Genomic DNA, 72,089 nt, shown 5'->3' on the forward strand with positions numbered 1-72,089 from the left:
ATGCCCAACTCGACGCCATTCCCCACCACAACGTGTTCGATATGGTAATATCATAGATTTAACAAATGACTAAGGTCAAACCAGACAAAACAGTTTTCGAACTCTTACACGAACCTGAAAGCCACATCGGCTGCAGAAGATGACTTGTCATTGAATTTGTAACGTACACTCGAAGGCCAAGTCCTATCAGTTGACATTTGTGCGAACTAGATATATCAGTATCGGTGTACAATCGATCGCATAATCTGCATTAGCCAATACATGACGTATCTGGAGGTAAAAATCTCTTGCTTGTAAATGTTACCCCAATCGGAGCAAAGTCGAATCTATACTGGTTCTGCGTAAAATCTATGTCATCCATGGCTCTTTAGATAGCTCACTAAAATCTGTCTCATCCGTTGCTCATTATTGTACATTCTATAAAGGTCCATGCATCAAATATTACACAGCGGAGCTATACCAAACAGAAAAACTATGTATATTTCAGATAATGAACAAGAATTATCTAAAGTTGACAATGGAAGGGATCCAAACGTCCGATGAAAGTGCATTACTGAAGCGTTACCACGACAGTCTGGTGAATGCACTAGGAAACAGAACCGAGGAAACCAAGGTAACAAGTGAATGTAGCCTACATATGTCAGTGTCGATCCTTGCTGCGTATATCCTCAGTTAACACTCAAACTGACACAATTGTTTTATCCTGTTTGTCACGCTATCGGTTCTGCATGTCTAAACAGACTTTATTACCAACAGTGTCTTTTCTGAAAGTGGAATAACACCAACCAAGATAGCAAAAGTATAGGAAAGCTAAACCATAACAAGTAGATAACTGAATGTAAAATCTCTGATCCTGGACTTCATTTACAAATCATGGGGTACATTATGTACATAGATAGGTTTCTTTCCTATTTTCCCGACTGACAGATTACTTATGTCTCACCAATACGCTAATGTTTAATCATGACGTGCATCATATTATCCAAGCTTTATCGTTATACACACGCTCTGGTCCTGATACACGTCTAAACCTGGAAGAAAAAGTTATGGAAGAACTCTTGACAGGGCAAGATAACAAGAGTGGGTGTGAAATGATGGGAATTCTACACATATAAGTGAATAACCGAGATGTAACATACTGAAATTTGAAAATGTTTTGATACCTTCGCAACTTGCCCGAAAGCACATTTACATTTGCACAGAAATGAATACTGTCGGAGTTTATTTTATACAATGACGGTTTCACGAAACAGATCTGGCTATCTTGCATTGTACTGATTAAAAAGTACTGATTAAAGCCGAATGTTCGTATTTACAGATCCCCAATCCAAATCGATACGAAGAAAGACAGGACAATTTGAGACGTGCGTGTGGTTCCATGCCAGGAAGACAGAAGACTCTGAGATCACTGCACACCTTGTGGTACATGGACACTCATAAGATGCTGTACTGCTCTGTCGCCAAGTCTGGTTCCAGTTTCTGGAGACGCACCTGGAAAGCTCTCAGTGCTTATGAAGGGAAAGATACATCACCCTACAAGTTTGCTCATTCAGAGTTCAGATCTGAATATTATAGGCTGGATATTATTAATGCCACTAAGTCAGCAGAGACTGGATTCTCCTTGTCACAACTGCTGGAAACATCCTTCAAATATATATTTACACGGGATCCTTACACACGCATTTTTTCAGCGTATGTTGATAAATTTTTAGCTCCAAATAAATATTTATGGAAGCAAATCGGAAAGAAAATTGCCAAATCCAGAGATTTGGCTTCCGATAAAAGTCTTCGATGTGGACACGATGTAACCTTCCGTGAGTTTGTGAAGTACATTATTCGCACCCCCCGGCGTCGTCTTGACGACCACTTCATCCCTGTGTCTAGTGTGTGCGACGTCTGCAACCTGCAATATGACGTTGTTGCTAAAATGGAAACGTTTAGAGAGGACGTGTCATACATTTTTAGGCATCTCAATGTTGATAAGAGAATTAAGTTCAAAGATTTTGCAGTGGAACATACGGTTGACTCGGTCGTGGATTACGTAACACGGGCTTTCTCTCAGCGCGAACGGATTAGTTCCTGCGTGTCTTTCCACACTGCTCTGCGTCGTCTCTGGAGACAGATGCAGATCCTTGGAATAATATCGAAGCAAGAAGACTTTCCCCTTGCCCCGGAACAAAGTGAAGCATCCAAGCAAATTGAAGTCATAAATTTGGCCCTTGAGGCTCACTGGAGAAGTGGTGATACATCTAAATCAAATAAGATGGAGGCCTTTCTTCAGGCATATCACCAGATATCGATAGAGGAATTGGAGGCACTAAGAAAAAAGTATCAGAAAGACTTTTTGCTATTTGGTTATGACGATCGCCCGCAAATGTTGTTTCAGAACTTTGAACAGTTAGACATGACATTTGATTATTTTGATGTGCTGAATGAGTGAGTGAGAGTTTATTTCAAAGCCGCTTTATATTCCAGCAACATCACTGCAGAGGGCACCAAAAATGGGCTTCACACATTGTATCCATGTGGGGATTCGAACCCAGGTCTCCGGCGTGACGAGCAAAAGTCTTAATCACTGGGCCAACACCTAATCCCCGCATGCTGATTGAATGGACATGATCTAAGAGTTTGGAAACATTATAATTGCGATAACCACTTGTATACTTGAAGACTGGCACTACATATTTAGAATTTAGCAAACTCTGGCACTTGCGTGGGGAAAGGACTAAATTTGTACTATATTGATAGTGTGTAACATTTTGACCAGTTTGTAAACTGCATCATGTATGTACTTCATCCTGCTCGTGAGTAGAAACACTCTTTGACTGGAAGAATAATTATTCAGAAGCTTAGCCAGCAATTCTCCCGAGTTGTGTTATTTCTTGTGTTATTTTAGAGCAAGAACATTACGCCACAGATCATGAGTGATTTACGCCGCACTCAACAATATTGCAGCTATATAGCGGTGGTCTGTAAATAATTAAGTCTGGACCAGACAGTCCAGTGACCAAAAGCATTAGCAACTGGGACACGATCACATATGTGTCAACCAGGTCAGCAAGCCTGACCACCCGATCCCGTTGGTGCCCCTTAAGACAAGCATGGGTTGCAGAAAATGAGCTCTTATCCGGATGGTTACACGTGGCTAACTAATGACAACAAGAGTAAATTTATTACTCCGTTATCTGTTTTCAAGGCTACGCTTTCAATCAGAATGAAAGACTACGCCCACTAAATAACTCATGAGAGACAGGGCATCTTCCTTAAAGAAAGTTTAATTATCAAACGCTAGGCACCCGAACTCCTAACGAGCGCCTCCGTGGTGTAGTGGTCAGAGCGTTCGCCTGGAGAGCGGAAGCTAGCGGGCATGATCCCCGGTCGCGTCATAAAGACGTTTAGATATGGTACTTGTTAGTCCCTGCCTACAACAACGACTAGTCAGCTCGAGGTCAGTATAATGTGTCTGTGTGGGGTTTTCATTCTTAACGGCGACATGGTATCTCAGCGAACGAGCCTTTTAAAAACGTACAAACAGCCACACATACACATACTCACTCATGCCTATTAGCGAAATATTCTCAAGAACGACGTTAAACCGTATTTCGTCTAACCTCACCGAACCCCTGATCTTGACGTCCTATACATCGAAACAACAGTTAACCTGTAGATATGTTAGTCAAATGTTAAAACAGATTTGCACATCACAATTAACAACATTAAAGACTATGCAGAACCGATATCGTGACAATCAGCATAAAACACTTGTGTCAGTTTGAATATTAACTGGGGATACACGCAGTAAGGATCGACACTGACATATGTAGGCTACATTTACTTGTTACCTTGGTTTCCTCAGTTCTGTTTCCTAGTGCATTCACCAGACTGTCGTGGTAACGCTTCAGTAATGCACTTTCATCGGATGTTTCAGTTGTCAACTTTAGATCATTCTTGTTCATTATCTGAAATATGCTTAGATTTTCTGTTTGTTTTAGCTAAGATGTGTTATATTTGGAGCATGGACCTTTATAGAATGTACAATTAAAGGATGTTTCACCGTTATTATCTTTCACTATTTAAAGTGAGGTTTTGAATAATGAGTAATGATAAAGTGTACAGGTCAGCCAGCCAGCTAATCATCAATGAATTTTTAACGATTAAGGTCAGTAAATAAACAAAAATACAAACCTAGGATTGTGTTATTACTCGTGATTTATTAGTGATTGTTACAATGCAATTATAACTTTAAAGGTCAAATGCAACCAAAAAATCAAACATGATTAAAACACAATTATCACGTATTCATGACATATAATATACATTGCTGCTAATAAACAAAATTATAAGCGTACAATCGCGATTCAAAAGTGCAATATTTTGAACTTTGGCTTACTTCCCTCGAAACGAAGCCCTCGAGAGACCGAACCAGTCATAGCGGATGGGTGTGCACTCAAGTGTAACGACGAGTTCCGATTGGCTGGTTCATTTGCTGATACGCTGAGGGCTCATTGTGTGTACAGAAAGATGATCTGTTTGATGGGCATTTTAGATCTAAGACGAGTCATATTCTAAGTAAGTAAGATTCTTTATGGATAACAACTTCTTTTATTGTACTTTATGCATTGTTTCAATATGTATTCACATACCGTCATATACATTAGAAGAAGTTGTTGTCCATAAAGAATGTATATAGATATGTTGGGTTTTGTAAATACATGTTATCTGAATTTGCGTTCGACCAAATCAAAAATCGTCTCAGTAGACATTGTGCAAATACAAAACAGGACTTGAAAGTGACAAGAGTTTGCATCAGTTTCCGTCAGATCCAGTCATCAGAGAAAAATGGGAGTAGTGTGTTTGCAACCCACAGATACAAAAACATGTCATGTGAACAAGTATCACCTGCCTAACTACATAATGTGGCAGAGACAGGACTCGGGTGCACGAATCATAAATCAGTTTATTTTGTTCATGGTGTATAGCCTGATAAGTGTAAAGTTCAGATTGCATGTTGTCAAAGATTGAAGCTGTATATTGCAGATTGTCTTTAGCAGACATGCAGGCGGACATATAGGTGTCAATAAATCAGATATTGAGCTTTCTCTGTGACAGGGGCTGCTTACCACTATCAACAAGTTTTTGTTTTTTTTTATGTAACGAGTAGATTATTTACTTGTTTGTGTACACAACCAAGTTTAGACTAATGCTCACGACCTCATACTCCGGGCATGCATACTGTTTCAAGCTCCGCGAACCTATTCACTGCTCATGCGTAAAGGCGCGGCGCAGCACAGTTGTTGAAACCACTTTTTCCCCAAGCGCTGGGGGAAATTTAGTGAATCGTTTGAACTACGATTTCAGGGGCTTTTTTTCATCGCGTTTTTTTTAACTTTATAGGTTGAAATGGAATTTTTGATGATTTGTTTCGGTAAGTGTATACCGAAATGTTTCAGAATCTGCAAAGTTGTGTTTTACTTTGCATGTGACCTTTAAAGATTGTATAACCTGGCCCTCGTTATAATATTTGAATAGACACACATGTGTTTGCACAAATTGCCTTAACCGTTCGTGCAAAACAGTTGAAAAGCTGCCCCCAACTCGTCAGATAGGTGACAGAGCGCAAATATAACCAGATACCAGCCTAATGACAGACTTCATCACAAAGTGTTATTTATTTGTCTCCGATGTTCCAGGTTGGTAACAAAACACAGGTTTCAATTTCATCAAAAATGAATATCATTTCTCACTCATATGTAATTTATATTTTCCTAAACGTTACCGATAAGTATTTGTACAGTAATCCACCATATGGAAAATATGTACATCTAATGTCTTCACAATGTAACACGAAACATCATTTGACGCATTTAAATTACGAGATTCATTCAATAATCACTAATGTAGTTTCCTTGTGTTATAAAATATTCATGTCTATTTGTATTACGTTTGTATTTTGAACGTTCTATGAGCCTGTGGCCCGAAATTTGGAAAATATAATTTCATCTTGGTTAAGGTGACCTGCCTTCTTACAGAACAGTGACATCGGTGGAGGTCAGGGGATGGCGATAGTCTAGATACACTAGCATGAGGACGATGTGGTGAATCGCTGTAATATTTACTGTAACCTTACAGGTTGAAAATGCAGTGACTTGAGGTACTTCTTGTTCGGGTAGTGGGTAAGAAATGAATCCGTCAAAGTAAACTTAGTCTCAGTATTATTCCTTACACTCCTCTACTAAAATCAAAGAAACCCTAATCACATGCCCCCGTGTCATTGTGAGGATTAAAGATGTTTTTAAAAATAAAATAAAAATTGAGATGACCCCCAAGACGCTTGTCTTGTTGATGTACCCATGTGCTCCTGTGAACACTGATATTATATAGTGCTTGTTTCATCTGTTGTAGCAGTACAGAGCACTGTGTTCATGAATATTGCAGTTTTTCTGTGTATGTTATGTATATAAAGCTGCTGTGTGCCTGAAAGGGTCGGTGTATTAGTCCTCTAATGGCGACCCCGACAATCCAGCTGATGTGCTCAAGGACCAGATGTCATAACATTATTTCACAGCCTCCAGTAGCATTTGCGACATTCGTTTGCACAAATCTAGTTTGCATATATTTATCACATTGATGTTGCTGGGAGACGGGTTGTACCACAAGTCGTCCATCCTGGTCAACCCAGCTGGTACATGCTGGCACTTCGTAACAGGCACGGCCATTAAGGACTTCAGTAACATATGGACACGGACAGTGATTATTAGTTGTGACAATCGGGAACCAAATACACTATCGATTATCGAAGTGTTTTCCCAATGTTTTGTCTAATTAATGGGCTTTATGTAACTAATACCGTCATACAAAGAAATGTACGCATGCAGGAAAGACACTGGAATAGAATTAAAGAATAAAAGTGTATAAAATTTTGCTGTCTTTTCTGTCATCTTTTCCTTGCTTGATTATTTCATATTTAAATATTATATGCCATCATTCATGAGTATCCCATGTTTGATTATAATCTACTATATTACTCTTCATATTGCCTCTAAAAGCTTCTGCCTGCATACACAAACAAACCATGATATGAATCTCAGACAGTCTGATACATTTACACTATAGACAGTCTGTTATTTTGGAAGTGATGGTGCCAATAATCAGTATTATGATCAATCTAGTATGCAGTTATACTGACGGCCGGCGACGGTAGCAGTCATGTACCATTACACACCGATACATCAAAACATGATGACGCTAACGGTGAAATGTATTCATATTCATTGTACAGGTGTTTAAACTCGTTATGTGATTCGTAATTACTATCTGTCAGGCCAGCGTTATGAAATATGTACCGTTACTTGATGTACAATACAATGTTTTGTTTGCCCTCTCTACAACAAGCAGATTAGCAATATATTTTCGTGTCTAAATTTATAGTGCAGTAATTTACATTCCTCATCCCTCCTACATATTTTTCTATTTATTTATACAGCAAATATTTATCAGTATATCTTAATACGTTCACAATAGATGTAGAACTTATTCATAGAGAGGTAGGAGTAATATTTCTGTCTATGCTGTTGAGCACATGATTGTTCGTGAATATTCATCAAACTGAATGGTTAGTTTACAAACACTTCCTTCTAGTGCATATGTACCTTATACTACAACAACAAAATCAGCGTTTCGATCGATTTTGGTTTATTATTTTCGATCATCGGAACTTCACTAATGATTATGGAGCATGATTTGTGTAATGTGTATACTTAATAAACGACCCATTCGGCAAATTACGAAAGGCAATTGACTTTCCCCAAAAATCGCGACCAGGCTTCCGTAATTAATGGATTGGGCACGCCCCGTTGCTTAACATCACTGTATCACGGGCTTATCCAGAGGTATCCACCACCCACCCCACCCCACCTCCCAACCCCCATTTCCTGAAATTTTGTTATATCACCAAATGAAAGCCCTACATAAATGAAAAGTGCATACCTCCTCATATGTCAATAGTGTACACCCTTCCATTCGCAAAAGGCCCTATCCGCCCTTGTGCATGTGCAGCGGTTTCCTTTATGAACACGAATCTTTCACTGAACAAGGTCCGATCTCATGTTTACATCCTGGCGACGTGCAAGTCTGTCTTCAGAGGCAAGATAACTCTCGTTTTAATAAAAGTAGAAGAACATAATACAGAATGCTGACAGGTAAATTCTGAATGTGTTGGTATTCTGTTACTCAGCAAATATCACAGTGTCAATACATTAAATGTAGATGTCACACATTTCACTTCCTAAACGAATGCTTTGAATATTCTGATCATTCGGAAATAAATAAAACATTCAACCTCCTGGCGATCCTAAACGGAGAGCTACTGTGAACTCATGTGAACCTCTCTACTAAATCAGAAATCTGGACGAACCCGTGAACATCTGCCTCCTGTGAGGAGAGCTGTAGCTATATTTATGTAGCAAAGTGTTCTGGTGAATGTTGTATCTATGAGGCAAACTGTTGTTGTGAATGTTGTGTCTATGTGGTGAACTGTTGTGGTGACAGCTGTATTTATGTGGCAAAATGTTGTGGTGAGTGCAGTAATTATGAGGCAAACTGTTGTGGTGAGAGCTGTAATGACGAGGCAAACTGTCGTAGTAGGAGCGATATCTATGTGGCAAGCTGTTGTGGTGAGAGCAGTACCTATGTTTATGTGGCAAAATGTTCTGGTGAATGCTGTATCTATGTTGCAAACTGTTGTGAATGTTGTGTTTATGTGGTGAACTGGTTTGGTGAGATCTGTATCTATGTGGCAAAATGTTCTGTTGAATGTTGTATCTATGTGGCAAACTGTTGTGGCGAGAGCTGTTTTTTGTTTTGTTTTTATTTTTGTTTTGTTTTGGGGGTTTTTGGTTTTGTTTTGTGGCAACGTTTTGTAATGAGAGTTGGGATGAGAGCTATACCTATGAGGCAAACTGTAGTGATGAGTGCTGTGAAATGGATTCTATAAGACAATATGTAAGTATCGTAATGCTCCCCAGCACAACGATATGTAAATATATTGCTTTTTTAGGTAGCTTTACAGGAGCACGTTGGATCATTTGAGATAAATCTGATGGTTTTATGTGAACGTAAATCTACAAAACCATAAGCGATGAATGTATATTCCTTGCCAAAGTTAGTATTAAAATCAGGTTTACATGTTTTCTCTATGCGACATGCAATGGAGGTGGTGACTATCTGTAGTGTACATCCAACAAGGCCTGCTGTGCAACAGGTACAATCTCCCGAGGTCATTTTGATACTCAGGAAGGACTAAATTACTGTAGTCTCATCTTGGCCAAGTTCAGTTGTTTATTCAATGTATTTCTGTTGGAAGTGTTTGGTTCCATTTCTAATTTTGGTAAACAAACTTTGTAGATTAAAAGGTAACTACAACAAATGTGAGGAATACGATGCTTACAATCCGTCAACGAACAAAAGATATAATCTCTGACAGGAAAAGATGTTTATTTCACACTCTATAATCGACTTCTAATCGACTGACTATATATAACGCCATGCGCGAGGTGACGACGTTGATACCATATCCGTTATACGTACTTGTTTAGTTGTCATTGCAACCACCGTAAGAGCCGTTGATGTGTCCGTGCGTCCGTGCGTGCATTACGTATCTGTAATGTTCGTTGTTTTAGCATGACTGGCCGACTCTTGCTAAAAGTTGGCGGACTGTTTCCTGTATAATCAGTATATGCCCGTGTGTGCACTCATGCATACGAGAAATCATAGAATTGTGATGTAAGCATGTTATGTTTTTTAAAGATTCAATCAGGCAATAAATCTAATTTAATCTGTCTGTCTACCGTCGTCCAAGACCATCAAGTGACAACGGAATGTGAATGCAAATTGTCATTACCTCATAAGTAAAACCCTGTCCTGCGTCAGATACAGACAGCACGTACAACTCCTTATTATCAGGTAGATGGATGTTCTCAAATATACACAAACCTTGCACCCACGCCAGGTACTTGTGACAATAAGGAGATTTATGAACTATGTCGTAATGTGAAATCAAGATTACCACAGACTTGGATATGAGGTAACTACTGCTCACAAGCTGCCATCATGCATTTGCTTTGCCCATAATTATTATTGAGAGAATGCCCTTTACATTATGTACACTTGTAAACCAATCTTTTGTAACAAACACCCTGCATTAGGAAAGTACGAGCAACTTTCCTTAATTTTAGTCCATTTTTTTGTAATCCACATAATCGTGCGAGCGGACTTGTGTGATAGCCCTTTACTACACCTTCACTCGTAACAACAGTTAAGAAACACAAAGTATCCTTTCAGAGAATTCAAATAAACGAAGATGAGATAATAAACTTAGAAAAACTGTTCCAAGTGACACTTGATAGAACCTTCGTTTCACTCTCAAGGAGGAATCATAATACAACGCCCAGAAACAGAACGCTGCTGACTGGCTAACCAGATGTGGGTTGTGTGATGTAAGATACGCTATCGATTGATTTTAGGTGACAGAATTCGCTGAGCCTCCGTTAGACACACCTTCTGGTAAATTCTGACGAAGACATCTGTTATTCCTATGTCACAAGCATCCATTGATTAATTACTTCTAAAACAAAGGTTCCACGCTGTCTTTTATTGCTAACTAGATGAAACAGCTCTAGTAAAGTTTACGGACCTACCTAAAGGTAAGTAAATATTGTATTTAATGTTATATGTCGCAAAGGTTTAACAACGATATCACAAAACACTAAATTTGATAGTCATGTGCAAACTTAAACCTGATGAGTTCATTTGTACTCTAAGGTCAATGTAACTTTTTGTGTGCTGAATGGGCACTTTAAACATGTTAGAAGCTGATGGGAAGCAACTGATACAAAATTCATTGAGTGAAATGAAACACTGTCAAGAACAGCGAAAAACAAAAATGCTGATACATACCAGCACCGGATTTGATTCAAACACCTAGGCATAACAGCTTAGGGACATAGGTTTCCCATGTAGCTTGTGGCAACGTTTCCTTCCTTTAAAAGAAGCTGCAGACTGTATTGACTGTATTGTGGTGTGACTTCAGATTCCAGGCCATTGGTAGAGTACACAACAAACCCCACTATTATTCTCTATTTATCCTCCAAGTTGGGAGAGGACAAAAAAGGGTAAAAATTGCAAACATTAAAAATCTATAACACTGTCAGATCGTAATATAGTGTCACTATGAACTTAGTGACTTCTTTGCACAACAGATGAATGTACCTTACAGCCACACTGGTGAATGTTCTCTGATCTTCCGCGTTCAGTCCATACTGTGTTCTGCATGACAGAAGGCACAACAAATCTCCGTGTATCTGTGAGAACCACTGGAGATCTGGATCAACTGTTATCCTATCAGTCCAGGAGGAGGGGTGGGACTTCCAAACAGCAGCCTTCACACTTCGATTCCACGATACCTTATGTGGAAAGACGCCAGTTGACAAGTAAACTTCTAGCACATTTATCAAATTATTCTTCTGGAGGAGTCTCATCAGATTAGGAATGAAACCTCTCTGTTGTGCACACGCGCCGTGAACGAAACAGAGAAGCCTTGTCAGGTAACACGTCAGAGAGTATAATGCCGACATGTTTTACTTGATTAACTGCTGGTAGTGGACGCCCATATAAGGACAGTTCATCAGCACCAACTTTAGATTTATTGCTAGCCCGAAATGTAACACGCGCAGTCTTACTGGGCGAGAATGTGAAGCGCCACACTCTACTGTAGTTTTCTGCAGTTTTCAGAAGGGAGCAGAGAAGAGGTACAAGGGGTACGAGAACTCTACGCCATCGGCTTGTGTCGGACACCCTGTATTCAAATCCATGATCGGGGCACCCTTTTCCGATTCAGTGATATCGTCCAAGAGCTGATTGATATACAGCAAAAATAGCCTAGCAGACAATACTCCGCCCTCACGTACACCTTGTTGAAGAGTGAACCATCTCGACTGCATGTTACCTATCAATACACAGCTCTCCATATCATGGTACAGCTTGTCCATAACCGTCCACAGTTTTCCTTTAACTCCACCATCATAGAACTTCTTCCACAACCCATCATGCCATACACTGTCGAATGCTGTACAACTGTCACGAAATAGCACATGAACGTCGCTGCCCCGCTCAAGGTAGTCTTGAACTGTCTCCTGCAAGTTGAATGAAGCGTGCGCTGAACAGAGACTTTCCTGGTAGGCCATCTGCTGTTTGTTAGGGGAACTGTTATCCTGTCACAGACCTTTTAGGTGTGGAAGTAAAGCCATTTCAAAGATTGTCTCTAATACGGGGCTTAATGAAATACCGCGATAACAGTTTGGGTCTTTCTTTGATTTGCCGCCTCCTTTATGTAGTGGCAGGATAACGCTACGCGTCCAGGCCCGTGGAATGGGACCAGATTGAATAACACAGTTTTATAGACAGCTCAGGTGACGCATTAATGTTCTCCCTCCAAACTTCAGATGTTCATATACCAGTCCATCTATTCCACCTGATTTTCCATTTTTTAGCTTCTTGCACATTGTCTCAACTTCGTGAAGTGTAATATGACAGGGGTCTTCTTACCTCAGTAACCTGATCTTCGATGATGCTTTTAAAAGTCTCATCAAAATGAGGCTTATCCAATGACTGGAACACAGTTTCGAAGTGAGAAGCCCATTTTTCAAGCACATCATCAGGGTTGTTATATGTGACCCCTTCGACTTGAATCGGCGTGATCACCTTGTCACTGGACCCTTTCAACCTTTGGTTCACAAGGTGCCAGAAAGCTGTTTGATTCAGTTCAGAAGATTTCTCAAGGTCACTCATCCATTGGGATATCACACTATTTGCAGCATGTCTCATGTTTTTCCTGAATTTGTCTTTGTTCATCTTGTACTCCTTGAATGATCTGTGTTGCATGCCTCTGGGGCGTCCTTCTTGCTTCCACCTTCATGTCCCTGTGGGAGACCTTTACGCAGTCAGTCCAGTAGGGCTTTAGATGTTTTTGGAACCGTTTCAGAAGAAGGGTACCGGTAGCAGCGTTTTTCAAAGAGCCGACAATTGTCTCATAGTACATGTTTAGTCCGTCTTCACCACAGTTAACATCTACAACTGGCAACAACCACGGGATATGTGACGCAGCAAAAGTATAATCACGGATGACATCATGGTCACGAGCTTTGTTCCATGCAACTCTCTGGTTCACTTCGTTATCAATATGGTGTGTCAAGGCAGTATCGAATGCAAATTCACATGCAATAGGGTGATGATCCGAAACATTGAATCCGTGATCATCAAGTACTCTGGCATGAGTTACGTTCATTTGGTCATTCTGTGATACTAACACGTGAGTGTTTTAGGTCCCCCATCATATGAACAAAAGGTCAACTTTGGTCCTTGGTACTCCCTCTGTGTGGCTATGGATACCATATTGAAGGATGACAAGAAGTGTCAGCATTTAAAACTACCAGTGCCCACTTGCCGCAAGCTGCAGGCATGTTTGTCTTCCACGTGCACTAGGGTGTTGTGTTTGATCGTTTGAATCAAATATGGAGCTGGTGGGTTTCAGCACCCGTGTTTTTTGCATGTTTGAGTGGCATTGTAGAAGGTGAGGTGTACAAATAGGACAAATTGTTATGGATAAGAACTTCTTTATTGCGTGAGTGCGTCATTTCGATACAGCATCTTGTGCCGTTGTCAAGCAGGAGTCCTACAGAAGCAGAAACGTTGCACTCACGCAATAAAAAGTTGTTGTCCATAACAATTTGTCCTGTTTGCATGTTTTTGCTGTTAGTGACAGTGTTTCATTTCACTCGCAATCAACCAACACTGCATGTTCTATAAAGTGTATAAAGTGCCCATTAAGCACAAGTTGCATTGACATTTAAGTATAAGAGACATTTGAGTTTATATGTGACTATGAAATTGTAGGGTGTTCCCACACTTTTTTGTTTGTAGTATATTAGGATATGTTCAGTGTCCAAATGAGTGCTAACTCTGGTTTGAAGTTGCCAAATAGGGCAACGATTTGGGGTATAAGTGGTATATATAAGGTCATTTCTTCAAAAGTAAATTATCTTTAATAACTGATTTATATTATGTCTTTTGCGAAAGGAAATGTGAAATACGGATGACTTCAATTTATTCGATGTTGGGTACTTGTGTTGAAATACACTTCTGTATACACTTCTGTATATCTATAACAGTACCAAACACAATATGTATGGAACCATGGGAATCATCAAGACATATCTCCTAATCCATATGTGGTATTGGCAAGTGGAAACTATATGATTTATGTGCTGAGGGCCAGTCCTATGTCACAAAATGAACATGTACAATGAACAGCTGCAGTTAAGTTGTGTTTTCATGTTATAGCCATTATTCATACTCGGTTTAACAGGGTGAATGCGTCGATATGTATTGAATAATTCTGAGTAAAACTATAAACTGTATCCCTTAAAAGATTAAAATGAACTATCAGGTAATAACAAACTTGGTGAATAAATATGTTTGATGTGAGATATATTATCACTTGTCATGATGATCTATTATTTCATTTGTACTTTTTCTGCGTATATATACGTGAACTAAATCTCTTCTAATAATCTGCCTGTGGAAAGAATTTTGATGCAATGATTATGAAAGTATTATTCTATCAGAAGAAAATATTCCAATATCGAGTCATTTTAGTTGCATCTCATACCATGTGTATTGTTAAACTCTAGCAATAATAACCATTAGGTCTGCATTTTGGAACAAATGATTACAATAGACAGACAGAAAGATTTATTCAGTAATGTGGGCCTAACGGCCTGTAATATAACTGACAGATGCAATATTTTACGATGCCACGTGTTACTTTCAAGAGCAGTGCTTAAACGGGCGTTTCAAAAATAGAGTAACTGATTTAGTAACGTGTGGATCTTTAGACTGCAGTACATTTATCATGCTTTGTTCACATTGAGACATGGCATACAGCTGCAGCAAATACTTTTTGCAATATCCATTATGTTTTGTACACTGCATAAAAACATGGTATTCATCTTTAATCGCTCCAAGATTACAATTGTACAGATACACCTGGTTATACAATTGTCTTTAATTCTCCTGAAAGAAACAATTTTACATTTATGTAGGGATGTTCTAAATTTACAAACTACTCTCAGGAGAGACTTATCATTTAGCTGCAAAATATAACATTCAGGCTCCAGAACTGCTTTCAGCCTAGAGCAGTGTGTTAAATAATGCGAGCTACAAATAGAACCATGCCAAGTTTGTTTGTGCATATCAGTTAATTTTTCTCTAAACTGTCGTATAAACAGTTTGTGTTATCCACAAAAATGAAAAACCTGTTCCAAACAATACAGTTCTAATGTTGGACACCCAATTACATTTTCCATTTTCATCTAATTTTTTAGCAGTGCATAATATTGATATGGATACTGATTTACTTTCATTTGCAGCAACTTAATCCAATACTTAATACATCGTACTTGAGTTAGTATGAGCATATCACATCTACCGGTCTCACCAAGTATAGCCTTGTTAGATGCAAACTTTCCCACCCTTAAGTATCGTTTAAAATATGTAGTTTGCACTTGCTCTATTACAAGATGATAATTACTGCCCCAAATGTCACTTGTGTATAATAAAACAGGAGCAATTTTCTTATCAAATATTTCACAGGCTGTAGTGAATGAAATACACCTGTTGTTACAAAATAGATGAAATACAGAAACCGTTGCTTTAGATGCCTGTGCAGCAAGAGTATTAAAAGCGTTTGACCAAGGGAGCCGTGAGGAGAATATCAACGCAAAGTACTCGTAACACTTGTAATATGTAACACCTTTTAGCTGCTTATCTTCAAAGTACCATTTCACGTTTCTCCGTAATGTACCACCGTTTCTAAATAATATTACATTTGTTTTTTTTTCAGTATTCACTTCAAGACAAAAATCATCTAATACATTCAATTGTCTTTGCAAAACTGCCACTGTAAATGAAAACACTGTAACATCATCTGCAAACAATAGCATCATTATGTCTTCAATAGCTTCAATATATGAATATTCCATCATTGCATTTAATATAAGTATCAATTACAAGTTCATTTATAAAAATATGAATAGCACAGGGCTTAATACACAACCTTGGCGAACACCACATGAAGTTTTAAACTGTTGCGTGATACACTCTGTGTATGTTCACTTATGTATTCTCGAAACAAACTAATTAATTAAATTGTGTGTGATGAGTTCATGACGTATGGTTTACTAGCTATTCAGGAAGGACTTTCTTGTGCATTTATGCTGTCACGACATTTGCTAACGTTTAATGGCTCGTTATGCATGTTAGCAAGCAAGATAAAAGGCATCGCCTTCATTAAGAATCTTCATTCAACACGACGGGTGGAGTAACGACGTGGTTGTAGATATTTTATGGTAATGGATGTACTAAAACACTGTGTACTTACAGTGTTATGTCATTCATAAGCGTTATTTGTAAAGCATTCTTGCCAAATAAATGATACCTTCGGAGATAAATGTAAACATTATTAATTGACAAGACGCTGTCTGAGAAAGGTGTTGTGCAATGTTACGACATACTCACCTTTCAGTCTCTAAATTCAACATGATTATCAACATACATGCGGTATATAAACACAAGACCATTGCTTAATCTTTAAGAGAGTCGTAATAAATAATGGTACGTATGTATACAGGGATATATAGCTGAAACACATGAACAGGAACGTACACGTACGCACGCGCATACACACAACTCAAAGTTTCAGAGGAACGTTTGATATAATAATAAGACAGTTCATATTAGACTGGATATACGTTCCTCTTTGTACGAGACTCTAGCCGTTGAAAATTACTACATTTAAACTTAAACTAACTCCAGAGCCTTTATATGGACGAACGTCTCGGCAACATAGAAGGAAGATGACGTATACCATGCTAAAGCATAATGTTACCACCAGATTTACCCTCTGTGTGTGTGCTTTTCATGTCAACCGACATCGTCCCAAACAGAGAGCAACCTGTCGACTACTGTGGATAGCCGCTATACATTTCATGCCAAATGGTCGTAGTTGCTCGAGTCTGGTGTATAGAGGCCATCAGTTCAGGGTAGGGACGAGAAAAGGAGCGTTGAACAACAACAGCGCTGAAATCATTCTTTATTTGTTCTTATTCTTGGAAAATTACGACTGGCGAGATCCGTAAGAGAAAAAATAAAACTGGTCCGGCCTACATCCAGTATACCTTTACCTCTACTCCAACATAATAAGCTTTTTTTCTAACATATGAATGCAAGAATATTCACTAACTACTATATACCCTTCCCTCTCGGACATTCACTTCCTGGTTCCTAGATTACATTTACAACAACATGACATACTGGGCAATTACACTGTATCACGCTAGCCTACAGTTGTAATTTTAGCATATGGTTCTGTTAGACCTGATGCTCTGTGTCCATTGCATGTTACACGTCTACTCAGGTAATTAATGCCCGGGGGGTTGAATATAAGTGGCATGTTACTGTTGTGATGACAACACTCAACTACTCAGTCCAGCATATTGTCAATTTTGTATTATTTGAATAAGTGATAACTGAACGGAAGACGTATAACAATAGCGGTGTTATCAGTACAGCCTTTAGTGAGGGTGCCTCATACATGTGATGAACCGATTACAGACCGGTCACTGCTTGATGTTTCTCGTGATTATATTCAGGTAAGACATGTTCATTTCATGGATTGTGTGCTCTAAAACTACTTTTATATTTGCTAATATATTGTTATGTGTTATTTAATATATTCAACATTATAAATTATGCATTAGTCATGAAGTACACTACGTGTAGGGATTCTATTACTATAGGCAGATTGGATGATTTATCCATGACAATAATCAAACACATGGTACACTCTTCAAAAGAAACCAGAAAGAAATGAATTGGTGATTTTGAGAGTATTGGACCTATGCAGCTGTAGAAAAAACAATACAAAGATACTATATATATATTTTTCAAAATGTCATCATTGTGTGATCGGAAACGGTTTCAGCGTGCAGTTTTAACTTTTCAAGTTCCCTTGTTTTAGAAGCGTTTGAAAAATAATTGAGACAACGTCACCAAGAAAACACACAAACAAAAATACCCGTGCAAGTAAGAGGAAAAGCATCAGAATAGATCGATACCGCAAACGTTGTGTTTCATTTTGGCATTCGTTTTGGAATGGAAAAAGGAACGGAAGAAAGGCGACCGAGTGCCGCCAATCGAAACATCGCCAAAGGCCGACTTGAAGTCGTAGTCATTTCATGCCCAAAATTTCACCATTCTACAAAGTCCCATCCTGTAGATCGTTTCCCGCGGACCAATTCCGGCAAAGGCCGCCCGAGAAGCGGCCGTCCAAAACGTTAACATCCACGGCCAGGACCGCTACATCCGGTTTGCTCAATCGCGCCATCTTCTTGCCACAGTCGTGGAGACTGCACAGCATATCCTCTGGGATGAAATTCCGATCAAGCTGTCAGGGATCGATTGCATGAGGGGGGATTTGTCGACCCTGTGTTTTGAGAGACTTCCATCGGAGCAATCGCTTGCGAAGATGGTGTAGTCGAGTCCGGAAACTTAGAAACTGGAGGCGAGTCTGGTTCAGTGATGAATCACTCTTCACCGGCGAGATGGAAGACAGCATGTACACCGTGGGAGGAATGGTCATCATGCCCCTGATTGCATTTGACCAATCGACAGATTCGATGTAAGCTGCGTCATGGTGTGGGGTGAGATATCCAACACACAAAGAAGTGACACAAAGTCCTTGCACGTAACATGCTTCCGCTTATGGACACATGGAGTTGTTCGAATATGACAACGCTACTTCTCATACAGCAGGCGTGATAGGCCGCCACCTTACCTTCCCGATCAACAGATCTAAACCCAATGGGATGATCTCTATCGACGTGTACACCAAACTCAAAACACGCCTGAAAAACTTCCACGATTGTTGCCAGTGGAGGCCACTTTCTTGTGTATGTTTTGTTATGCTAAATTCAGTGTTCCCTACATGTACATTTTTTTTCAAACAGACACACTTTGGACATCCAACATCAACAAGGGAATTTAACACGAACTGTAACATGGCAATTGCATTTATTTCACTCAGGGGCAAGACTACGTACCTATGGCAGTGTCTTTATCTGTCGACCTGTGCTGGAATAACCACAGTGAAAATAGTATTCCATTTACTCTTCACTCTCAGTATTTCAGCCATTGCCACTGAGATTTGCTGTCTATCTACCTATCAACAATATCAATCAATCAATAAAATAAGAATGATGTCATATTTTTTCGGTATTCATGTGTCTGAAACCTTAAACAGTTGTCGGTAATTAATGAATTGGATCATTAGGCCAGAATTAATGCTGTCAATGAATGATCAACTTCCAGTCAGAACATACAAAGGAATCACACGATAGTACTTATGGTGGAAACTTACCTTTCAGAGTTTGATTAAACATCACTGGTGAGATCTCATCTACAGCTGGGTCCGGAGTCGTGTATCCGAGGCAGCATGTTCAGTCAAGAATGTAGACGACCTTTCAGAGTGACGTTTCTGTGTGTGGCAGTTTTCCTGTCCTTAAGTTTTATGTCGTCTACCTGGTATACTGGTACGTAAACAAATAAGTGACAACTACATGTGGGAATGACAAGAACCCAATGTGTCTGCATCGTCTTGGATGTCTCCAAGCAATTTCTCATCATGGTTTGGCAAAGAAAGTTGGGAGTGGTTCTGTTGTGGCAAGCGAGAAACACCAGTCATTATGATTTGGATCCACAACATGTTGTGCGTAGAGCAGGTCCAGTTTCCGAATCGTGAAGCAAACATACAGGAATATAATCTTCCATCAATTATTCTTATCTTTTTATGGATGCTGCAATTTGTGATATTTGGTTTAAGATTTTTATAGCTTGCAATGTACATTCTTATGGGATATTCTTCATGTGTCCGTAATGTAAACACCATTTTATGACTTTGGAAATGCAGATAATAAACAGAGCATAGTGTAACACGAGTCGCTCAAAAAGAACTTTGGGACAAACTAAAGTCGACGGGCATAGATAAATCTGGTCTATTTCAGACAGAAAGTTTTTGGGTAACAATCGGGAAATCGACACACCTGATATACAGTCTTGAGATAGGATGTTTGTAAGTACCCATCATTTATATGCATTATTGATCTGCAGATACTAGTAATCAGTGGAAATCTGTGGCACGTATGTCGCACGTGAGAGTGAATATTAAAGAAAACATCACAGCGAAAGACTCATTCTTTGAGGCAGCGATAAGTCAGATCCATCAACAGCTGGGGAATATCACAGATGCACTCACGGTAAGTATATGTCATCTATATGCATGAACAGTTTATCATAATTAGTCTTGCAGTTAAAGATCATTATGTATCGATGGTCGATCAATTTCATCGATTTGTATTAAACGTGGTATTGGTCAAGTTAAAATGACATCATACAATTCATACAATCCAGTTGTGTCACGTTTTACTGTACGTTATTCGCAGTTTGAAACTTTACTTGCCGTTACCCTTCTAGGAATTTGACGAAGCGCCACTGAAACAGCGAAAGGAACATGTGAATCAGATGTGCCCTTGGATGAGAAGATTTGAATTGGCTCGCCCCATGGCACGAGTATCGTATTACGAGAACATTAATGTACTTTTTTGCACTGTACCAAAGGTTGGGACAAAATTCTGGTTCAGAATGCTTCATGTGCTGGAGACAGGTGAAAATACTTCGCCGTTCGAGATTCAAGACGGCCCCAAGTCAAAATATCACATCACATCTGGAAAAGAATCAGTCATTGAGCAGACTTTAAATTCCGCCAGGAAAATTATGTTCACACGAGACCCCTACAAGAGGGTATTCTCATCTTACGTCGATAAACTGGTAAGTCCAAACGGTGGGTATTGGGCTTTTGGCAGAAGAATTATAAGTGCTGTTCGAAAACCCGAGTCAAGTACAATGGTCCAATGTGGTCACGATGTACAGTTTGGAGAGCTCGTGAAATATCTGATACAAACGGACGCCGAAAGTTACGATTTTCATTTTAAGCCTGTATCTTCTCAATGTGACGTATGTGATATTCATTATGACATGATAGGTAAAGTGGAAACATTTAAGCATGACGTCATGTACGTTCTAAACATGACAAATGCATCTGAGAAAGGTGTCATGTTCAAGAATTTTGTAGAAGAAAAGAACGTGGATAACATTATTTTTAAAGTACGAAGAGCATTTAAAATGAAGAAGAAATCTTTGAAATGCATCAGCGACCACATGGTACATCTTCGTCTGTGGCGTGTTCTTCAGATTGGAGGGTTGATTGATAAGTATGACGAATATCCTTTGAACCCCGACGAGAGCCGTGAAGCAAATATGACAGTGATAATGAACTTGATGTTGAGTGCATATGAGCGATCATCGCCTCAAGCCAGATTGAACAAACAGGAAGCTCTGCTCCAAGCCTACAGTCAGGTTCCTTTGGAGGACCTGGAACAACTGAGGCTGAAATATCTCAAGGACTTGTTACTGTTCGACTATGAGAACCGCCCATCTTATCTGTTCGACAGGAAAAGTTCAGCCAAGTCTGAAACCAAAATCACTTTCGACTACTACGATGCCATGCGGTTGAGTTTATAGCTCTCACAGCTATAAATAATTAATTATCTAGATGATTAATTCCTCCTACAGCAACATGAAGGAGCTGGGTACAAAAGCCCAGTTACAATATTGTCATGTGAGAAGCACTTTTAACCCCAACGTCCTCATTAATATCATATTATAACACAAACAGAAACCATATTTAAATATACGACAGAAATATGTTTAATAAGCACCATGCCCCACCCTCGCCGTGATTGAAACAATAAAGATCCCGTTCCCAAGTCATACTACTGATATATATCAGCCTTTTCCCCAAAATGAGAATATAGATTTATAGAGTCAATTTTTACATCTACTAAGCATAAACTTAAGTAACGATACATATTACTATCTTCAGTCATCAGTCATTAAATGATGGTGACCATGTTCGATGAAATTTCTTTATTGTGTTTTGATTTTAAGCATTTTATGTTTTACTTTTGCTGGAAACTGTACAGTCGATACCTGCATGTTTGTCCTACTGTTGAAAGCAGAGTTCAAAATGGAATTCTCCAATGGCAAATATGTCAGTAGAACGATGAACTTTGACAAACGCAGCGTATTACATAGTGGGAAGGCTTGACGTATTTTCTTTGTGGTGTGTCTTAATCAAATTTTCAAAACACTATTTGACACCACACTTAAATAAATGGTGCATTTCTCTGAATAATACGATCGGCCCGGGGGGCGGGGGGGGGGGGGGGGGAGCTACCATTTAATGTATTCCAAAGAAACGTATCTGGTTCACAATAATAGATTTAATAATTCGAATGCATTGTTGCACTAAACCGACTCTCGCCACCGCCACCAATCGAAAATTATTTCAAGCGAATCGCGTGTGTTATGTCCCTTGGGGCTCTCTCTACGAATATCTTAAAACGTTTCCGATTGAAACCAGTTCGGACAACACCGCGTGATGCAGTTTTCGATGTACAGGGCAATGGTGCAAATATTCTTTGTTTGGAAGTTGTTCGCCTTTTAAGTTTTACTTACAGATTTCAGGCAAGCCGTAAGGGTTACAATTGCATCAATAGAAAGCGAAAGTGGGTGCAAATGCCCAATATATGTATAATAGGCCAAAATATTGTTGAAATATGTGAAATTGTTCCTTTAACGTTTCCAGGCAAATGAGATCATGCATACTTTAATTCAGTATCTATTTGTTGTTTTTTCTGTATGTGTTCATGTGGGATGTCTTAACTCGACATTTAAAAGCATATATTTGCTGACTGGATTATCACTGGTTAATAGCAATTGCGTGGGTTTATTCTTAATTCAACAATTTGCTGGAGGAAATATTCATATGTTACTAGTATATACTTGGGGTAGGGATTTTAATTCGGTTTCTGGAAAACTTCAAGTCTGATGGACCTATGTTACCTGTCATTGTGTAAATGAGCTAGGTTGAAATATCATGTGAGAACAAAGAAACCAACAGTTTTGCTTTTTCATTGCTCCTCTTGTATTATTTTGAATTCCTTGTCGCCATATCGTATAAAGTCGCAAATATATCTTCTGGCGCATATGATATTGGAAAACGGAAATAAACAGATCATGCATTTGGGTACAGGAACAGTAGAGTATCGTTACATTTACTACCATATGCATGTACATATCTGTATTACCCTTACATTTGTCGATTTCTGGTTTGTCGAATATCCAGATTATGCGAAACCATGTTAGCGGATGTACGAATCGTACACCCTGTCAAATCTGCCACTTGACTCACTACGAGGATTGTACAAAAGACCTCGACCTTAAATGGAATAAGACTGCCAAGCAGCTTCGCTTCAAAATTTTCGAGTTGGCGTATAGAGTTATGGGTCTAAGCAGGGTAATGAAATTGTCGTCATAATTTCTTATTTGTTTGTTTCAGTAAAATGTTTCTGAATTTCACGCCTCGTATAATGAAATAAATCAAATTCAATCAATTAATAATGAACTAAGCCCCTTTATGTGACTGCTGACAATGTGATAGTCGATGCACATACAACGTATACGTTATTCTCTTATAATACTGATGTCGTTTTTAAAGGTAAGCCAAGTAAAGAAGTCTTAATGGTAACAAATTCACCACACGGTGTTTTGAAAGGGAGTGCAGGACTGTGAGAACCTTGTGAATTCCGTGTGTCTTGAAGTGTAGGAAATATTTTGTACACTAGTGAAGCATACTGTTTCAAAGAACTTTGTATTCCATAAATCTATAAACTTCACGTGACAGCGGGGTATTGAACTTATTTCTTTGTCGTGAAATCCATACCCATGGCAAGTACACTGTCTTCTTTCGTCATTAATTTCAAACCTTCTTCCCAGTTCCCTCATTAATGGATAATGGTTGTTCGGCGAGACAGACAGCCGACGTCGGTTATTCCGAGGGAAGCAGTTTATTGAAGAGACGTAAAATGTCTAGGGCTATAGCTTCCATGACAATATTTAGGATGTTTTGCAAACATATTTCCGGTGGTTATTTTTTCTCTCAAGTCTTGACTGGACCTAGTAACCTCAGTTAAAGAAATACCACTGTGATTCAGTAAATGTAAAATCATGCATGATGGGGAAGGTGGATTCGTCTAGTGGTTAAAGCGTTCGATCACCACGTCGAAGGTCGGAGTTCGCTTCCCCACGTGGGTACAACGTATAGAGCCCAGTATTTTTGAACCGATTTATGACAATATACTTTCTAAATGCCACCCAAAACGTAACAAATACTTTCATCACATGCGTTTTTTCTGGACGATGTATTTCGGCACACTGTAATACGATACCTCTTAATACAATACCTATTGGAATACATGTTAACCTTGATAAAACCCTTTTTTTAAAAAAAAAAGGATCAAAACTGTCAAAATAAGGAAAGTGGTCAACGACGCTGAAAGCTGTTAGTCGAACTCACCTAGTACCAAGAAAGCTTTAATATCAGCAACAAGTGCCCTTGTACGATTTGCCATATGATGTTTACTTTACAATACTTGAGTGTCAGGTATTACCTACGTTGTTACACGGGACAGAATAGTGGCTTGATTGCTTGGAAAATGCCTTTATGCATATAAAAGACCCCTTGCTTTGCGAGTGTCCACATCAAATACATTTGTTATAACTCGAATATTTGACGATATGAGCGAGCATTGGACGATCACATCGCTCTCTTTCATTCTTAGTAAAGACTGATTGAGTGACATTGTATAAATGAGGGTTTTGTTGCTGTCATTCAACAGGCAGACATCCCGGGCTGTACTGTTTTCATACCTCAGTATGGTAAGGTGTTACTAAGTACATGTATAGTGGCGCAACATAATATTAAAATAGTTTATTCAGAAGTATGCATAATTATGGGAAAGACGATACACATGAATAATGATGAGAATAACTAAATACTCACATGAATTACAACACCGATTCAACTGTACAAATGATATAAAAATATAAACCTGTGAATTATATAAATCGTTCAGAAAACTCATAAATAAGTCGTTTGCGCACAACACAAAGCTCCCCATCAACAAAACACACATCGGTTTACAGGGTGCATGTCTGAAATCCGGGGACAAGCACTGTCGTGTAGGTTTCACATTGAACACAGTGTTCAGGCGCTTCCTTTACACTTCTGTTGATGCCTCATCATGTTTCCAGACTGTGTGAAACACCGGCCACAAACTCCACACGCATATGGTTTCTCCCCTGTATGAAGACGACAATGTTTTATGTACGTGGAACAATCTGTGAAAGATCGGTCGCAGTCTTTGCATACATAAGGGCGGACTCCAGTATGGATGCGCATGTGTGTATGAAGCGATGACCGTTGAGAGTATGTCTTATCACACTGATTGCATTGAAATGTCTTCACTTTGTCCGACTTTACACGTGTTTGTTTAACGACCGGGGGTCGCCTTGTGTTGGTCTTTTCCGTATTTGCCGGGACAGAGGCGTTCTGGTTTGGGCTTTCTTGGAGAACCTTTGTGTGATTTGGGTCACGTTTCCATATTCGTTTTTGGTCAGTGATTGTTATCGGTGCTTTGGTTCCTTGTTCCATACCACTCTCTGTGTGTGAACTCTTCTTTACCCGTTTCTGTTTACTGTCCTTCTTGGGGGTGGTCGCCTTTCTTTTCTTAGTGGACAAATCAATAGCCTCCACCTGCACTGACATTGGAATATTCTCTCTTGACATGGCAGGTTGTTTCTTAGCGACTGCTTTCTTGGTTTTTGGCTTGCTTTGGGTTTCAAGGGGCGTAAAAGGCATGATTGAGGGAACTGTCTGGAAATGGGCGTTCCAGGACTGGCTATACGTTGGAATTGGAAACCGACTGTAGTCAGAACTACAGTCGCTACTAGACTTTTCCGGACTTGGGATAAAATTGGACTTGGATTGGACATCCGGTTTCACTGCCCACATTACATCTCTGTTTGTGTTCATAAATTTCACAGGAGAGTCCACCTCTTGTTTCACATTTACTGCCAAGTCAGCCTGTATGGCAGGAGAGGCCGACGTGCTAGTAGCTGATCGGACAGAGCGGAACGGTGAAGTACACACTGACGGTGAGGAAGATATGTCCTCAGGTTCAATCTTGATCTCAATGTCACTGTCTGGCAAGCCATAGTTTGATTTCTCATCACAGAAAGACGGCAGAAATTTTGAAACGCTCTTCTGGGAATCCTCGTCGAGAGAAATCACTGGTGTTATACCTGAGGATGACACTTCAGGTGTTTGGATCGCACTTCCGAAACTGTCGCAAGATTTCGAACTGTCATCGTCGAACACTGGAGATCTTTGAGAGTGTTTCGATTCTGGAGAAACTTGTACATTTTTAGAACGTTCGGATGACGTTGCTGAACCACAGGAGAGCCGCGACTTGGAGTCGGATGTCAGTGAAGACGAATAACCTTCATCGGATTGGGATTTTGCGAAAAATGGGAACTGTTCTTCCTGGTCGCTGAATGTCCCAGATCTTCGTCTACCTTCTTGTGGTGACGTGCTGTACGGCTGAAAAAGCGGGAATGGTAGCAGAGACCGCGGGCTTGTTTCCGGACTCACGCTCCGTCTCCGACTTGACCCCATCCGATGATGAAGAAGCTGACTCATCACCATTGCGCTGCGAATTCAAGGAGAAAGGGGTTACGTTTATGATGAATACCAAATTTATATATTATCAAAGAGAGGGTTCACCCACCCCCTCTTTTCCTCATTCTTCATATTACATAGCCTCCGGTGTTCTTGTTATTGAAAGTGGGGTATGCATGTCAGATTGTAATTTTGGTTTGTGATGGAATAGTAAGGATTACTTTTTAAAAAACTAAAATCACATCAGAAACCCATGGGTTGACGAGTGTATCGACGGATAGTAGGCTGGAGTACTCACTTGTGCTGGAAGACACAGAACGACTGGTAGTGGTGGTTCAGCACCTGACTCAGGTGGGAAGATATGGCGGGCACTGGTGCTCGGGAAGTGGGCGGACCTGGAAATATATTGGAACAACTGAGGAGCTGTTTCCCTGATATGTTCAATACATTCACGTTTATACAAACCATACGTCTATATGTAGCATAATGCGAGGCACGTGCAAGTGTGTAACCTGAATGTTCGGTATACTCTAGTTGCCAGCATTTTTATCTTCCGGTTTGTATTACGTCTGAATAAATGTATGGCACTTTTAGCAATGTATAGCAATATTGCAGCAACATAACAGTGGGGAACACCAGGCATGTGTTTCACGAATCGTACACATGTGGGGATTTAAACCCTTGCTTCTACATATTATTAGACAATCATTAAAACTAACTGATGTTGTTTACTTCGAAAATTTCAACAAAAAGGTACAAACAAGATCGTGAAATAGCCAACCAAGGAAAGTGCATGCCCCTTCGGCATAACTATGCCTACAGGTTACTATGGCATCGTTGCTGAACGGCAACAGCTGTGTTTGACGAAGCACCAGAACACCTATACTCACCAAGCATAAAATTTCTCCCCCGACAAACTCCGTGCGTCATAGTCCTGAATTAATGTAACATGAAACCCCAAAGCAGCACATTTATACAAACGTATCCAGGTGTTGACTTAAACATGTTTTTATAGACTGACAAGCATAGAATCCACGACTCTCATCTGGGCGGGCTTCAAACGTCAGAGCAACAGTTGAAACAACGTATGATAGGTACACGAGGTGTGTGGCTCCGCTGTTGACCAGAAGACTCACGTCTACAAAAACACTCTGACACGTCTCAACAAAAACAAGACTTAGTTTTATTCAAGCTTCTGTTAATCCTCGAAACTGGTTTCACTTTAATCGGATTAGAGGGTAAATGAGAGGACTGCTAATTGCCGCGGTGATTGTTTTATGTGGAGTTCGGCAAGGTGTTAGCTTATCCCATTGTGTGTTTGTGCGTCCAGCTTGGCACGTAACAATAGACTGTTTTTATTACAGATGATACAAACTTAAGCCACACTGTCGTGTTTTGAGCAGGGACTCGTTAGCTCGACTGATGCATGACGCTGGCATCTTCATTGTTTCAGAACGACCTTGCGGTAGTCAGTTGGAGCGCACGAGCATTTGATACTCCAGATTAATTCAGGTTCATGCTATATTACGTATTCCTTGTGGTTTCAACATATTGTTATTCCGTCAAAGCAAAAACCTCGATAGACGAACAAGCTTAGTGGCTTATTTAAACGCCGATCTAGTGCATTGCTCCAATAGCCGAATACATAACTAAAATAATCTGACAATAAAAGAACAGTACCGTGACAGAGTAACAGATATATGATTAAGTAATGGATATGCTCGTTATGGTGTTGGTTATGCCTATCACCAAAATCAGCTGCTGAAAATCATGATATATAGAACTTGTATTACGTTGAATATATTATATGAGAGGTGATAATCAACGCAAGTTTCAGAAATGAACCGGTGTAATCAGTTGAGATAGTTGCCACTATCTGTTGCTTAAAACGTATGTATTTTAAAAAATGCAGTAAGCAACCAGTCTGTTGCTTATCTGAATACTGCTGAGGAATAAAGTATCGATCGTAAGGAGAAAAACATGCCGTTAACAAACAAACAAAAACTTCTTGAAATGTTACGATCAATACCTGGAAATAGAGCCGCTTATAATATGAGAACAACTCGTATCACAATAGTCATTATGTGTTGAGCTATTCAGTGAGCCGCGACCGTATAAAGCAGCTTTAACACGGTATCCTTGAATGTAACATATTAGTTTTTTTCTCAGACAAAACATGTCTGTTGTATTGGCACCTGTAGTGTAGTGTCTGTCTGTCTGCTAATGACAATATGCAACACACGACCTCAACTCCAAACACCATGCACGAGTTCTGTCTCTGTCACATTAATTACACATACAGACAGATGTGACATTTGTACACATGACAAGTCATGATGGCTACTGTTCAGTGCAAACAAATTGCTTCCATTTTTCTCGGATGACTGGATCGGACGGAAACTGGTGCAAACTTAGATTGTCAGTTTTAAGTTCTGCCTTGTACTTGGACAAACGACAGGTAACCATGCAGAGAATGATCATGTATTTACAACCGAACATCTTTGTACACACACTTATGCGTATCTGCAAATAATGCAGACAATGAAGGTCTCCGTTACACCTGAGTACACGCCCACCCGCTGACTTGATTCGGTATCCCGGCTGCTGTTTTTCGAGGGTAGTGTACGAAATATTGCACTTTTGATTTGCGATGTTATATGGCATGGAGGAATGATAATTGTGATTTCATTATTTTCTTGGTTGCATGTAAACTTTAAGGAAACTGAAGATAAAACCTAATCAGCATGAACAACACGTGGTGCACGGTCAAATACATCCCCATAAGTCCACGTTCAGGGAAACTCACAATTGCGGATGCATGTGTATTAATCGGATGTTCCAAATGTCCCGGAGACATTTGGATAGATTAAATGGCGACTCCATGGTTGACATGATGAAAATCTGTATCCCAAAGGCGAGGTCCAGCATTTTTCGCCCAAAACCGATTCCATGACGACGCCTGAAAGTAAGGTGCTAAGTGACGTCGATGTACAGGTCACCAAACCACTGAGATGGAAACAGCTGGCTAAAGCATCACGTGTGTGTCATCCATAGAGTTACATTTAACGTACTTGAGGACGTTTATTTATTTTCATTATTGAGTACGTCTTATTAATAATGACTGACTTTTATGTTTCATAATCAAAGGCGTGAAAGTAACACATCATCAAATTATTATAGTTCCTGCTTGTTATAGAAACGTTTTGCCCAGAAAAGGGTTTAAGTACCGGAACATCCGCCTCGATGTACATGCAGCATGATGAAGCGTCTGCCCCGAGAGCTAGAGATCAGCGGTGCTTGGCTCTGTACAATGGATGTCAAGTATCATTTCATATTGGAAACACCGAACCATTTTTATATGTGCATCATGTGTACTATGAAGATAAATAGCTTACGTTCCGTTTTGAGATATTATAATGTTAAGAAAGAAGCACCGACCGGGAGACTGCATTTATACGACAGCATTGATTGAAGCGCCCTATAAATACCTGGTAACAGAGGCGCTGCATGGTGATCACGTTGTTGATGCGGCCGTCCCGTCGCGGGACAAGGCGGGTAGTAAGTGAATGACTGTTTGTTTCTCCTGTACCATAAAAAAATCCAGCTTTACATCATATGATCCGGTCTGGGATCAGTCTACAATCGTCGAAAAACTTCATCTGAAGTTTCTGAAACTCGTCTGTAATCTTAACGCGTCTATCCCAACTGACATGGTGTAAGGAGAACAGGGAAGGTGCTCTCTGAGACTTAATGTGATAAAGCGATTGATTAAATATTGGCACACCCTTGCTGTACCAGACAGACAGACAGACAGACAGACAGACAGACAGACATTTTATTCTGTAATAGGCCAGTGGCCCAAAATACAAACATAGGTATAATTAGAATTTACATGCGTTTATCTAAATACATCAGAATCTCTTATTTTCCCAACATTATATAAAAATAGGCATAAGTTTTGTATAGCATCTATTTTTTTATACATGCTGTACCTAAAGTATTAAACGTTAAATCAACTCACACTTTACACAACTTTGTTACACTAAAACACAGCACCGTGACTATCAAGATTGGTGGTTAAATATTATCGAAGGTACGTTAAATCATTTAGGTCATTTAAGCCATCGATGTTCATTAAAAGTATACTATCACACTTAAAATACTGACTGTGCCCCATCTTGTCATTTCGTTGTAAGCCGATGCTTTTGTACTCTTGCACCACCGCTGGGTGGTTAAAGGAGAGAATAAAGAACTTGAAGTTGAATAACGAATCATGCCGAACCAGCCTGGCTTCACATGGTGACATTTGCGTCCTCATTTCAGTTACGTGACAGGAATCCATACCAGGTACATTACCATGCATGAGCATATATTCTGACCAAAACTAGATTAGTTACACCACGTGTTCAAATGGGTGAGAAAAACCAAAAACAAAATCCAGATACTGTGTTGAGAAAAAACAAAACAGACCCAGTTATTATAATTACATCCTCTGATCTCTTCTGAGGCGGTGGGGTAGCCTAGTGGTTAAAGCGTTCGCTCGTCACGCCGAAGAGCCGGGTTCGATTCCCCACATGGGTACAATGAGTGAGGCCCATTTTCTGGTGTCCCCCGCCGTGATATTGCTGGAATATTGCTAAAAGCGGCGAAAAACCAAAACTCACTCACTCACTCTGATCTCTTCTCTTTCGTTAGGTTATCAGCGGGAATACCTCCCGTCTGAGAATGATCAACTATGCAGTATTTCTCACCTCATTAAGGATATAACGGTACCTCCTATCTCAGAGGATATCCTATATCTTCTAAACAACTGCTTTCACGCAGGATACTGTCTCACGTATGAGAGAATAACGTTTATTTTCCTTTTATAAATGGTATCAGTCGTGCGATAAGTAACAGTTGACGAGTAAAATCACAGGAGCTTTATGGCTTTAAACCACTCCTGGAAATGATGTTTTCTCTACACAATGCTCCAATATATTCGAAGCCGCACCCTGAGACTCAGGCACCTTATCTCCAGCACACAAAGTCAGTCGTCTAGCCCGCGAACCCGACGCGACTTCTATAAAAATGGAAGTCGGACAACTGGTAGCCTGATAAGTGTTGACTGGCACGGCTCCCTCGACCGAAAGGTATGATTAGACAATGCCATTTAGAAAGTGGTCAAATGTAACATAATGTCATGTGTGCTGGCGATTAGGTGCCTGACTCTGAGGGTGTGGGTTCGAATCCCGGATGGGACTCAACCAAAATGTGCAGGAATTTGTACCAAGAAAGTGTAATTCCAAATATGGCATTTATGTTACATTTGATCACATTTTAAATGACTTTGTATAATCACCCAACAGTTAACTGGTACTTGACATGGTGAGACGGCGTTGTGCTTTCCCCAACGCCACTCGATAGTGAAAAAGAAAAGCAGATGCACTCTTATGTCTATTTAGTCCAAGGTCAAATGCGAGAAAAGTCCTCATCTTTTAGGATCTCTCAGCAATGAAAGTGTCTCCCCGAACTTGGGATGCTGGGGTAGCCGAGTGGTTACAGCGTTCGCCCGTCACGCCGATAACCCGTGTTCGATTCCCCACATGAGTACATTGTGCCCATTTCTGGTGTCCCTCGCCGCGATATTGCTGGAATATTACTAAAGCGGCGTAAAACCATACTCACTCACACATCCTGTTCTTTGTGTGATACCCCCCGACCTAAAAAAAAACAACAACATCGTGCTGACACTAGCTACAGAATGTATCAGGTTACTAAAAACAAACAACATTTACCCCGCTGTTGAAACGGATGTGTATTACCCACATGGTCTAATGGACGTTGAAAAACACTGGTGTTCAACGTGGTTCATCTATCAATAACTCGAGTGTGATACGTTGTACAAATGAACAGATTTATAACTGCAAACCAGCTTTGTGCTGGCAGAAAAAAAAAATGTATAAGGGAGAAAACCCTTCACACCATATCCCGTCTCTTAAAATACTGCTTCAAGTAGAAATAGGATGCGCCTGAAAATATTGCACATTATCTAATTGCATATCCTGGGTATAACAACATTAGACAAAATCCAGAAGTGCTGCACTTAAGGTTTTGATTAATATTAAGTCAAGTCCCTGTTTTGGGCGCAAACAGCCTCTTGCTGGCCCACGTCTTTCAGGTCACAAAATCATACTGAAGATGAACGTCAAGATCTATTGTTTAATTTGTTTGTTGTTTACCACCGTCGTACTCCAGTTAAATGGTAACCGTCTGTAAGTAATCAAGTCTAGATCAGTGAATCCAGTGATCAACATCATGAGCATCGACCTGTGCAATTAGGAAACGATGACGTGTGTCAACCAAGACAACCCGTTAGTCCTTCCCGACAAGCAGGAGTTGTTGAAGGTCAAATGTAACCCGGATCTTCGCGGCTTCATGATTAATTGTCCACAGTAGTTAATGAAAGAGATCGTTTAACGCCATTATCCTGTAAAAGACTGGTTGACTTGCTCCAGGCGTGTTGCAATACCGAGAAAGTGGGTTTTATCATGCCACGCGCTGTCTGTGTTGCAGGCTGGAAGTTTGTTACTTTACTGTTAGGAGTTCACAGTAAGTTACTGAACACAGTAATGTTTCTGATTCTTTTATTGGTCTTTTAAGACCAATTCTTTATCTTCAGTTTGGGTATCCTTTCTTCTGAACCTTTAAAAGTAGGACAGTGATTTTCTCGTACAGTGACATACGCAGGTCGTACTTATGTAACACGCAGACATGTGACTGGTCCATCTACAGATTAGTCTTGTAGTGTTTGCTCAGAGCGAAACAACTTCGCGATGCATGCTCGCTACCTTACTTATGTATTCAAGTGATGTCAGTCCATGTATCGTGACTAGAATATCACAATACAGACTATAGCTGAGCAGTTTGTCGATATTTGATACAGTAAATGTACCAGAAATGTAGCCATGTGTCTCGAACCTCACGTCTAAATCCAGCCAAGGACAGCATGAACTGCTGAAGATCAACTCTAATCCAGATCTCGACTGTCGAGTACCTTTGTTATATGTTTAATACTTGGGCATGGTTGCGGGTGAGAGCTCCACTTAAATATTATAAACCATGCGTTTCAAGATATTCACTGTCTGGCTAGCTATTCTCGAAACGTTCGTAGCCCTACAAACTAGCTAGCCATGCTCTTTTCTCCGAGATGTGGCGTAGCGGCATTCCACTACAGCGCAAATATTAGCACCTTGAAATAGTTTTGACATTAATGAAATTGGATCAGAGAGGGGATTCGACGACATAGCCCCCGAAAGGCTGGTGTACATTACATCAGTCTGTGCAATACTTGATGAGACACACTTGTGAATCAGTTGTGGTTGGTGTCTCTCGGAATACATGGCAGGGGGTAGCCAAGTGGTTAAAGCGTTCGCCCGTCAAACCCACATGGGTACAGTGTGTGAAACCCAATTCTGGTGTCCCCCGTCGTGATATTGCTAGAATATTGCTAAAAGGCGGCGTAAAACTGAACTCACTCTCTGTCATGAATACAATACAGCTACGCGACTTGTAATACTTTCAGATAACACTTTTACACTTTCCAGTATTTCACAATCATAACTCATCTTTAAAATGTGATTAATTATTAGATTGTAAATAAGTATAAACTAACGAACAATATTCTTTAGGCACCATAAATAGTCTGAAAATAGAAGGCGCACTATTTCTTTTTTAGTATGCATAATTATGGGAAAGACGATACACATGAATAATGATGAGAATAACTAAATACTCACATGAATTACAACACCGATTCAACTGTACAAATGATATAAAAATATAAACCTGTGAATTATATAAATCGTTCAGAAAACTCATAAATAAGTCGTTTGCGCACAACACAAAGCTCCCCATCAACAAAACACACATCGGTTTACAGGGTGCATGTCTGAAATCCGGGGACAAGCACTGTCGTGTAGGTTTCACATTGAACACAGTGTTCAGGCGCTTCCTTTACACTTCTGTTGATGCCTCATCATGTTTCCAGACTGTGTGAAACACCGGCCACAAACTCCACACGCATATGGTTTCTCCCCTGTATGAAGACGACAATGTTTTATGTACGTGGAACAATCTGTGAAAGATCGGTCGCAGTCTTTGCATACATAAGGGCGGACTCCAGTATGGATGCGCATGTGTGTATGAAGCGATGACCGTTGAGAGTATGTCTTATCACACTGATTGCATTGAAATGTCTTCACTTTGTCCGACTTTACACGTGTTTGTTTAACGACCGGGGGTCGCCTTGTGTTGGTCTTTTCCGTATTTGCCGGGACAGAGGCGTTCTGGTTTGGGCTTTCTTGGAGAACCTTTGTGTGATTTGGGTCACGTTTCCATATTCGTTTTTGGTCAGTGATTGTTATCGGTGCTTTGGTTCCTTGTTCCATACCACTCTCTGTGTGTGAACTCTTCTTTACCCGTTTCTGTTTACTGTCCTTCTTGGGGGTGGTCGCCTTTCTTTTCTTAGTGGACAAATCAATAGCCTCCACCTGCACTGACATTGGAATATTCTCTCTTGACATGGCAGGTTGTTTCTTAGCGACTGCTTTCTTGGTTTTTGGCTTGCTTTGGGTTTCAAGGGGCGTAAAAGGCATGATTGAGGGAACTGTCTGGAAATGGGCGTTCCAGGACTGGCTATACGTTGGAATTGGAAACCGACTGTAGTCAGAACTACAGTCGCTACTAGACTTTTCCGGACTTGGGATAAAATTGGACTTGGATTGGACATCCGGTTTCACTGCCCACATTACATCTCTGTTTGTGTTCATAAATTTCACAGGAGAGTCCACCTCTTGTTTCACATTTACTGCCAAGTCAGCCTGTATGGCAGGAGAGGCCGACGTGCTAGTAGCTGATCGGACAGAGCGGAACGGTGAAGTACACACTGACGGTGAGGAAGATATGTCCTCAGGTTCAATCTTGATCTCAATGTCACTGTCTGGCAAGCCATAGTTTGATTTCTCATCACAGAAAGACGGCAGAAATTTTGAAACGCTCTTCTGGGAATCCTCGTCGAGAGAAATCACTGGTGTTATACCTGAGGATGACACTTCAGGTGTTTGGATCGCACTTCCGAAACTGTCGCAAGATTTCGAACTGTCATCGTCGAACACTGGAGATCTTTGAGAGTGTTTCGATTCTGGAGAAACTTGTACATTTTTAGAACGTTCGGATGACGTTGCTGAACCACAGGAGAGCCGCGACTTGGAGTCGGATGTCAGTGAAGACGAATAACCTTCATCGGATTGGGATTTTGCGAAAAATGGGAACTGTTCTTCCTGGTCGCTGAATGTCCCAGATCTTCGTCTACCTTCTTGTGGTGACGTGCTGTACGGCTGAAAAAGCGGGAATGGTAGCAGAGACCGCGGGCTTGTTTCCGGACTCACGCTCCGTCTCCGACTTGACCCCATCCGATGATGAAGAAGCTGACTCATCACCATTGCGCTGCGAATTCAAGGAGAAAGGGGTTACGTTTATGATGAATACCAAATTTATATATTATCAAAGAGAGGGTTCACCCACCCCCTCTTTTCCTCATTCTTCATATTACATAGCCTCCGGTGTTCTTGTTATTGAAAGTGGGGTATGCATGTCAGATTGTAATTTTGGTTTGTGATGGAATAGTAAGGATTACTTTTTAAAAAACTAAAATCACATCAGAAACCCATGGGTTGACGAGTGTATCGACGGATAGTAGGCTGGAGTACTCACTTGTGCTGGAAGACACAGAACGACTGGTAGTGGTGGTTCAGCACCTGACTCAGGTGGGAAGATATGGCGGGCACTGGTGCTCGGGAAGTGGGCGGACCTGGAAATATATTGGAACAACTGAGGAGCTGTTTCCCTGATATGTTCAATACATTCACGTTTATACAAACCATACGTCTATATGTAGCATAATGCGAGGCACGTGCAAGTGTGTAACCTGAATGTTCGGTATACTCTAGTTGCCAGCATTTTTATCTTCCGGTTTGTATTACGTCTGAATAAATGTATGGCACTTTTAGCAATGTATAGCAATATTGCAGCAACATAACAGTGGGGAACACCAGGCATGTGTTTCACGAATCGTACACATGTGGGGATTTAAACCCTTGCTTCTACATATTATTAGACAATCATTAAAACTAACTGATGTTGTTTACTTCGAAAATTTCAACAAAAAGGTACAAACAAGATCGTGAAATAGCCAACCAAGGAAAGTGCATGCCCCTTCGGCATAACTATGCCTACAGGTTACTATGGCATCGTTGCTGAACGGCAACAGCTGTGTTTGACGAAGCACCAGAACACCTATACTCACCAAGCATAAAATTTCTCCCCCGACAAACTCCGTGCGTCATAGTCCTGAATTAATGTAACATGAAACCCCAAAGCAGCACATTTATACAAACGTATCCAGGTGTTGACTTAAACATGTTTTTATAGACTGACAAGCATAGAATCCACGACTCTCATCTGGGCGGGCTTCAAACGTCAGAGCAACAGTTGAAACAACGTATGATAGGTACACGAGGTGTGTGGCTCCGCTGTTGACCAGAAGACTCACGTCTACAAAAACACTCTGACACGTCTCAACAAAAACAAGACTTAGTTTTATTCAAGCTTCTGTTAATCCTCGAAACTGGTTTCACTTTAATCGGATTAGAGGGTAAATGAGAGGACTGCTAATTGCCGCGGTGATTGTTTTATGTGGAGTTCGGCAAGGTGTTAGCTTATCCCATTGTGTGTTTGTGCGTCCAGCTTGGCACGTAACAATAGACTGTTTTTATTACAGATGATACAAACTTAAGCCACACTGTCGTGTTTTGAGCAGGGACTCGTTAGCTCGACTGATGCATGACGCTGGCATCTTCATTGTTTCAGAACGACCTTGCGGTAGTCAGTTGGAGCGCACGAGCATTTGATACTCCAGATTAATTCAGGTTCATGCTATATTACGTATTCCTTGTGGTTTCAACATATTGTTATTCCGTCAAAGCAAAAACCTCGATAGACGAACAAGCTTAGTGGCTTATTTAAACGCCGATCTAGTGCATTGCTCCAATAGCCGAATACATAACTAAAATAATCTGACAATAAAAGAACAGTACCGTGACAGAGTAACAGATATATGATTAAGTAATGGATATGCTCGTTATGGTGTTGGTTATGCCTATCACCAAAATCAGCTGCTGAAAATCATGATATATAGAACTTGTATTACGTTGAATATATTATATGAGAGGTGATAATCAACGCAAGTTTCAGAAATGAACCGGTGTAATCAGTTGAGATAGTTGCCACTATCTGTTGCTTAAAACGTATGTATTTTAAAAAATGCAGTAAGCAACCAGTCTGTTGCTTATCTGAATACTGCTGAGGAATAAAGTATCGATCGTAAGGAGAAAAACATGCCGTTAACAAACAAACAAAAACTTCTTGAAATGTTACGATCAATACCTGGAAATAGAGCCGCTTATAATATGAGAACAACTCGTATCACAATAGTCATTATGTGTTGAGCTATTCAGTGAGCCGCGACCGTATAAAGCAGCTTTAACACGGTATCCTTGAATGTAACATATTAGTTTTTTTCTCAGACAAAACATGTCTGTTGTATTGGCACCTGTAGTGTAGTGTCTGTCTGTCTGCTAATGACAATATGCAACACACGACCTCAACTCCAAACACCATGCACGAGTTCTGTCTCTGTCACATTAATTACACATACAGACAGATGTGACATTTGTACACATGACAAGTCATGATGGCTACTGTTCAGTGCAAACAAATTGCTTCCATTTTTCTCGGATGACTGGATCGGACGGAAACTGGTGCAAACTTAGATTGTCAGTTTTAAGTTCTGCCTTGTACTTGGACAAACGACAGGTAACCATGCAGAGAATGATCATGTATTTACAACCGAACATCTTTGTACACACACTTATGCGTATCTGCAAATAATGCAGACAATGAAGGTCTCCGTTACACCTGAGTACACGCCCACCCGCTGACTTGATTCGGTATCCCGGCTGCTGTTTTTCGAGGGTAGTGTACGAAATATTGCACTTTTGATTTGCGATGTTATATGGCATGGAGGAATGATAATTGTGATTTCATTATTTTCTTGGTTGCATGTAAACTTTAAGGAAACTGAAGATAAAACCTAATCAGCATGAACAACACGTGGTGCACGGTCAAATACATCCCCATAAGTCCACGTTCAGGGAAACTCACAATTGCGGATGCATGTGTATTAATCGGATGTTCCAAATGTCCCGGAGACATTTGGATAGATTAAATGGCGACTCCATGGTTGACATGATGAAAATCTGTATCCCAAAGGCGAGGTCCAGCATTTTTCGCCCAAAACCGATTCCATGACGACGCCTGAAAGTAAGGTGCTAAGTGACGTCGATGTACAGGTCACCAAACCACTGAGATGGAAACAGCTGGCTAAAGCATCACGTGTGTGTCATCCATAGAGTTACATTTAACGTACTTGAGGACGTTTATTTATTTTCATTATTGAGTACGTCTTATTAATAATGACTGACTTTTATGTTTCATAATCAAAGGCGTGAAAGTAACACATCATCAAATTATTATAGTTCCTGCTTGTTATAGAAACGTTTTGCCCAGAAAAGGGTTTAAGTACCGGAACATCCGCCTCGATGTACATGCAGCATGATGAAGCGTCTGCCCCGAGAGCTAGAGATCAGCGGTGCTTGGCTCTGTACAATGGATGTCAAGTATCATTTCATATTGGAAACACCGAACCATTTTTATATGTGCATCATGTGTACTATGAAGATAAATAGCTTACGTTCCGTTTTGAGATATTATAATGTTAAGAAAGAAGCACCGACCGGGAGACTGCATTTATACGACAGCATTGATTGAAGCGCCCTATAAATACCTGGTAACAGAGGCGCTGCATGGTGATCACGTTGTTGATGCGGCCGTCCCGTCGCGGGACAAGGCGGGTAGTAAGTGAATGACTGTTTGTTTCTCCTGTACCATAAAAAAATCCAGCTTTACATCATATGATCCGGTCTGGGATCAGTCTACAATCGTCGAAAAACTTCATCTGAAGTTTCTGAAACTCGTCTGTAATCTTAACGCGTCTATCCCAACTGACATGGTGTAAGGAGAACAGGGAAGGTGCTCTCTGAGACTTAATGTGATAAAGCGATTGATTAAATATTGGCACACCCTTGCTGTACCAGACAGACAGACAGACAGACAGACAGACAGACAGACATTTTATTCTGTAATAGGCCAGTGGCCCAAAATACAAACATAGGTATAATTAGAATTTACATGCGTTTATCTAAATACATCAGAATCTCTTATTTTCCCAACATTATATAAAAATAGGCATAAGTTTTGTATAGCATCTATTTTTTTATACATGCTGTACCTAAAGTATTAAACGTTAAATCAACTCACACTTTACACAACTTTGTTACACTAAAACACAGCACCGTGACTATCAAGATTGGTGGTTAAATATTATCGAAGGTACGTTAAATCATTTAGGTCATTTAAGCCATCGATGTTCATTAAAAGTATACTATCACACTTAAAATACTGACTGTGCCCCATCTTGTCATTTCGTTGTAAGCCGATGCTTTTGTACTCTTGCACCACCGCTGGGTGGTTAAAGGAGAGAATAAAGAACTTGAAGTTGAATAACGAATCATGCCGAACCAGCCTGGCTTCACATGGTGACATTTGCGTCCTCATTTCAGTTACGTGACAGGAATCCATACCAGGTACATTACCATGCATGAGCATATATTCTGACCAAAACTAGATTAGTTACACCACGTGTTCAAATGGGTGAGAAAAACCAAAAACAAAATCCAGATACTGTGTTGAGAAAAAACAAAACAGACCCAGTTATTATAATTACATCCTCTGATCTCTTCTGAGGCGGTGGGGTAGCCTAGTGGTTAAAGCGTTCGCTCGTCACGCCGAAGAGCCGGGTTCGATTCCCCACATGGGTACAATGAGTGAGGCCCATTTTCTGGTGTCCCCCGCCGTGATATTGCTGGAATATTGCTAAAAGCGGCGAAAAACCAAAACTCACTCACTCACTCTGATCTCTTCTCTTTCGTTAGGTTATCAGCGGGAATACCTCCCGTCTGAGAATGATCAACTATGCAGTATTTCTCACCTCATTAAGGATATAACGGTACCTCCTATCTCAGAGGATATCCTATATCTTCTAAACAACTGCTTTCACGCAGGATACTGTCTCACGTATGAGAGAATAACGTTTATTTTCCTTTTATAAATGGTATCAGTCGTGCGATAAGTAACAGTTGACGAGTAAAATCACAGGAGCTTTATGGCTTTAAACCACTCCTGGAAATGATGTTTTCTCTACACAATGCTCCAATATATTCGAAGCCGCACCCTGAGACTCAGGCACCTTATCTCCAGCACACAAAGTCAGTCGTCTAGCCCGCGAACCCGACGCGACTTCTATAAAAATGGAAGTCGGACAACTGGTAGCCTGATAAGTGTTGACTGGCACGGCTCCCTCGACCGAAAGGTATGATTAGACAATGCCATTTAGAAAGTGGTCAAATGTAACATAATGTCATGTGTGCTGGCGATTAGGTGCCTGACTCTGAGGGTGTGGGTTCGAATCCCGGATGGGACTCAACCAAAATGTGCAGGAATTTGTACCAAGAAAGTGTAATTCCAAATATGGCATTTATGTTACATTTGATCACATTTTAAATGACTTTGTATAATCACCCAACAGTTAACTGGTACTTGACATGGTGAGACGGCGTTGTGCTTTCCCCAACGCCACTCGATAGTGAAAAAGAAAAGCAGATGCACTCTTATGTCTATTTAGTCCAAGGTCAAATGCGAGAAAAGTCCTCATCTTTTAGGATCTCTCAGCAATGAAAGTGTCTCCCCGAACTTGGGATGCTGGGGTAGCCGAGTGGTTACAGCGTTCGCCCGTCACGCCGATAACCCGTGTTCGATTCCCCACATGAGTACATTGTGCCCATTTCTGGTGTCCCTCGCCGCGATATTGCTGGAATATTACTAAAGCGGCGTAAAACCATACTCACTCACACATCCTGTTCTTTGTGTGATACCCCCCGACCTAAAAAAAAACAACAACATCGTGCTGACACTAGCTACAGAATGTATCAGGTTACTAAAAACAAACAACATTTACCCCGCTGTTGAAACGGATGTGTATTACCCACATGGTCTAATGGACGTTGAAAAACACTGGTGTTCAACGTGGTTCATCTATCAATAACTCGAGTGTGATACGTTGTACAAATGAACAGATTTATAACTGCAAACCAGCTTTGTGTTGAAGGACATATAGATACGGTGCTGGCAGAAAAAAAAAATGTATAAGGGAGAAAACCCTTCACACCATATCCCGTCTCTTAAAATACTGCTTCAAGTAGAAATAGGATGCGCCTGAAAATATTGCACATTATCTAATTGCATATCCTGGGTATAACAACATTAGACAAAATCCAGAAGTGCTGCACTTAAGGTTTTGATTAATATTAAGTCAAGTCCCTGTTTTGGGCGCAAACAGCCTCTTGCTGGCCCACGTCTTTCAGGTCACAAAATCATACTGAAGATGAACGTCAAGATCTATTGTTTAATTTGTTTGTTGTTTACCACCGTCGTACTCCAGTTAAATGGTAACCGTCTGTAAGTAATCAAGTCTAGATCAGTGAATCCAGTGATCAACATCATGAGCATCGACCTGTGCAATTAGGAAACGATGACGTGTGTCAACCAAGACAACCCGTTAGTCCTTCCCGACAAGCAGGAGTTGTTGAAGGTCAAATGTAACCCGGATCTTCGCGGCTTCATGATTAATTGTCCACAGTAGTTAATGAAAGAGATCGTTTAACGCCATTATCCTGTAAAAGACTGGTTGACTTGCTCCAGGCGTGTTGCAATACCGAGAAAGTGGGTTTTATCATGCCACGCGCTGTCTGTGTTGCAGGCTGGAAGTTTGTTACTTTACTGTTAGGAGTTCACAGTAAGTTACTGAACACAGTAATGTTTCTGATTCTTTTATTGGTCTTTTAAGACCAATTCTTTATCTTCAGTTTGGGTATCCTTTCTTCTGAACCTTTAAAAGTAGGACAGTGATTTTCTCGTACAGTGACATACGCAGGTCGTACTTATGTAACACGCAGACATGTGACTGGTCCATCTACAGATTAGTCTTGTAGTGTTTGCTCAGAGCGAAACAACTTCGCGATGCATGCTCGCTACCTTACTTATGTATTCAAGTGATGTCAGTCCATGTATCGTGACTAGAATATCACAATACAGACTATAGCTGAGCAGTTTGTCGATATTTGATACAGTAAATGTACCAGAAATGTAGCCATGTGTCTCGAACCTCACGTCTAAATCCAGCCAAGGACAGCATGAACTGCTGAAGATCAACTCTAATCCAGATCTCGACTGTCGAGTACCTTTGTTATATGTTTAATACTTGGGCATGGTTGCGGGTGAGAGCTCCACTTAAATATTATAAACCATGCGTTTCAAGATATTCACTGTCTGGCTAGCTATTCTCGAAACGTTCGTAGCCCTACAAACTAGCTAGCCATGCTCTTTTCTCCGAGATGTGGCGTAGCGGCATTCCACTACAGCGCAAATATTAGCACCTTGAAATAGTTTTGACATTAATGAAATTGGATCAGAGAGGGGATTCGACGACATAGCCCCCGAAAGGCTGGTGTACATTACATCAGTCTGTGCAATACTTGATGAGACACACTTGTGAATCAGTTGTGGTTGGTGTCTCTCGGAATACATGGCAGGGGGTAGCCAAGTGGTTAAAGCGTTCGCCCGTCAAACCCACATGGGTACAGTGTGTGAAACCCAATTCTGGTGTCCCCCGTCGTGATATTGCTAGAATATTGCTAAAAGGCGGCGTAAAACTGAACTCACTCTCTGTCATGAATACAATACAGCTACGCGACTTGTAATACTTTCAGATAACACTTTTACACTTTCCAGTATTTCACAATCATAACTCATCTTTAAAATGTGATTAATTATTAGATTGTAAATAAGTATAAACTAACGAACAATATTCTTTAGGCACCATAAATAGTCTGAAAATAGAAGGCGCACTATTTCTTTTCCCTTTATGCAAGGCATATGTAATTCTTTAGTATGCTGATATTTTTTCAATCCGATCACCAGCCCCAGCCTATAATCAAACCGTGGTAGCTATACGTCCCTCCGTATACCAGTCATGAAGACAAACACGATCCATTCTGCTAAAACTACGCAACACATACGAACACATCATTCAGCCTCACGTGTTTAAGGGCGGTGAGGTAGCCTAGTGGTAAAAGCGTTCGCTCCTCACGCCAAATATCCAGGTTCGATTCCCCGCATGGGTACAGTGCGTGAAGCCTATTTCTAGTATCACCCGCCGTGATATTGCTGGAATATTGCTATACAGCGGCGTAAAAATAAACTCACTTATTCACATTCTGTCTGACAGTCCACGAATCACATTATGTTCTCTGCTGCCTAGTCATTCTTGCAATGCTAAACCTTCAATGAAGCAAGTCTAGAATCCCTCAGTTTCAATCTCTGGTCTCCATGAGTCTCCTTTTCAATTCAAATGGGTTCGTTTGTTACTAATCAAATATACATTCAGAAATCAAGCGCTAGTCTAGTGACACACATAAAGTCTCCTCACAGATGCCAAGTTGTTTCCCTCTCAACTACGGTGCGGTCATGCATGGGGAGGTGTTAACAACACGGCGATCTTTATGCGCCGTTCTTCATGCAGCCTGAGTGTACCAACTGACACTGACACAAACGACTGACTGACGTTATGAACGACTAACCTGTTTTATTTGTCAGTGAAAAGAGATTGGGAATAGGCAGCAAATAAACAAGTAAGTCACTCCTACATGTGACATACGGGATCAGAGTCAGTGAAAACAAGGAGGGTTATTTATGAACACAAAAGTGGACGTGCTCCATTTTGTATTTGAAACTAGGGGACTATCCTTTCATACATTGCCCATCTTGATTATAAAGGGGTTGCCTAGCAGCTTTTGTTCGTCACGCTGAAGCCCGGGTTCGATTCTCCACAGGGCACAATGTGTGAAGCCCGTTTCTGGTGTCATTGCTAGAGGGTTATGAATCGCCAATACATTAACTCCCCCGTTTAAGAGAGGGCTTATGTTAACTGTGATGTGCAGAGATGAACAACATACATCGGTCAGTATATAGTATTATTCCACACTGTCGTCTGAGCTCTCCCTTATTGTTGTCTGGCTGTGACTGACCTTCACTAAACTCGGCACGATTTGCCCATGTCGTAGTCTTTTGTCAGTATCAATATTTATATTAGGTATACATATTTAACATATGATATTTTGATATATGCATTATGCTACTTCTTTTATGACCGCAGCTGGAGTGGCATATTTACTTTTAGTAGCCATAAGGTGAAACGTAACCGAGTCATGTATAATTTTATCATATGAGCACGTGCACATAGAACTTTGGCCTGGCAACCATTGTTTCTGTAGTTCGTCGTCTGTGACGTCATTAAAATAATTGAACATGACGTCAATGAGGACGGCCGTCACACTTGCTCACCGTGTTTTATTGCACAAATGTACATGGATAAAATGGACGATAAAGAGTTTTTTTACACTCGAGCAAATGTGTGCCATGTGAATTATACGAAACTCGTGCAAACTTACGTATTACAAGATTTCACACAGGTTTCGTATGCGTCGTATGACACACTTGTTGATGTAATAATCTCTGTAAGCGTTAAGCACATTATGTTTACGTTGTACACTAAACAGGCGTAAGAGTTACATATTGAGAGAGGATTATGTAGAAGGTATGATCACAGATCATGTAATAGATGGTCCCGGGTATAAAGAATATTCGAGGCCGTAATCTTAGGTGACCGACCGTGAAGAATACGCCATAGATAGAAAAGACAATCCCTGGCAGGAAAACAGCACTCCAGTAATGACACATTGGGTGAGTTCATTGGAGCATGAACCAAGGCCTTCGTAGCTTAATTGGAAGCAAAATTAATAAATGTCGGCACTCAGTACACCAATGAACGCAAACCAAGTGATGGATAATTGTTCTACGAGTGTCTGTACCCCTATATCTGCAGTTGGAAGGATGTCAAGACGTGAGACTTCGTGTTCCCACATACATCATTATAACCAGTTGTAACGTGCTATAACGTGATTTCTCATCAAGAGAGACAGTGGGTGTGTTTGACGTTATGTTTAGCTACATTGCACCAACATCAGGGCGGGGTACTCATAAATGCACATGTACGGTAGCCATGAATGGAATTGAACCCAAGCAAAGGTTTTAGTCCCGAGGCCACCCATCCACCGCTAAAAGACTGAGGCGAAGTGAGTGTGTGTGTGTATGCTTACAGTACTTTTAATTTGTTGTATGAATACAGCAGACTGATGCAAAGTCAGTTGCGTCAAACGAAAAACGTGTGAAAATACGATTACGGGCATTTGTATCGAGGTGCGTTAGTATGTAAATGTGGCACGACTTGTGTACAACAAAACATTTTGTCCTCGAAAAGTGCACTTGCATCACTGCCCATGCAAGACGCTCGATCCAGTTTGGAATGAAATGGCCCGTAAAAATAACCTTATTATGCGAGCCGTACCCATTTAGGCCCTCAAGATTGTAAACACTCAAAGTAGGTCAACGCGAAAGCGCCGTGTGTTCAAGGGTGAGTAAGTGCAACAGAGCGTGGCACTTTAAATTTGTGGAAATTTCATACACACTCAAAAGAAACGCAGTTAATCGTAGTCTTTACGCAAACTCATCACCATGTATTTGGCAAATAAAGTTTTCATACATATTAAATTGTGCCAGTCACGTGCTGTGTATATCCTTAAATTCCTACATATGATGTTGTTATATGGTTGTCACCCTCAAACTCACAGGAACCAGTTCCAGCTGGCTCACAGTTAGCAGGTATATAAGTAGGCTTGCACGTCAACACGACCGATTTACTTGGTTGGTAACAGTCGCCTGGTTGGTAGAGGGAAGCTGGCTGTAGTCCACATAAGACATAACCGTCAGGTACCGTCATAATGTCAGTCGCTGCTGAACCTATTCCGTTAACTGACCCCTCGGAATATCGACCCGAGAAGAAGGAGGAAAGTAATTTCAGAGATTTTCGGATTCACGCTGTTCCCGAAAGAGTATTCTTAACTTACCAAGAAATGCATACAAAACAGACTCTTGAGTTTGCTAAAAACCGCCTCGAGAGCTGGACAAAATTTAACCATGCAGAGATGACAATCATGGAAGCGATTGAGGCTCTTAACGGATTGGTCGACGAGAGCGACCCCGATGTTGACTTCCCAAATTCGCTCCACGCCTTTCAGACAGCTGAGGCAATACGAAAAAAACACCCGACCAAAGAATGGTTCCAAGTGACAGGGTTGATTCACGACCTCGGCAAGATGATGGCTCTTTGGGGGGAACCCCAGTGGGCAGTGGTCGGAGACACCTTTCCCGTTGGATGTTTACCGGACGAGTCCATCGTGTTTGGTTTGGAAAGTTTCAGCGAAAATCCAGACTTGAAGAATGACAAGCTCAACACAAAACTTGGAATCTACTCAGAAAATTGTGGACTTGAAAATGTGACAATGTCGTGGGGTCATGATGAATATCTGTATCGTGTCCTCAAAGCTAATGGGTGCTCGCTGCCAGAGGAAGGACTGAACATCATTCGCTTCCATTCCTTCTACCCCTGGCACACATGCGGAGCATACAGGCACCTGTGTAGCAACAAGGATATAGAAATGATGAAATGGGTGAACGAATTCAACAAGTTTGATCTCTACTCCAAATCACCAGATATGCCAGATGTTGAAAGTGTTCTGCCCTATTACAATGAACTTGTCGAGAAGTTTTGCCCAGGAAAATTGCGGTGGTGAAAGGACGGTGAACTTTGAACTGTGGCCGAAGGATTATATACCTGGTGAATAATTCATATATCCACGAAGTCATCGATGGACTGGCTCAGGGTATTTACACTATATGTAACTATTGTTATTGATTTATACCTCACCTAACAGCAGTGTATACATAATTGTTGCAACAGTTTGGTGATGTATGAGGGTCTGGAGGGAGTGTCATTGTATGTACATGTTTCCTTCGTTTAAATTGACACTTCACACTGGTACTTAATTCATTGCTTGGTGGAGTATCAGAGATCAAGTTCAAGATCAAGATTATTGTATTGTGATAGCTGAATATCCATCAATGGCATACTGTCATGGTGATATTTAGGTCCTGTGGACCATAAAGATATGTATATTTTTTATTAATTAGATGTTATTGTGGTATATCACTTGAATGGCACAAATGTAACATAACTTGAGAATACAATTTTTCTGTTGTAATTCCGGTGTTGTTTTCATCATTTTATTGAATCCCTAAACATGGTTTATGTGAAATCAGTACGCCAAAATGCTCTTAAGAAATTATCAGAATGTACAGTTCTCTACATCGTCACGCCACAGAAACCTCATATTCCCAGCAAGCACCCTAAAAAGTAATAATTGGGCATCTTGGGCCTCCCCAATTTTGTTGATGGAGGTAAATATGGGGTCAACACTGCAATTATTGCTTTGTATGCAGTTTAGGGATGTTTAGGGTTTAATGTCCGCTTTTATCTTAACCAATATCAACGAGTTTAGCACCATGCATAGATGCTTAGTTACATACTGTGAGTTTAATGGAGCAAGCCAATCAAATACTTAACCATAACTTTATTACACGGACACCCTCAATTACAGTGTTGGAATCATCAAGAACAAACCTATGTCATGTTGAGAATACAGTATCACTGCTTCAATGGTGATGTGAATTGCTTCATGACCAGGAACACCTGGCATTAAATGCCAAACTGTATATCAAACACTTTGAGGCAACTTTATGAAGGAAAGTAACCACAGACAAACATCTTTTATAATGAAAACAAGATGGCATTGTCACATGTTTGGGATGTGATCAAACAACAAAGTAGTGCAATCACCATCTGGCCATTACAAGTAAATGAAGTCTGTAATGTTCACTATAAATTGTGGGTACACTGAAAATAATAGAACAGCACCAACCAACCAAGCAGAAAACGACAGTTATGTGTCTGGAAGATGACAAGGGACGTGACTGCTGTGGGTGAAACAGCGACTGGTCTGCTAGCCTGTGGCTAGTAAAAATCTAGAATCTCATTGGTCACTGGCCTGACTGGCTAAGGAATTTTCATGAAGGCACTTTGTAAATATATCACTCTCTCTCTCTGACTTGTTAGCTACAATACACTTTTAAATCAAGCAAGATTATGGCCTGAAGAAAACATTCATCAGAAGTTAAATGATGAAACCTGTGTCATGCCACCAATATCTTATTCTCATCTACTTTTGTAATCTTTTGCTCAGTTCTACATTTGTAATTGTGCATTTCTACTGATTAACTTTCAGGCATAGCCAGCCAGACTGGCAGGGAAAATTTGAAACTTGCACTCTGATGACAGCCATGTAGAAACAAATGGAGGCATGCTTCTGGCTAAGGTTTAACAATAGGGGGATCCTTGTTATTAGCTAGATAATAGCTCTCTGTAAAGCGCACCTGTGTGCAATTGAAAGAGGCATACAATGACACGAGGATGTATAGAGTTTATTCAGTATAGTAGCATTATGCTTATGTACACTATGTCATACATACCTGCTGACAAACCACTACTGTGTAAAATCTTTTGGGAATCTCACATTACAATATGACAAGCACTGAGTAGAAAACACACAAAAGATGCAAGTTTATCTATGAAAAAAATATGATGAAACATCTGGACCTATCAACTTTTTTGTATTGCATAAATTTAATGGAGCAAGCAAGCAAGAGAATATTGCAGGACACATGATACATGCTATATATGCAGCTTACAGTCCTGCTTGCCGATATGGCTATATTCTATGCAGTGAAAAAAAACAAGGTCACGATATGTACCAGACCTTAGCACTTAGTCCACTTGTCAACCACTGGGTTTGGGGTTGAATTCCTTCACAAATATTAGTGAAACACTCTCAAAACTGACTGGATCAGTTCCAGATCTTCAGGATCCTGATAGTTACTGCACTTCATATTTCTGCCTCATCATGCTAATGTCTTCACCATCTACATTGTAGAAACACATGCTATCATATGAACATAAACCACGACTCAGTCAGTAATAACTGTATGATCTACCAACATTTACGGTCTGGAAATGTTTGGTTACCTGGTACAACTGTGACAAAGTTCTGTAACTGGTGCAACAGCACTACTGTTATCAATCAGTGTTCATCTCATCAGGTGTTAAAACCAGCATATCATGCCACCTTTCACAGCAACACTCCTTCACAGCAACACTCCTTCAGAGATAGTACAATAAACCATTCCAAACAACTAGATAGTGACTTATCAGCTTAAAAAAAGGGCCACCTGGAAATTCTCATCAGATGTGCAAATATCCATATTGTGCAAAGAGGGTATGTGGTTCATTCATATGGGAGGAAAGACATTAAACTGTGATAACATGTCCTTCTGCATCTTATCATGAGTGACTGAGTCAGGCTTGATGCCTCACCAAACAGTATGTCAGTGTCATCACCTATCAACTCTATGTTCAAAGCCTTACTACTGACAAAGTATCAAACCATGCTGAATCTGTGGTTCTTGAAACTGTTAATGAGATCAGCAATGAATTGTGCCGGTCTGTGGATGCAACTCTGTGGTGAACTCTCCACCTAGGTAACATGCTGATAAAGCTTAACCTGGACAAATCTAGGATTCAAAATCAAAACATACTGTCTTGACATCCGGAGAAGAGCAGCTCCGTTCAGAGCAAAACATACACCTCTTAACAGGCCAACTTACGACTGGTCAACCCCATGAGACACAATGGGTGCCAACATGTTTGTGTCTAAGAGGTAGGCTGGGTTAGAAGTAGGGTTCTTACAAAGTGAACATTTAAGACAGGTTCAGGTGTAACTTGCAACACAGGAAGCCTAAAAGATGCTTCACTGCAATATGATTAAAAAAAAACAATGCAGAGATATGCACCTACAAATGACATGATTTACACTTTGTTGCCAGATGTGAATTCTGTTGTCGTAAAACAACTTTCAAATGATTTGAGAAACTTAAGGAGCAAAACATGGAAACAACCTCCACCTGGTCGTTCTGTGCTCATAATGCAGAAGAAACAGTGGACAAGCTTGAGTTGTGCACAAGAAAAAAACATGTGATGACGAGCAGGTAGTTTTAATCATGACTGAGCATGGCAAATTGTCAAATAGATTGCTTACATAATTTCAAGAAGCCTGAATTATCTAGTTTTGTGCAAGGTGGGACATACAAGTCCTTCAACAATGTGATCATGGCACTGTGGTACTGCATGTGTGGTACAACACAGGCTATTTTGGGGAACAAACTAGTAAATCAATAACAGAAGTTTATCATCATGATTAATGGTTGATCCATTAAAAGACCTTATCATAACTTCTTAAGTCCTTCCTTGACATTTTGGTAAGTGCAAAGTACTATTAATTACCTAGTACACAGATCTGTATGGTGAAAAATATCAATTTGGGAAATGCAGTGTAAATATGTTTTCTCCACTCTCAACCTATCTTCATTTTATGTTTACTTTAAGATTAATTTAAAGATATTCTGATCACAGACCTTACCAGATTCTTTGAAAAAAAGGATTTTCAGAAATCTAATACATGAGGAAATCTTTGCTCTCCAAACATACAAACATGTAAAAAAATTGTAAAAAGCACTAAATTCATTCCTTTACATTCACAATAACAATCATTTGCCTTGTCACCTTGGCAACCATGGCAGCTAGAGAAATCTAGCCTTGAGGTAAGCACTTAAATGTGCACTTAAACTTGAACAATGAGGTGCTAAGAAACATATTCAAAATGTGTATATAACATGGAAACAAATAGAAAAATTATTGACAAAAGCAAGAGTTTGTTATATAGGCTATTATTGATCCTTAATATCCACTACTGATTCCCAACTGTATTACTTGAGTCTCAGACAGATCAAGTGTTGATTCCCGCAGCATTCGGCTGTCTCAAGAAGATGCACTACCAGCTCCATGTTGTGAGCAGACATGGAGCCACTGTAGATTCACACTTGTAATTCTTGAGTCTGAGATTGATCTCGCATTGATTTAACATCTGTACAACACAGATGAATCCAGTGTTGATTACAAGCTGTAATATGCGAGTCATGGACGCCTACTCAAAGAGCTAATACTGATTCCTTGCTATTGTGGCCAGATTCTGTGATTCTCATTTCTACCATTAACTAATTAAATCTTCAAATTTACAATGTCACAAAACTGCCTGCAGTAAAAGTTGGCAACTCAATTACAGGAGGTAAGAGAACTAAAGAAAACAGAAAATACAACACATTTTGTTCAAGACATGATACAGCTACACTCAAAAGGAGACAAGTCACACATCCTTCCTCACTGCTCCACTAAAACTTGTTGTTCAAACAAGAAACAGCCTTCCGGTAGTTGAGAAAATGGAATCAAACAACAAAAACACACACAAAAAAACCACACGATAGATTGCAGTTCTAATATCAACACATCAGTCAAAGACCTGGTTTTAAAGAACGGAATGCCCATAAGAACATATTGCTAACTACCCTGTCTACTTGTATTTGGAAACATCAGTTCCTCTCAACCTGTACACAGCTGTTCACACATCAGGGACTTCAGACTCCATGTGCTTTATACACACATTGCACATATCAGCAGCCAAATCCTCTGCTCAGGATGAAGGAGTGTACCTTCAGTCATCGTCATGGTGAGCTGACCTTGGCTGCAGAACAGCAACTCCTCTATGGCAGTGACAACACAATGCATGGACCAGGCAGCTAGTCCCTGTACACCAGCCATTGTGACCCTGGATTGTACAGTAAGACAAGCACCTATACCACTATCTATTCCAAAAAGCAAATAATGACTTGGACAAGTATTTCCCTTTCAATATAGCTATGTTCTTATTAATATTATGTTATTTACTGCTATCACTAGTTGTTCACATTTGTACTGTTCTACAGGCAAATTATACACGCTGATATCAGTAAGTGTTTCAGGTATTCCGCACACCTGGTTACAAACTTTGTGGTCAAAAACGTCTATTTTTGGCTGAAGTTGAGTCAACCCACGATATCTGTGAATTGTCCAGCACTCACTGACCACATGGTGCAAACTCACTCTGATGTGCCAGTAAGATTGCAGAGAAGCCCTACATCCACACATGCAATGATACAAATAAATAAAACAGTCTCACATAAATGTAACCAGGGCAGTGACACACACCAAAATCTAGGATTATGAGGAATACTGTTATCACTTATCCTCGTAACAGAAATTTGGACAAGTGTTGTGATCCTAATGACAACAGACAACTTGAGGAAAACATTTCTATTCTAGCTACTAGCTATCAAGTGGAGCTCATAGATGAAAACGTTCTCTGAGAGTCTCAGCCAAATCATTACGTCCAATTTCCTCACTCTCCAGCACAGTTAGCAGCTGGGCCAGTCTGTCCTCAACACTGCCCACATTCTCCCTGTTTCTCCAGGTGGACAACGCCTCGTGGATCTGGTGGTATGGCCTCTGTGGGTACTTCATCTGGATCTGTTCAATCTGAGCCTGACTCAGACCCAGTTGTAGGGCTATCAGCGTCCACTCGAAGCCCAGCCGAGATGCAATGTAACCAAGACCAGCATCAGACAATAAACCTGGAAGAGAAAATACGATGTTCCTGATGTAGCATGTGATAGTGTACATGACATCACTGAAGAGCCTATACTTATGACACACTTGCTGAATGCAATACCTCTGCTCTGGTAGGTAAAGCTAGGAGACAAATCTTCTTCCCCAATGATGGAGCTGTACAAGAGTTATTCTCACCCCACATAAATGTACCGTTAAGTACAAGGTATAATACTCTAACACTAATTTTTATTAAAATAACATAAATCTTTAGGGGCAATTAGTTTTCAGTCACTTGCTTTCTACTTTCAATATTCTGACTTGCTATTTATTTTAAAGGTCACATGCAACGTAAAATACAACTTTGCAGATTCTGATACTTTTCGGTATGCACATACCAAAACAAATCATCAAAAATGCCAATTCAACCTATAAAGTTGAAAAAAAAAACGTGATGCAAAAAAGCCCGCGAAATCGGAGTTTAAACGCATTCACTAAATTTCCCCCAGCGCTGGGGGCTTCAACAGCTGTGCTGCGCTGCACCTATAATGCATGCGCAGTGAATAGGTTCACGCAGCTTGAAACAGTATGTATGCCCGGAGTATGAGGTCGTGATTAGTAGTCTAATCTTGGTTGTGTACACAAACACGTACATAATCTACTCGTTACATAAAAAAAACTTGTTGATTGTGGTAAGCAGCCTCTGTCACAGAGAACGCTCAGTGTCTGGTTTATTGACACCTATATGTCTGCCTGCATGTCTGCTAATGACAATATGCAATAAACAGCTTCAATCATTGACCACGTGAAATTTGAACTTAACACCTATCAGGCTATACGCCATACACAAAATATACTGACTTATGACTTGTGCACCCGAGTCCTGTTTCTGCCACATTATGTAATTTGGCAGGTGTGAAACTTGTACACATGACATGTTTTTATGTCTGTCGGTTGCAAACAAACTGCATACATTTTTCTCAGATGACTGGATCTGACGGAAACTGGTGCAAACTTTTGTCAGTTTCAAGTCCTGCTTTGTACTTTGACGAATGACAGTTTCCAGTTGCGCAGTAGTTCACCATCTCTACAGAGATGATTTTTTATTGGATTGAACACAAATGAGAGAACATGTATCTACAAAACCCAACATTTTTATATACATTCCTTATGGATAACAACTTCTTCTAGTGCATATGATTTTGTTTGATGATATATGAATCTATACTGAAATGATGCATCAATTACAATAAATGAATTATCCATAAAGAATCTTACTTTCTTGTGACTCGCCATACTTCTAAAATGCTCATCAAACAGATCATCTTTCTGTACACACAATGAGCCCTCAGCGTATCAGCAAATGAACCAGCCAATCGCAAGTCGTCATTACACTTGAGTGCACCCCCATTGGCTAAGACTGGGTTCGGTCTCCCGAGGGCTTCGTTTCGAGGGAAGTAAGCCCAAGTACAAAATATTGCACTTTTGCGTCGTGATTGTATGCTTATAATTTTGTTTATTTATTTTTTTACAAGTAGCAATGTATATTATATGTCATGAATAACTGATAATTGTATTCTAATTATGTCTGATTTTTTGGTTGCATGTGACCTTTCAGCATTTCATCACTTAATTTTTCTTCAATAGCAGCGCACCCTTCTGTCGAGAACCTCTACCCTTATCTCAGACAGACAATGCTTACAACATTCATGTCTAAACATCAGGCAGGTTATCTAATTAGATTCAGTCATTACAAACACAAGAAAGGATATGAACTTGTGTCAAGTGACAACTTCTAGGTTTGTGTTCTGTCTAACTGGAATATATCTGCATTATAATGCTGACATTAAGCAATAGCAGTCGTAAAATGAGAAACGTGCTGAAGATATCCTCCTTGCCCAGATGCACTCCCATGCAAAAGTTTCCAACTAAGAAGTAAGAATGATGTTGTATGTGTTGAACATGTTGAACCAATGACAAACTGCTTGATTACCTCCCCCATCCACTGTATCCCCACAGCTCTGTAGGAACTCTGTAGCAGCCTGCATGTGACGAGGCAAGTCATCCTGGTAATCTGCAACAGGCAATTACAATCAACTTCTAATCACTCACACACAGGCACTGCCAGCTTAATCTTGGTCTGGATCCACAAAACGTTCATACTAATCAAAGTGCTATGACATTTGTAAGCCTATAATAAAATACTGGTTACTGAGTTAATACTGGTGGTAATCACATGGTAGTAATACAAGCATTTTGTGGATCAGGACCAACAGACCTGGACCTGCATTCCAAAGTAGTTGGTGGGAACTGAAAACATAGTGTATGAGAAAAGACATTTAAGGTAAGATTTGTGATGAGCATGACTTCCACAGTTATATGGTATGGGTAATTTTATCAAATTTTCAGCTTTAAGCTATGTAATAACTAACAACAAAGCAGTAAAATCTTTTTGGCAAAGTTAATCTGGAGAGTAATCATTCGTGCTGACCTGGATCAAGAGGGTAGACAAAGCATGCTGGCATCAGTTCATCCTCATATTTGCGGCACCAGTTCTCCCACACAGTGTCCTTGGGCACTGTGAACTCCAGGACTTCTCCTGGGAACAGGTAGGGATCATCATTGTTCTTGAGGATGCAGTGGGAGCACACCAGCAGCAACTCAAACCTGATGAATGGCCACTCCTGAAGGAGACCCAGCAGATCTGACCGTGTCTGTATCACCAGCTGCCACAGCTCCTGAAGGTCAGTTCCCCTGAAGGCCAAGGTCACCACATCTTGCTCAAAGATTCGCTCTCTATGTATCAATAACCTGCTGAGATTTTTACGTGCAAGAATCCCAGATTTCCAGTTGATACGATCTGAAACATGGGCCTGAAGTCTTACAGAGAACTTTTCAAAGAAGTAAGGTGGACCTTTGCTTGGAAAAGATAAGGTGTAACGAAGTTCAAACTGGTTGGCTGGAGTAAGCGCTGGCCATCTTGTAGCAAGTGAATCTGGAACCTCGGCTGGGAAAAACCAAGGGAACTGGAGTATCCGAGAGGAACCTATTAAGGAGGGTGCCGATGGTGACTTAGGAACCTCATAGCAAAGTTCAAACTTAAGCATCAGTGACACAAAGGTATCTAGGGCATCTGCTGACAACTGGAAATGGCACAGTGTATAGTGGAGAAGCTCATATGCCATTAAACCCTTTCTGATAAAGTCTTGTTTAAGAATATCAAATTTGTTCTGTGACAGACCTGCAGCTTTGCCATGTTCCTCAACATAGACAACTATTTCTTCAAAGTCATGTCTAAACACTGCCCTCAGCATTTCAATCAGTGTTTCTGGTCGATGAAAGACTATACTTTTGAGCTTCTGATTCTCATGGTACCAGACAATCTCCCCTGTAGAATGGAGGTACTTGAGGACCATGCCAAGACTCAGGTCAGGAGAGCCTCCTAGGCTTATCATGGACTGATTCAAAGAAGACATGATGTTCATGAATTTGTCCAGAGCTTCTTCTAATGGCAAAATCCTATCTGGATGATTCTGAATAGACAAAAGGAACTTGTGCCAAGATTCAGGTAAAGGTTTCTCTTCAGTCTCCTTCAACCGAGTTATAAGTTTCTCTTTAAACATTTCCATACCTAGTAGATCTTCAGCACAGCTAACAGCAAAGATACAATTTGGCAGCTTGGACCTGGTGTTCAGCATCTTCTGCATATGGCACATCTTTTCCTGAAGACGTTCAATTCCAATATCACTGAACTTTCCTCCTCCATCTTTGACCTCAGGTTTCTCAAGAATCTTCCTCATCTTTTCAATCTCCTGTGTCAGCTCTTCTATCTTTGCATTCTCATCTCGATGCATTTTTCGCAGGATATCTTCAGTTTTGTCATTGATATCTTCATCGCTGCACAGATCAGCATGAGTTCCAGCTGCCATGATGGTTGCCCCAGGTGCTCTGTCCATGATAGCATCCAGCCAGTCTCCAATCAGTGCATCATACAAGTCCATATTGTACTTAGTAAAATCAAAGACTAGAACATGTAAGGCCTCCGGCGTAAGAAACATGTGGTGCGCTGCCGAATAGATATGATGTCCACCAAAGTCAAGGATCTGAACTCTCAGCTGCGACTCTGGTTCCCATAAATGTCGTTCAAGTACCCATGTCCGTTCATGCTCTAGGGTCAGCTTGGAATGACCAAGAACCAGAGCATGTTTCAAACTTGTTTTCCCAGCTTTCACTGCTCCAATGAGGATCATCTTCCGTCTGTGCTTAGCCTCGCTGATCCTTAACTCCTTCAAGAAATGAAACAGTGGCACTACTCCTTGATCACAGATTGCCTGTGGTGGTTTCTTCAGATTGTTATTGTACAGATACAACACTCCTGACTCCAGCAGCCCCTGCAGGTTGTCCAACAACAGAGGAATCTCAGTAAGCTGGTTGTTGTCAAGCGTAAGCTCGGTAAGGTTCACCAGCTTGCAGATTTTCTCAGGAATACTTGTCAGCAGATTTGAACCCAGCAACAGATGTTCAAGGCTCCTACAATTGCACAACTCTTTGGGGATTGAAGTTAATTTATTTCTTTCAAGACCCAAGTATAAGAGCTTATGTAGCTTAGATATACCAGGAGGAATATTGTCTATGTAATTCTCACTTAGGTCTATATGCTCTAGGTTCTTTAAATTAAACAGTTCTTCAGGGAGTCTTAACAATGCATTCCTCTGAACATAAAGTGTTTTGAGTTTCTTCAAGCCACACACCTCACTGGGAATCTCAGTGAAATAGTTGCCACTGAGATACAGACACTGAAGCTCTTCAATCATGAATATTGCACTGGGTACAACGGAGCAATACCTAAGTGCTCCAGTTAGATTGAGTGTGTGAAGTTTCCTACAATACTGAATGTCTTTTGATACATGGATGAGGCTGTTGCCCTTTAGGTTGAAACTTCTCAACTTGTGGAGATTACCAATTCCATCAGGTATTGTTTCTATAGACTGCCAACTCATGTCCAATTCCAACAGTTCAGAGAGGCGATACACACCTTCCGGGACACTCTTCAGTTGTCCTCGGGGGTAAAACTTGCCAGACATATAGAGTCTCTGGATTTTCTTACATCTATATAATTGCACTGGGACATCTCGTAAGTTGTTTCCACTCAGGTTCAACACACGCAGGTTTCTCAGATTACCAATGTCTTCAGACATAGACTGAATATCATTCTCTGCCAAATCCAACTCCTCAAGATTCACAAGGCTGTATATAGCGTGAGGAATTTCAATAAAGTGATTAAATCCTAAGTTTAGATGTACCAGCTTTGTACATTCAGCAAACGAGGATGGTAGTTTGATGAGGTAATTTCCAATGGCTTGGAACACCAACATATTCTTCAGTGTACCAAGGGCATGATGCCCAACTGGGAAGGACAGGAGCTTTAGGAATGGAAGATACAGTTCATCCAGATCAAATGTGTAAAGAGCTCGAGGAATCCATCCCTTGTACGAGCCCTCAGGTACAAAGAGCACCTGCCTGCCTCCATCACTGACTGTCAGGTATTGCCTGAGGGTCTCTGATGCCTGGCTCTGGTTCATCATGGCAGGCAATCCTCATCCAATACCTGTGTAGAAGATCAGTAATGTCAGGGATGAACCATAAACATGTAACAGTTAAATAATGGGAAATTGTTTTTGCCGTTGATAAGATAATTCACTGGAATTTTTAGTCTAGTCTCAAACCACTATATTTGCCTAGAAAAGACCAAACTTAATAGCAGCAATACATATCTTTGAAGATAACAGATTGTTATGTGGCAGCGACAGTCATTGTTTAACCAGGTTATTCCCACTCAGTGGGTCTTTCCATTATATTCTGACCAGAGGAGTTGGAGAATTTTCTTTTCTTTCACCTTATTATGAATTCAAAGGGTAGCTAGAATCCATTTGGCTCAAAAGCAGACACGTGAATTTTAGTCCAATTCAAAAACTAATAAACAAGACATGCTCAATGAAAAGCTGATCACGATCAAAACATCACACTAACTCTGTGAGGTATTTACAGAAGTTTATCCTAAAAACATAAAAGTTGTTCAAGAAACTAGTATTAAAATATCGACACTTTGCTACATGGGTGGAGTGCAGAGAAAGGGACAGCCAGGTATGCGAGAAAGGATGGACATGGCACAGAACAGATTAATGAATCAGCAACTTTGTCAGCACTTGTAGACATGTTTCTGGAACACCAGGCTGTGTTCCTTGTGGGCTGCTGAATGGTTCTGAAACCCACTTGAAAGATGTTGAAACAAGATATATACTAGTTATAACCATGTTCCAAGGACACATGTTTGATCTCACCTTAATTCAGGAGAATTCAGTCAGAGTGCAGCAGGCTCTTCTGTCAGCAATGTCTTGTTCATGTCGACACAACGCTATTTCACCTACAAGGAAACCAAACACATTAAGTAAATAAAGTCAGGATAGTAAGGAACATTTAACTGGTACAATCTAACTTGCCCACAATAAGTACAAATAATATATACAAATAAGTGAATAATACTCCTGTTATGGGTGTTTGAACAACAATACACAACCAATATCAGGTGCATGTGTGCTTGCAAGTGTGCATCCAAGCTTGTGCTCATGCAATTACTCAACGTAGTTCAGTAATAAGTTCATGAATTTAAGTAATACATTAGTGAGTGAGTATGGTTTTCTGACACTTTCAGCCACAATCCAGCAGTAACATGGCATGGAACCCCAGAAATGGAATTGAACTCAAGGTTTTCAGCGTAACAAGCTTATGCTTTACCCACTTGGATACCTCACTGCTCCTACTAGTCCTAGTAATACATTATTTCCAGACACAAATTAGTAACAAATTGAATGCTGAAATCTCTTGTTGAAACCATCTTGTTTCTTTTCGTGTACTGTATTGCTGGACTGTTTCTTTTCATGCAATCTAAGTCCCCATGTGGTCAGAATCAGACCAGCTGGTACACCCAGTACTTTCAAGAGCCATGGCATGCACGCCTGAAACCGTCTTTTTTTAACTGTCCTCACTTGAGGTCATTTGTGTGAGCAACAGTGCTACAAAACCACTGCTGACTCCAACCCATCCAAGTGAATCAAAATGATAACAATCAGATCTGCTCATGATTTACACAAACATAACCATGAACACTGACCCCTTAACAGACATTTACCAGTTAAACAATTCTTACTACACACAACTGAAAAAAAAAGTACTTAGGGGAAAACCTATGGCCCACACAAGTGGTGACTTCAGCAATATTCTTCTAGCCACACTGCACGGTTTCGAGTCCTGAAACTCACATATTAAAACATGGCATCACTGAAAGGAGGACCCGTCTCGGTGAGTTTTGTTTTTAATTTCTACTGTTTTCATTGTCATAATTATCCATCTTTGACTACCCATGTTGAATGCGTTTAGGTATGAGGTGTTTCAGGACTCGACCGACAAATCACGGAACTGAGCCAAGAAATCTCCGAAGATGGCCGATGTTGTTTCAAATATTACTGACATTGTTTCAAATAGGGGTGTTGTGTTTACATTATCAACGCTAAACTACCGATATCACTTCAAAAGTTGGCTGCGTTTGTTTACATTTGAGATGCAATTCCTTCATATTTGCAGTAATTCCTTCAGTTACTTAAGGACTCATGGTTAGCAAAATCAAAACTTTAAATGATATTAAAGATAAATTAAGTTTTTGTCTTACATCGTCGAAAACACCTAACACCGGGATACTACAAGACAACATACAAGACACGTGATACTGGAACTTGGGGGACTCTCGATGAGTGTGATCTCACATGGCACTTGACTAGCTCAGTTACAGTAGCTGATTGTAGTATAGTTTAACATACCACTCGGAAATATTGCAGTCATATGAACGTGGCTTATTAATATTGGGGTATGTAAACAACTACTAAAAAATAGATTTAACAGTCAATCATTCCGCGGGTCGACACTCTCGGATCATCACTAAAAATATACCGGTAGGGTGTTTAATGGACTGGGTGACAAGAGTGAAGACAGTTCCCTCGAATATTTGACGTGCACAGATTTCATATGCAGTACTGTTTCAAAGCTGAATGGGGCCGCTGAATGTTGTCAGTATTCACAATGACAACATTTCCTCCATAATTTATTATCACGAAATTATATGTTCATGTCCGAGAATCGTGACGACCTTCACGACTGCATTATCTTTGGTAGCACAGAAAACTCGACCGAACTGAAACATTAATATCTTATGTCCGAGGCACGGCATAAACATTTTTCAAAAGTCTGCAATAAAAATTACTGAACAATGGTGATGGAGATAAATGTGTACCCATGTAAAAACGTGTGTCACCCTATACACCGACCTTTCCCTGCCTGTAATGGCTGCCTCTTAACTTCCCGTCTAGGAAATAGAGTAGCCTCCCTTTGACCACTGTTTCATTGAGCCTGTGCAAGAGAGACTGGTTAAATTAAGGAAAGTTGCGTTTAGTGTTCTAGATTTTTTTAAAAATGGGACGCTGTCTTTCTTAATTATTAGTTTAGTATTGCCTGTGGTGTTTAAGTCATATAGTGATGTCTGTGGTGTTTAATAGTCATATAGTGAGTGAGTGAGTTTAGTTTTACGCCGCACTCAGCAATATTCCAGCTATATGGCGGTGGTCTGTAATTAATCGTGTCTGGACCAGACAATCCAGTGACCAACAGCATGAGCATCTGCGCAGTTGGGAACCGATGAACTATTAAACACCTGAAAAGTACTACAGGATTATTAAAAACTACTATAGGACTTTTAAACACCACGGGCACTATTATATAACTGTTAACACCAGGGTACTACAAAAAGACAATTAATAACACAGGCACTACAAACGGACAGTTCAACAACACAGACACTGTAAAAGGGCAATAAAACACTACAGGTAGTATAAAAGGAAAATTAAGCACTACAAGCACTACAAAATGACGATTAAAAGCCACAGGCAGTACAAAAGGACTTCAAACACCACAGACACTACTACATTGTATGTGGCTGTTGACACCGAAAGCACGACTATAGGACGTATCAAACACAACTAGCACTACTGTATGACTATTAAAACCACAAGCGTTTCTATGTGACTGTCAACACCACGGGCACTACCATAGGGCGCATTAAAAACCTCGGCGTGAACAGCGGATGCTTAACCTACGGGCAGACTAGTAAGCGGTCATTACTTCATAGTTACATAGGACAAACTAATATGCATATGACATATTGTACGGTCGTTACTTCATTCTGAGTTACATACGACAGACTAGCATACATATGACATATTGTACGGTGGTTAATTCATTCTGAGTTACATACGACAGACTAGCATACATATCTCATATTGTACGGTGGTTACTTCATTCTGTGTTACATACGACAGACCAGCATACATATGGCATATTGTACGATGGTTACTTCATTCTCAGTTACATACGACATAATAGCATACATATGGCATGTTGTACGATAGTTACTTCATTCTGAGTTACATAGGACAGACTAGTACACATATGCCATATTGTACGGTGGTTACTTCCATCAAAGTTAAGACATGCACTTTCGGATAATTAGGTCGGGATGTCTATGAAGGATGTGCGCATTTGATTTATTATCATTACGTCTCTTCTTTCACTGGTGGTAATTAATATTTCCTGGGTCTCCATCTTGTCGTATATGACAATAGTCCTCAGACAATGTCCAAGAACAACGGAAATTGTGCCTTTGGATCATACAGACTATCATTTGTCCTGCCTGAATGGCGGAACCTCACGCACGGCAGCGCCTGACAACAGTGGAACTCCACGATGGTATTTCGGATGGTATTTTTCTGAGCCTGCGCCTTGGGGCCATGCAGTAAATCAAGGACAGGAGAAATGTGTACATTCACACTGTCTGTCTCTTCGCACGACCACAGAATTCAAAAAGTGCCACTGTTCGCAATAAAAGAACGTGGTGAGATCATACAGGAGCTGTAGGATTATATTCTTTGAAACCCCTTTAGAGAGACCCTTTTTCCAAAAGATACTATCCCGTTAATATGTAATCATCTCTTGGTATTTGTATGTCACATGAAAAGGAATCAGTAAAATAACTACTGCTCTATTGAAAGTTTCAAATGTCAAAGTATGAGTAGCATTGTGGCACCACAACGTTACATGCAATATTCACTTGTTCCTATGTTTTCAGCAGTCGATGAAGAGTCGTCACGTTAGAGGATGTAATCATCAACATGCAGAAACCACAGATTAAAAGGTCCTTAGAAAAATGTCAGCTTCACAAAAAATAAACCCCAAAAAGCTTTACCCTGTGGTGATTGTTTTCCTGGTTCCTTCTTCCTTCCCACCTCTTTTTTATTTATTTTTTATGCTACCGCTTTAATTAAGAAATATCTGAAGTCCAGCGCAGCCCAAACTGTCTCCCGTAGCCTCAGATCTCCCCACACTTCCACCCTCCCCACTTTTCAAATGGTCAAATGATTGGGCCCTTACATTAATCCTGGATGTAGAGGTGCGGAGGTTTTCAGTTTCCATCTTTGTTTTAGCTACTTTCCAAAACACAGGAACGCAAAGTTTGCTCTGATTAACAACGTGCAGAACGTGCACGAAATTTGAAAATGTCTGATATAGAGACAAGTTTAATGACATTTTCTGTAGGCAACGCTTGCTTTGTATGAGAGAAACAAAAAAGTGACACAACGTCGCAGTACACACAGGTATGGAACCTACACACTGAGAAAAGAGCTAAAAATACACGTTACATTATATCTAAATTAAAAAAAACTGCTTCCAATCCAAACACTGAAGTAAAATATAAGAACGGTGCTTTCACGCTTCTCACGGTCGTGTTATAAGAGAATCGTCAACACAAATCCAGCGATACACAAAATTACAGATGTATTGCCCAAATCTCTTGAACCAGCAAAAATGTGTGACTGTACTGTTATCTGCAGTCTTCAATCCGCAAACTGTCTCGTTTAGTGGTAAGTAATAACGCGTTGCTGCATTTTGGCCCGTTTGCAGTTTATGGAGATGTCTGTTGGTGAGTCTGTATAGCAGGCTATTGCAGTAAGTCCAATCTTGATGTTACAAGGTATGTCACAAGAGTGTGGGTAATGTCCAATGTAACGTGCTTCCTGATCGTCCCAATGTGTCTGAGGTGGTAATAACAGGTATGACACAGCTTATCCACTTGCGAATCTAGAGACCGGCGTGAATCAATATAAACACCAAAATCTGTTATCATGTCTGACGGTGTTTGTCCCGGCTCTGGTCTTTTCCGACAATGTGAACCTCCTTTTTAGTTTTATCCAGCTTGAGTTCCCTGTCTGTCAGCTGTGTGTTGATTTCCAGCGTACGATTCTCAGTCTATTTGAACTTCGTGCAGGCATTGCTTGGTTTGAACATAGTCAGGAGTTGGTTATCCTCTGCATATGAAAAATGTGGTGTTGAGAATCTAATACTAATCAGAGAGTGTTGACTGATATAAATCATGAAGAACACTGAGTCTAGAACGGATCCCTGCAGAACTCTACTTGACAGAGTAGTCTTCTGTAAGATGTTACCCGACACAATGACTGACTGGAGTCCAGCAGACAGGTATAAAGTGAACCAGGCCAGTGTCCGGTGAATGTTTTAGAGTGTGTCAGGTGTGTTATATTTAGTCATATGTAAATTGTGGTTAATCGCATGTATTTTGTGTAATGAACGTATAATAAACAAAATAGAAACTGCACGTGTGTTACTTTAAGTCCCAAACATAGCCATACAGAACACGACGTACTGCTAGTTGATACATCTGGAGCACTTGGTACAACCTCCACAATCAACAGGAGAGAGAGGGCGTCACATGTTTATTTCATAGCCACCCATCACATCTATGGAGCTTGTTGATTACAACGTATCCCCCAACGTTGTCTCATTGACTGCCTAACACCCGAAACTCCTTCAAAACGAATGCCGATGTTTTAAAGTAATCTGGATTTTTATAGCCTTACAGAACACAATTTGCTGCGCAATTTCAAGTGGAGGGTGATTCCTGTTGCTTTGCAGTGATCCTTGCAAGAAATCTCATCAACAGTAAATTTTTCAGGTAAAGTCGATTTTTTACTTGAGCAATTGTGAACAATCATGTTATTAACACTTTTGCGACATATTCTGACGATTTTTGGAACAAAAGCGATAATTAAAAATACAAAATGTCCGTGGATCTCTTTTTTGATAGTATATTACAAAAGATCTGAGTCACGTGTGTAATAAAACCTAAAGACAGTGAATAAGATCAGATAAGTATTACGAATGTTCTGATTTCCTTCTTCCAGAGGCTTATATTGTCACGTGTCAACGGGATTTCATCTTCAAGATTACTGTAATTGTATTACATATATACATTCTTCAAGATGGCGGGGAACGTTTTGGGCAGCTAGTAGAAAGAAACAACCCCCCAAAACCAATTTGGAGATTTGTAAGTGTACCAGTGTGGCTGTGGGCTAAATGCTCCCTTTGTCCAGGACGTCTCCTGAATGACCTCCCTTTGTCCAGGACGTCTCTTGAATAGCCTCCCTTTGGCCAGGACGTCTCCTGAATGGCCTCCCTTCCAGATCTGTTTCAACAATATGCCTTGCTCAGCACATTGTCCGACTCGGTCGTGTTTCCCAAAGGGTCAATGTCTTCGAACTACTTTGCTTATTGACTGTTTTTTCCCTGAGCTCACACAGTATATATAAACTTGAAATAACAACTTGTCTATAATTCTCTCCATGTGATTTATAAAACTGAAGCTGACAATAGATTAGAAGAGGTCGTATGTTCCGACGTATGTCTTAGTATGAGCACCGATTGAAGATTAATCCATCCTATCTTTCACCAGCCGATATGGAGGCACTTTGATCGCAAGCCTTAGGAAAATTCTTTTTAGTCTTCTTCTCACACATCCCAATCAGTCAGCAGGTAATTGGCGTTTGGAACGTTTCAGCAGTGAGTGTGGTTTCTCTTGAAGTCATATGGTCGAATACATGCAATATGAAAACAACACGAGTTTGAACTAAATGTTTTCTGTGGCTTTATCCAAATGGAGGAATGCATCCACGAAGAGAGCAGGGCCTAGATTTTCGAAGCTGTCTTAGCGCTAAGACAGTCGTAAGTGCCATGCATTAACGTTAACTTCCGACTATCTTAGCTCTAAGCGCAGGCATTTTGTGAACTCCATCCGAATAGCGTAAAACGTTGGGTACAAATTGATAGAACCATATTGGACTCATGGTATTAATAAACATAGACAGAGCATCTGAAGGGAAACATGGTCGATAGCACTGGTATACGTACCGTTCATATTGGTGACAATTTATCGCGTGGTTTGAAATGTGAAGTGGATATGTATAAAAGTTCATACACTGGAATGAAGCATTACTTTGTGATTATTTTTTCTCCAACGTATCCGTAAAATACCCGTTTGTGTTTACATGTATATTCTTTCAATATTACAGTATTATAAAGAATAACTGATAGCTGCGACCGAAATATCGTATGTACTCCAACACATCCTGCGTATGTTCAAAAACACAATTCACACGTGAACACACATGCATGTGAAAGTGATAGAAATCCATCAAGAAAAATGATAAAAGAGGAAATTCAGTTACTAATCCACACTGATTCTGTGTATGAAACAAACAATTCAGTTACTAATCCACACTGATTCTGTGTATGAAACAAACAATTCTGTTACTAATCCACACTGATTCTGTGTATGAAACAAACAATTCTGTTACTAATCCACACTGATTCTGTGTATGAAACAAACAATTCAGTTACTAATCCACACTGATTCTGTGTATGAAACAAACAATTCAGTTACTAATCCACACTGATTCTGTGTATGAAACAAACAATTCTGTTACTAATCCACACTGATTCTGTGTATGAAACAAACAATTCTGTTCACAATATGGGATATCCTGGCATTCTGATTAACCAAACAGCACACATAGACATCCTAGTGTGGACTTTGACATTTTACCTCATGTAGAAGTTTTCAGTAATTGAATTTGTTTTCCTATATTGTGTACGTTTCTGTTTGTCAGATATGCTGATATTTCATCTGTGTTATTTTTACAATTTTTTTTGTCTCTTGTTAAAAGGTAAAGACAACAACTAGTCTATACTTTCTAATGTAGCGAGGCATGGCAGCAGCGGTTTTCATGCCTGTCGTGAGGTGCAACTAACGGGATCCGGTGATCAGACTCTTTTACACGGCTGACACATGTACCCCAATGCTCATGCTGTTGATCACTGGATTGTCTGGTCCAGACAAGATTATTTACAGACCGTCGCTATATAGCTGGAATATTGCTGAACACGACGATTTCCGAAGCAGATTTCCGTCGAGTGTTTGTTTGTTTTTTCTTAACGATGGTGTATCCTTCATCTCATTATCTGATATCATCAGGACTGATGATTGTTGGCGTCCCTTTATTGAAAAAAAATGCTCCACATGTGCGCTGCATCCCTACCTATAATCCGTCGGTAGTGCTGGACCAAACGTCTGTAAACATCATCAGATAATGCTAAAAGCAGCTCAGAACAGGACGCTTGTAACGTTGTGCGAGATATTGTCACGTCATCCAAATGGTATGTATTCGTTACTAAAATAAAGCTACCTTGACTCTACCAAATTAAATCAGCGAGATTAATTATCTTTTAGTCGGAATTAATGGACTTCAGTACAATATAGGAAGATATTTTCGTCATCATCAACAATATTTGCCTTCATAAAACATTTTGTTGTAAAACAAAATTAAATCATTAAATTAAAGAAATGATAGCCTCACAAACTGCACCCTCGTTGGTTCCTGAGAGGCATGTAGAAGTTGGTACAGGTGTATATATAAGACAAGTATGTGGATGGCAAGTTCTTAATTAATGTATAACACATGTTTCTGGGACACTTCTTGCAACTTTAATCACTTGGAGAAGGGGCAAGAAGTGGCACAGAGACGTTGTGTCACACAATACATAAGAATTTGCCATCCATATACTTGTCTTTGTAGGCATCTCCCTAGTCATTGTTGGTGGTCATGTGACACTCAGTTGCAGTAACTTTGTCATAATCTTCACTTAAATCAATGAATCGACAAAGGGATTTTTTCTTGCATATGTAAGTCATATTTAACAATGTATGAAGTTGAATGTATGCCTGTGCTTGACGTTGTACAATTGTCAAAGAGGAGATATGGGAATAGCCTCAAAACTTTCTTAAAGTGAAATCCATGACATATAACTTATATCACAACCTCGTGATTTCATCCTACTTAAAGCTGCTACTATGATATCGACACTGAATGCATCCTATTCACAACATTGCTATTTAACCAATATATACAGCGTAAAAACGACTAATATATATATATATATATCCTATTCTGACGAAACAACAGGGTGTGTTGAGATGTTCCCGCAGTCTTTGCTCTGATTGGACGACAACCAGGGATACTGCGGGTTGTCAGTGGAAATCTGCGCGCGCAGGTGAACCAGGCGGATATGATTATCTCGTCCATCCAGAAGATGGTGGTATTTGGTGTAGCAATCCCAACAATACACACTGCATAGTAACAGTCTATTAGTACCGACCACAATGTGACAGTCTATAGGTACCGACCACAGAGTGACAGTCTATTAGTACCGACCACAGAGTGACACTCTATTAGTAACGACCACAGAGTGACAGTATAAAGGTACCGACCACAGAGTGACAGTCTATAGGCACCGACCACAAAGTGACAGTCTATTAGTACCGACCACAGAATGACAGTATATAGGCATCGATCACAGAGTGACAGTATATAGGTACCGACAACAGAGTGACAGTCTATTAGTACCGATAACAGAGTGACACTATATAGGTACCGACCAGAGAGTGACAGTATATAGTGTTACGGTTGATAATTCACCGTGAAACATTCGTTGCTAATTTTATTTTAATACGATTTTGTTATGGTTAGAAGTTCTTCTTCTAAGAATCGCTGGACATCATCTCTAACGTTATATGAGGTGCTCACAAGATACATATGATCACAGACATTATACGTCTTATAGCATATTGCACAGCTTAAATATGGGCTAAATAGCTTTGGAAGTTTTTGTCTTTGTGTAAGAATGCATCATATTATGGTTTCTGTTAACCGGTAGACTTTTTAGCTTTGTAACAACAAGAATGTTTGAACAGCCACCTAAACTTTACGACGCACTTCAAACAAGCTTGAGGGGAATGTGTACCTGCATGAAAAGGCATAACTGAAGTGTTTTATTGTGAACTGGAGCATAACTACATCTTTGATAAGAACTGACTCGATATCAAAACAGACTTTAATTTGAAAGGGAAAAGAAATCAATACCCATTATACCATTTTTTAAAAGTTTCGTCGAAACAAATGTTTTTGTCGTTTTCTTATGAACACACTTTTTTCCAGTAAAACATTTCTTTGCCCCAATATTAAATTAGCTTTCATCTGACGATTCATTCATTTTTATCTGAAACTGGAAAGTCGTTAGTTTCTCCCTTAATGTTTACAAATAGCTAACTGGATTAATATCTCCGTGAAGAAACAATATAGAACAGGATCGATATAAAAGTGCGCATTATAGTTCATCTTTACTAATGTAGTTGTTATTCTACTGTTTGTATGTTTTCATCATAGCAGTCCGTGTGAAGTTCTCGTCAGTGAAAGAGCTTGGTACTAAAACCTTGTCAGTGACGTCACGTGGGATGGGGTGGTACCCTCCTAAGGACAACGGCTTGACTGATGGATTCAGAGTGATGTTCCTTTGTGTGTTTACGTCCCTAATACACCCCCTAGAAAGTATATGTACTGGAATCGAAGCTTCCTGATAGCGGAGTCCGGCACTCGCGCAGATCTGGCTTAGCATTGATCTTCAGATCGCTGACTTGGTTAACACATGTCACCGTATGCCAGTTGCTTAAATCGACGCCAATGCTGTTGATCACATGCTAAATGTGCGGATTCTTGCTTCAGTTTAGATCGGGTAGGTCAGCACAAGACGTGTCGTGGGTTACTTGCCGTCGAATGTTTACTCAACATACTACGCGGGTACTCACCCAATAAAACTCACATGACCTCAATATGTGTAGACCCACCTTCCAGTGAAATATTGCTAATAATGTACTAAACTAAAGCTAAAACTAAACTCACTCACTACTAGAAAGAAACTCCCCGGGCTGTTATAGACGGCATCCTGTTATAGACGGCATCCTGTTATAGATGGCATCCTGTTATAGACGGCATCCTGTTATAGACGGCATCCTGTTATAGATGGCATCCTGTTATAGATGGCATCCTGTTATAGATGGCATCCTGTTATAGATGGCATCTTGTTATAGACGGCATCCTGTTATAGACGGCATCCTGTTATAGATGGCATCGACATACACACGACGTCGTGTATTTACCATACCATGTAACAAATTGATTCCACTCCTCCTTTAATGTATCCACTTTGACGGACCTTCACTCACCCTGCGATAGATGATATCGACCGTGATGGACCTTCACTCATCCTGCGATAGATGACGTCGATCGTGACGGACCTTCACTCACCCTGCGATAGATGACATCGACCGTGATGGACCTTCACTCACCCTGCGATAGATGACATCGACCGTGATGGACCTTCACTCATCCTGCGATAGATGACATCGACCGTGACATACCTTCACTCATACTGCGATAGATGACATCGACCGTGATGGGCCTTCACTCACCCTGCGATAGATGACATCGACCGTGACGTACCTTCACTCATAATGCGATAGATAACATCGACCGTGACGTACCTTCACTCATCCTGCGATAGATGACGTCGATCGTGACGGACCTTCACTCATCCTGCAATAGATGGCATCGACCGTGACATACCTTCACTCATACTGCGATAGATGATATCGACCTTTACCTTGGTATACGCCACATCGACCTACACGTATGTTTATTTACCCTGGTATACGCCACATCGACCTACACGTATGTTTACTCACACTCCTATAGATCACTTTGACCTTCCTATACGCTTAGTCATACTCCAATGGAACCCTTGACCGCCATGTCCGTTTACTCTGACTGCAATAAAATCCATTGCCCTACATGACCGTTTACACTCCCTGCATCAGAACACAATGTTATAGGGATAGCTGTAGAGCTTTATATGATGTTTACCACCATTGTCTATCGGATACATCGCCGAGTCCGTTTCCAAACAAGAATCTCCATAGATCAATTTACAAAAGATTCCATGATAAAGGGCGGTATCGATTACTTCGTTAATTGTTCAAGCAAGAAATATTATCATCAACAA

At 40.3% G+C, this 72,089-nt stretch overlaps 6 protein-coding genes across 6 annotated transcripts in view; 3 read left to right on the top strand and 3 right to left on the bottom strand.

Moving 5' to 3' along the window:
• LOC137298566 (uncharacterized) overlaps positions 1-2,860 on the top strand; it is a 19,146-nt gene extending 16,286 nt beyond the window's left edge. Inside the window, exons 9-10 of the mRNA XM_067830866.1 lie at positions 488-613; positions 1,319-2,860. Of these exons, the coding sequence (XP_067686967.1) occupies positions 488-613; positions 1,319-2,440 (1,248 nt within the window). The 3' untranslated portion in view covers positions 2,441-2,860. The remainder of the gene's footprint in view (positions 1-487; positions 614-1,318) is intronic.
• Positions 2,861-20,309: 17,449 nt separating this feature from the next.
• LOC137298568 (carbohydrate sulfotransferase 11-like) lies at positions 20,310-21,747 on the top strand. Its single transcript, XM_067830867.1, has 2 exons — positions 20,310-20,423; positions 20,641-21,747. The coding sequence occupies exons 1-2, from the start codon at positions 20,310-20,312 to the stop codon at positions 21,745-21,747; spliced, it is 1,221 nt and encodes a 406-aa protein (XP_067686968.1).
• A 3,586-nt stretch (positions 21,748-25,333) lies between these two features.
• Positions 25,334-27,736, bottom strand: LOC137298569 (uncharacterized). The gene is made up of 3 exons (XM_067830868.1): positions 27,697-27,736; positions 27,105-27,201; positions 25,334-26,837 (listed from the first exon to the last, which is right to left on the bottom strand). The coding sequence occupies exons 1-3, from the start codon at positions 27,734-27,736 to the stop codon at positions 25,334-25,336; spliced, it is 1,641 nt and encodes a 546-aa protein (XP_067686969.1).
• Positions 27,737-34,788: 7,052 nt separating this feature from the next.
• LOC137298570 (uncharacterized) lies at positions 34,789-37,191 on the bottom strand. The gene is made up of 3 exons (XM_067830869.1): positions 37,152-37,191; positions 36,560-36,656; positions 34,789-36,292 (listed from the first exon to the last, which is right to left on the bottom strand). Exons 1-3 carry the CDS (start codon positions 37,189-37,191, stop codon positions 34,789-34,791), a joined length of 1,641 nt encoding a protein of 546 aa, XP_067686970.1.
• Positions 37,192-46,873: 9,682 nt separating this feature from the next.
• Positions 46,874-48,297, top strand: LOC137298118 (inositol oxygenase-like). The gene has a single exon (XM_067830218.1). It carries the CDS (start codon positions 46,978-46,980, stop codon positions 47,827-47,829), a length of 852 nt encoding a protein of 283 aa, XP_067686319.1. The 5' UTR covers positions 46,874-46,977; the 3' UTR covers positions 47,830-48,297.
• Positions 48,298-49,558: 1,261 nt separating this feature from the next.
• LOC137298105 (malignant fibrous histiocytoma-amplified sequence 1 homolog) lies at positions 49,559-62,098 on the bottom strand. The gene is made up of 5 exons (XM_067830184.1): positions 62,060-62,098; positions 60,023-60,105; positions 56,173-59,289; positions 55,675-55,755; positions 49,559-53,707 (listed from the first exon to the last, which is right to left on the bottom strand). Exons 3-5 carry the CDS (start codon positions 59,264-59,266, stop codon positions 53,421-53,423), a joined length of 3,462 nt encoding a protein of 1,153 aa, XP_067686285.1. The 5' UTR covers positions 59,267-59,289; positions 60,023-60,105; positions 62,060-62,098; the 3' UTR covers positions 49,559-53,420.
• Positions 62,099-72,089: the final 9,991 nt, after the last annotated feature.

The sequence above is a fragment of the Haliotis asinina genome, chromosome 10, assembly GCF_037392515.1.
Source record: "Haliotis asinina isolate JCU_RB_2024 chromosome 10, JCU_Hal_asi_v2, whole genome shotgun sequence".
NCBI lineage: Eukaryota > Metazoa > Mollusca > Gastropoda > Lepetellida > Haliotidae > Haliotis > Haliotis asinina.

Coding starts and splice junctions, on each gene's coding strand:
- LOC137298118 (XM_067830218.1), top strand. CDS start 46,978: ATGTCAGTCGCTGCTGAACCTATTCCGTTAACTGACCCCTCGGAATAT.
- LOC137298570 (XM_067830869.1), bottom strand. CDS start 37,191: ATGACGCACGGAGTTTGTCGGGGGAGAAATTTTATGCTTG. Junction 36,657..37,151: donor GGGGAGAAATTTTATGCTTG/GTGAGTATAGGT, acceptor ATATATTTCCAG/GTCCGCCCACTTCCCGAGCA. Junction 36,293..36,559: donor TTCTGTGTCTTCCAGCACAA/GTGAGTACTCCA, acceptor TTGAATTCGCAG/CGCAATGGTGATGAGTCAGC.
- LOC137298569 (XM_067830868.1), bottom strand. CDS start 27,736: ATGACGCACGGAGTTTGTCGGGGGAGAAATTTTATGCTTG. Junction 27,202..27,696: donor GGGGAGAAATTTTATGCTTG/GTGAGTATAGGT, acceptor ATATATTTCCAG/GTCCGCCCACTTCCCGAGCA. Junction 26,838..27,104: donor TTCTGTGTCTTCCAGCACAA/GTGAGTACTCCA, acceptor TTGAATTCGCAG/CGCAATGGTGATGAGTCAGC.
- LOC137298105 (XM_067830184.1), bottom strand. CDS start 59,266: ATGATGAACCAGAGCCAGGCATCAGAGACCCTCAGGCAATACCTGACA. Junction 55,756..56,172: donor TGTCTACCCTCTTGATCCAG/GTCAGCACGAAT, acceptor TGCCTGTTGCAG/ATTACCAGGATGACTTGCCT. Junction 53,708..55,674: donor GGATACAGTGGATGGGGGAG/GTAATCAAGCAG, acceptor TTTCTCTTCCAG/GTTTATTGTCTGATGCTGGT.
- LOC137298568 (XM_067830867.1), top strand. CDS start 20,310: ATGTCGCACGTGAGAGTGAATATTAAAGAAAACATCACAGCGAAAGAC. Junction 20,424..20,640: donor ATATCACAGATGCACTCACG/GTAAGTATATGT, acceptor TTACCCTTCTAG/GAATTTGACGAAGCGCCACT.